General features: G+C 38.8%; 1 long non-coding RNA gene across 1 annotated transcript; it reads right to left on the minus strand.

The window, feature by feature from the left end:
- Positions 1–32,770: 32,770 nt before the first annotated feature.
- Positions 32,771–33,240, minus strand: LOC143740171 (uncharacterized). Its single transcript, XR_013204787.1, has 3 exons — positions 33,143–33,240; positions 32,901–32,963; positions 32,771–32,812 (listed from the first exon to the last, which is right to left on the minus strand). It is a non-coding gene; the product is annotated as an uncharacterized LOC143740171 (long non-coding RNA).
- Positions 33,241–52,646: the final 19,406 nt, after the last annotated feature.

Here is a 52,646-nt window from a genome sequence, read left to right on the forward strand (position 1 = left end):
TGGGCATAGTTCAAGTCAACAAACGTGCCTCTCTATGGCCGTGTCAAAATCTAGTGAACTGCCTACCTAGACTATCTGAGAATGTTGCCCATCTCTCCCGTTTTTGCCTTAACTAGATGCTTCGGCCACATGAAAAGTGAGTGTCTTTATGTCTCCGGCACCCAGAGTGACACATTCCGATGCTCTGAGAGAAGAATGGGCGGTGACCTGTCACAGCGTCTGAGTGTTTACCAGGAGGAAACGCCACTCATTATGTTTATGAATGCGGTCAGTGTGGTTAGCAGGACGAGGTGAATCACTGAATATTAATCTACACTGAGGCTAAATGAAACTTTTAAGACATGCACAGATAAAAACTTTCAAGAACATTTATTATGCCCTGTAACCACAAGAGTAACAAGGTCAAGCAGAAGCTATATTTACAAGACTGTTAATGGCTGTAACCTGCTTGGTTACAGCCCCTCAAATTACTACATAATACTGTTCTAAAGTTTGGGGTCAGCGTCATTTTTTTTGGAAGCATTTAAAAATATGTAAAGAGTCAGGGTTCTGTCATTACGGCCTGGTTTATTAACACTTGGAAGCTTGCCCACAGTGATTGGACTTTTTATGTTCATAATATTGTAATAGAAACATTGGCTCCTTATTTAGACATTTAATGTAATTGTTTACACTTACAATTATAGGGGCCGGTTTGTAGGAGCTGTACATTTATTTGTTCATGGTGTTTATATATATTAATTTAAGTATTATATTTAACTTTCTTAAAAATGTATTTCTTTATTTAAATTATTTTTTTAATTTAACAATTATTTATGTTGATTTGAGTTTGTGCTCCCTATGTATGTAAAATGGTCATTGACTGTGCTTGCACACTCAAAAGAACAAACAAACGGATAGACTTTGTTTTCAAGTTTATTTAGCCAGTTTTGCATGTATTTTTGTTGGAAATAAAAATTTTTTCAAGAGAAGCTTTAACATTGACAAAAGCCAGTGTTGATTGATCATGAGTCAAGTGGAAGCTCCCGAATGTCTTGTGGAACCTCTCGTTGGTTTCATACGGATTACATAAAAAGAGAATATTTGTTTTCGATATAAAATACTTAATTCAATAGTAGACACAAGCTTTCAAAAGACATCTCTCAAGTCCATGTGGCAAGTATTCGCTGAGTTTCGGTTCATTTTTGAAATGCGTTTCAGACAGCAGTTCACAGAGACAGAAAGAGCACCTGGCTTTTTATTTTACAAAAGCACAAAGTTCTGCCATTATTTTGAATGTACACAAATAAAAGTAGACCCAGTTTCAAATGATGTATTACTCATTTCTGTATGACAAAACAATGATGGAGTATTATAAGTCGATTTAGCTGCTAAGTGGAAAAAATCCACCAAACCGTGCCGGTGCGTTCCTCGACCCCAAAGGGGTTAATAAAGATCTGTTATAAACTCACAGCTGTACTGCGTTTGGGTTCTGTCAGCAATACCTGACATAAAGACAGTTACTTTTTAAACAATTTAAATAAATGCTGTTCTTTTGAACATGCTATTAATCAAAGAATCCTGAAATTATCTTCTAGTCTAAAGCATAACTCACAATCTACTTTGCAGTGCAGGATGCATTTAATGTTCTCAAGCTCTGCATTAATTAACATATTCGCTTATGCATTAAAAGAAAAAATGACCAAAAAAAATAAAAATAGATATTACAGTGATGCCAGTATTTTTGTAAACTGTTGATTAAGGAGTAAATATCTTTGTTGGAGATAGTTCATAAACATTTAATTTCAGTTCATTTAAAGAGGTCATTTGAGAAAAATTTGAGTTTGCTGTGATTTGATCAAAAGTGATATTCAACCTGAAAATTCGGAGAAGCACTGAGCTAGTGTGGGCTAATCCACATCCCTGGACTTTATGATAAGTCAAACTCCATAACCAAACAGACTAGGCTGATATGAAGACACTCAACACATCTAACAGATGGTATTATTGGCCAGAGACCTGTGTGACCTTGTTCAAACAACGCTGCATCTGCAAGCTCCTCCAGACACGGGGGTCACGAGGTCACCGGTGATAAGATGGGAGTAAAGACTAATCTAAATCATACTCAGACTGTAAGCAGAAGACAAAGAACGGACATGCCATCACTTTGAGAGGTCCAACACCAGTGATTTTGGCATCCAAACACAATTGTTCAATGCTTCACATTCTTGCTTGCACTAATTAGTTCACACTTATGTCTGACAGTTAAATTAAACATTAATTTGAAGGCATTGTATTATAAGGTTCAGGTCAGTTGCAAAAATAAATAAATCCCTTCAGCACGTTCAAGTGGCATTAATTCCTCAACACTGAATTGGTGGAAAATCACAGCCTCTTTTAGTTACACAGAGTCAAAATGAAGGGAAGATGGGATGAATGAAGCAAGATGTGACTCTAAAATATGATAAAGGCAAAATCCAAGGCATTTTCCAAACAATGCACCGCACACCAGACTCCATCAGACTTCCCGGAGTCGATATTCTGAGCCTTTTAATGACGTCCGGCAGCCAGACCGGAGCGATTAAGTCAGGTGAGTGCCCGTGCGCCACAGGAAGATATCGACTCGGGGGACTGAAGGAAAACATCCAAACAAGCAGTTTGGTAAACAGGAAAATATAGGGAGGAAGGGAGGTATGGAGTGCATGCTGGTTTCAGGGACAAGGCCGCACTACAACCACTACTGTCCTCGCTTCCTATCGGCCGGCTCAAGCTTCCCCTCTCTTTGGCATCCTGTCTCTTGGCTCATTTGTGTATATTTGTGTCTCTGTTTGTTAAATGATAATGTAATTAATTGCCTCTTAATTTGCTATTGGACATTTTCCACTTTCCAATCACAGAGGATACTCTCAGCTGGGGAATTCTGGAATGCTTCATGGTGACCATAACATAACACACACAAACATGCCCGTCACAAAAAAACGCTCTTCATTTTTACATTAAAAAAAACCATCACTTAGTATGATTTTGCCCCACAAGTGTTTTCCTAAAGAAACCAGGATTTTTAGATATTGCCATCTTTGTGGGAAAAAATTTCTCCCATATAGTAGAGTTGACCTGAACTACACACACACACACACACGTCTGAATCGAATAGAGGTTCACAGCTGGCCAAATGTACCCTACAGCTTGATTAAGTCAGGATATTTTAAAATTCCTCCTCCTTTCCCTAAAGCCTAATCTTGGATAAGTGACTGCATATTCAAGGGACTAAGCATGTTAGCATGACTAACAATAAGGTGTCCCTTTGATTCACAATTAACTGGGTTTTATTGACACACAACACACCATGTGAGGAAGTTTTCACAGTGAAATATTTCTCTTATAGAAATAATTAAAATCAATAGTCGTTGAACCCAACACCAGGTGAGAGTCTGCACAGAGTCTGATCCATGTATTCAGAGAACAATAATTAGCTTGAAGAGGGATTTGCTTGCAGCCTAACCCGACCTTTGTAAGCTTCGTGAATAATGGCCTGAGACTTCCACTAACAGACGGCACATGCAGAAAAAAATCCACTGCTGAAAGACAAAATGTTTTTTCCCCCTCTCTAAATTCAATTGAGGGACTTTTGAGACTGTCCCAGCGGGCCGTAGACTCGACATAATAGAGGTACAAGACCCCAGGACAGCCAGTGAAGATGTGACTGTGAGACTGGGCCAGATTGGCTGATTACTATTTGCTGTGTGTGTGAACTTCACAGCACCAGTTGAAAAACATCCATAAAAATTTCACAATATTTTACAGTATTATTGTGACATTAAGTTATTTACACTTCTTCTGAATTAAGTTTTACTCATACTACTGGGAAAAGTAGAAATATCTCTGTACACAGACATGACTGATTATTTTAATAAGCTCAGAGACTTAAAAAATACTTTGGTAACACTTCACAATTCTTTATGTTAACATGTGTTAAGGCAATAGCTAACATGCAATAACAAGAATGAATGCAGATACCTTTAGAGAATGTTAATCTTGGGTAATGTTACTTGAAATGTACTTAATGTACACAACAGTTTAAATCTTTGGGGTTGGTATTTCTCTTATTTTTATATTTTTAAAAGTACTTACTTTTATTGTAAGAGAAACTACGTTTCTCTAACTTTTTACTCTTTTTGGTTATTTTCTACGGTGATCAACATACCATTCAAAGTTCTTTTTCTATTTTAATATACTTTAAAATGTACTTTATTCTTGTGATGGTAAAGCTGAATTTTCAGCATTATTACTCCAGTCTTCAGTGTCACTTGATCCTTCAGAAATCATTCTAACATGCTTATCAATGTTGAAGACGGTTGTCTGTTTAAAAGAACAACATAGAAATACATCTTTTAAAAAGTTTTTAAATTAACTTTAATGTATCATCAACATTAAACATTAACTTTAAAATGAACCTTAAATAAATGATTTACTTTTTATTGTAAAGTGCTACCAACATTTTTGTACAAAAACATTTAGTTGTCATAAAAAAGGAAATGTCCCTGATTTTCCTAGTACAACTGGTGATCCATCAACTGAAGTTGAAATCACGTTGCAGCTTTTATATTGGGTGGTACATCAATATCAAAACACATCCACTGCACTCATTTTGTTGGAAAATTGAGGCCTGCGAGGCAATATTGTTCAGACAGACAGGGACACATTGATTTTTGCTCTCCCCTGGGACAGAGCGAATGAGAGTAAGAAAGAAAGAAACAGACAACACAGAGAGAATTCAACAGATAGATGGACATGATGAAGGCAGAAGGATCGACCTGACATCCTGTCAAACCCTGAGTGTGCATCCACGTTGACCCAGAGAAAGAAGCACAGCCACTGGCATGCACACATGCGCACGCACGCACACACACACACACACACACACACGGCCAGACTGCTAGTTCTGACCCCTCAAACACTTTCTTTCCACTCATCTGGTGACAAACTCTATTTTTAGGCCATTATATTCCTGGCACTCGTATACTCGACCTATCAGTTTTCACTTGCTCGGTTAACATTTAAATACATTAAAAGTGCACTCCCTTCCTCTAGCCTTTAATTCAACGATCTGATAAGCAAACGCGTATATGCAATGTTGATTTCAGATTAAAATCCTCAAAAACACATTTGAAGCACGTAGTAAAAGGTCATTGGCAGATTGGTAAACACTTCCCGTGTGCGGCGTGTTTACTTTTGGGTTTTGTGGCCTTGAGGGCTCCTCAGAACTTGCTAGGTTAAAGTAAACTGTGGTGCAAATGGGCCGTTGCGAGATGGCTGTAGTTCTCCAACTGTGTTTCTTGGAGAGGCTGAAGCATGCTGATTAAAGTTGATTGAACCCCTAGCGCTCACAGACAGATGCTCATGCTGCATCCATCACATCATGTTTAAATCAGAACAAGTATGTTTATTAGTTTGCATGAGGCCGAGGTATACGTTCTGACCTGCTCTATCATCCTGAGAACATTGCGGTTACTCAGAGGGGAGCAGTTGTCCAGAAGTCTCCTGCCACTGGACAAATGGTCAAAGCAGATGACCGGTCAACATGAGTGTCCCTCTGATGCATGACCTCCTCTCTCTGCTAGATGATTCATTATGTCATCCTGCAGTCTCTTAAAGACAAGCAAAACAAGAGAAAAGCAAAGCTAAACAAAGCAGAGCTCTAATAAGTCATTGGGTTCGTTGGGTGCCGTGTGAATGAAAAAGGAAAAGGAAAGCTCCGACTTGAGAATATAGACACCCACTGAGGAAGCTGAATCCATCACAGAGAATTTCCTGATTGAACATCTAACCTATCAGCACCTACTCCTGTGGCCTGCACACATATCCAGGGTTGCCAAGTCTGTGTGAAAAAGCCCAATGATCAACACAACCAAAGCAAAACACAGCTCGAACCCTATAAAGCTTTTCAGATCATTTATTATGTAGGCCTACTGCATATTATACTCAGCAGGGCTTGATATTAACACCTGCCAAATGAGGGTGGATTTCAGCCGTGGTGTTTAACGCAGTCATACTAGCCACTAGCCACCACTTTGGCAGGTTGAGTTTTATATATAATGTATAAAGTTTTCAATTGTAGTCATTTAAAAGGGCATCTGAAATAAGTGCAATGTATAGATGTATAGTATACTGTATAGATACAGTATTGGTACTGAAATATCTAAAACACTCCCAATGCTCAATTTCCGCAGAATAGATACATGATACCAGCTGCACTTTCTCTCTCTCATCATAATGGATCCGTGTGTCAGATCTTAAAGTGACAGCAGCCTAAAGTACCTGCTGCCAAATTATGAGATAATATTAAAAATATCTATATGGTGGTTTTCCCCCCATGGTATCGATGTCAAAATTGTGGGCAGTGTAAATGCTGAGTGGCTATTAACTTTGGAAAACCACTAGCCAAAGTGGTTGGTGAGCAAAAAAGTTGTATCCAAGTATGCAATATGAGATATATAGAGAAAGTTTTAAACATATGCATTCTTTACTATAGCTCTTCTTAAATTCTGACAGACAGTTTATATGTAAATTGAGTGCATTGTATTCATCAAACAGTTGGGACTGTGAATCAGAATTTCACTACAGCCTGACAAATGCATAAGATTAACTGTGAGTCCATAATGACTATACAGCAATTAAGGTACAGAATAAAAGCATAAGAATGCCATAAGTGAAATGAAGCACCACTGGGCATCATTAATGGACACAGTCCTTCATCATATGCACAGGTTATGAAAAGCACAACACAATTAAAATAATAATATCAAATTAATTTTTCAATTTTAACTCATATTGCTATTATATTATAACTTATTTTATGATTAAAGATTTTTATCAATATAGAAGAATTAACTATTATTTCAAATCTGAGCTTCCTAATAACAAAAATAAGCCCTGAAACAAAACAAATGAGGGAAAATGACCTTAAACGTTCCCCTTGATCTTTTGGCTAAAGCTTCAAGGTATAATGGCTGGGAGAGATGTCTGGTGCTTAGATTAGCAAAGACGTTCTTTAACTTACACTGACAGAAGTGGTTTACAAAGATTGTATATCATGGACAATCATGAGCGCTCAGAATATGCATGTTTTAAACTAAAAAAGTCAACCCATAAGTTCCCGAGTCTTTTTTTTCTCAGCCGTGCACTGACACTAACTGCAATGACTCTGCAGTGTTTATGACATGAAATTCCTGCAGCTGGACTTATGAAGGATAATGGAGCCCTTTATCAAAAAAATGAGTTTGGTACTGTCACTGAATTGATCCATGTTTCATCTCTTTCTCATGGGAGCCACATTCGGCCTCTTTCTCATAATCACATCAGATTCAAAAGACAAATTATGAACAAAGAAACAAGTACTTAATAAAATGCTGAACGTTAACACAGGAGTTCATAAAACACTCAAGCCTGAACAGAAAGACTCACAAGAAGAACACAAGAAAAAGAATGTGTGACAAGAGAGGAAAAAATATGTGAGAACAATTTAGCAACATAGTTTACACTGCAGACATAAGTTTGCACAGACCTCCTCATTCAAATCTATGAGGTAACACAAATGGAAGTATGGGAAATATGCAGTAATCCCACCTGGGCTGGGATGCTTTTTAAACTGTATTAAAAGAGTTTTCATGCTGCCCACTTAATGGTTGCTTGTCCTTCACTATCTATTTAAAAAAAAAAATCACAATTTTTTTTTTCTTTAAATATAAATTACAAAAAACATTTAGTTTTAATTAAAATATATATTTTTAAATCTTATCTCATCTCATCACAAAACACAACTATTTTGAGTTGGCAATTCCGTATGTATTTGTTCGGTTTGTTTTGTATGAAAACGCCAAAGCAAAATTGTTATGTATTGCCATGAAAGTGTTGTTTTTTTCAAGACCATTTCAGTCCATAAGTCTGAATTCTTGATAATATGATGTATTGTAGTTTAAAAGGATAGTTGATACCAAAATGAAAAATTCTGTCATCCTAACGTCATTCTTAAACTTCCAAGAAGCTTTCAAACTCCATAAAGGACAGACTGCAACATCATACCAGTGGTTTGTATGATTTGTGAACTGTTTCAACAGTCCACTAAAAGGTGGGTTAATCAATGAATACATTTCTGGATTTTTTTTTTTTAAGTAAACTAATTCTTTAAAAAGGTAACGCATGAATGGCATATAACTGACAGCCATTACAGATTGTACTTTGAACCGAGAAACCAAAAACCAAGTTTCATTCAATCATGAGCTGATCAGACATTTTTGAGATTGTAAAGCCTTTCTCTCTCCAGCCCAGGACTTCTGTCAAGTGTCCTCTTTGCTCATCGTGTCACCAATTATGCATTCTGCTGCCACTGAAGCCCTCCTGGCAGCGTTATGCTACTGTCAAGGACATTCAGTCTGGCCTCTGTCACTTGTCAAGCTGCCAGTGCACCCGGTGACACTACCCTTCACAGCACAGTGTCTGCTGACCGCAACGAATTAATGCGTAAACCAAAACCACCCATGAGTGTTACACTCCGGTTATCATGGAAGAGAAAGACCTCATGATCTCCTGCTTTGAGTGTCCCGTCAAAACAAGGGGAAAACCCTCAACAAAAGGCCCGGTTAATTATATTAAGTTTACAGGTGTTTATATTAATGATTAACGGCACGGCCATTCAAACAATGCTGCCACGGAGGATATGGAAGGAATGGTTGCATTGACATTCCTGGCCATTTCCTCGACGCACGCTGTGCTGCCTTAAGGGTCTTCGGCCGCCGGCATACTTTCCAGATCTTGCATCCTCTGTATCCATACAGAGATTCCACAGGTCTGGATGGACAGCAGGTGTGCGGTCCAGGCGGACTTTCCAAGGATGTCAAGTCAATAGAAGACTCATTACTGCTCTTCCCTTACATCTAAAAACAAAGGGACTGGAATTCAGGAGGATGCATACTTACATGCCTGTGATTTTAAAGATAGGTTCCTCTGTGCTGGATCCTGACTGGTGTGCCAAGATATTGTGTATATTCATTCAGAGGAAGTTTTTCATCTGCTTCAGATAAACCGATAACTGTATTAGTCTAAGGCCCCGTTCACACCGCAAGTCCTAATGCTCAATTCTGATTTTTTGCTCAGATCCGATTTTTTGATTGGCTGTTCACATTACCTTTTAAAATGTGACCTATATCTGATTGCAGTGTGAACTGTTAGAGGTTTCAAACTAACCGGCATGCGCAAAAGAACAATAACAATGACATCAGACGCAGGACGCGGTTGCACTAAAGTTCGGGAGGTTATGGAGGAAGTAAGCATATTCGCATTTATTTAATAATTTTTGTGTAATGGAAACTTTTGCGGGTTTATAGTTGCAAATTTACTTCAGAGATCTGTGTGGATGCGTAGACGAAGCCGGGAGTGGTGGGAATATGACGTGAATAGTTTCACTGAGACGCTGTTCTCCTGTGTCCCCGTTCTTCCATTTCGTGTGCAATTTTTTCAAAAACGGAGCGGTTACGGTAGGTCCTTCTGGCTTGAATTGAAGTATCTCCCCATATACTACTTAGATATAACACCTCACTCTCATTGACTCGCTTCATTGCTGTTCTCCATATCTAGTCAAGTTTTTAATGTTAGGCTACTGTCTGTGTCTGTTGTGTCTAGGGCTTCGCCGGCGCATAATTGTGACAAATGTCGACGTAGATTGACGTAAAAGTCGCATCAAATCCGCCTTGATTGTTCACACAATCAAGCATTGAAAAAAATCAGATCTGGGTCTGATTCAGGACCACATATGTATGTGGTCTAAATCTGATTTGAAAAAATCAGATCTGGGCTAGATTTGAGTGTTCACACTACCTCTGAAGAAGTCTGACCTGGTCACTTGACCCCAAAAAAATCAGATTTGGGCCACTTTTGCCTGCAGTGTGAACGGGGCCAAAGAGGCCTCTTATGGTGATGTCCTTGAGAAAAAGACAGAAAAGAACAATGTAGGTGAGAATGACAAAATAAATAACTGATTTACACAGTCTCTTTCTCTCTGTGTGTATGTGTGTGTATATATACACACACTCATATATTTATATGCATATACAGTATTTAAATACTCATAAGTTTTACGCATGTTATGTTTATGAATATATATTCATAAAACACCTAAACCTCATTAAATCATTAAATTAATAAAAATAACCACATTTAAACACTTGAAGATTTGCTGAAAAATAAAAGATAATTCAAAGACAGAGGCAGTTTTAGAACATTTTAGGTGATTCATTTAGTTTAATTTATAGTTCCATATCATATCTGTCTGAGGTAGACTTTGGGGTCGTTCTGTGTGCATCTCACGCCATGAGTGCTGCAGGTTTTTAGACCATGTGTCAAGTTAAAAGTAGTACGAAAATGTATATCAAGACTGTGGTCCGTCCAGCTGTCTTTAAAATAAAAATAAAACAGCTAATCTGTTCCAGTTCTGTGAAGATGAAGGAACATTTGTGCATGGAAGTACTCCTGTGTGTTTAATCACATTTAAAATATCACCATGGTGATTATGGGAGATGGGCTTAAAAGCAGAAATTACACATAATTGGTTCTTTCTCCGCATGAATGCATATGACACTGGGCCAAACAAATAAGCCCACAGGATGCATAAATGGCTGTGATGACAGCAGAAAAGCCATTTCAGATTTACAATATATTTCTGTAAATGTATTGAATTGGTTGATTCTGAGTGGGAATCAGCAAACTCATTCAAATCAAAGCTTTAAGCCACAGGAGGTAAACACCACATGTTCTTTCTACTGTTAACCAAAAAAATAATTATTAATGGAGCACCTATGTGTTTTTTGGCCAGGAGTCTGAAAAGGTATTGGTGGTAGACAGAGTAAACTCCAGGAAAACAGCATGGTTTGAATATTGGACTCTGTACCACAAGGTGCTGATTAACAATAACAAACACTAAAGTGGGCAGCCAACTTTTCACTCAGTCCAAAAGGAACTGAAATTTCCTTTTTGATGCAATGTCATAAATACACAATAGATAGTGAGATATGGAATTAAAAAATAATGTCTATAAACTAAACACGTTGTCTATATAATTTATAATAGGCTTCAAATATTAGTTATAAATGAACATAAATATTTAAATTATATACACTACTGTTCAAAAGTTTGGGGTCAGTAAGATTTTTTTAAATGAAAAGTTCTTTTCAACTTTCTATTCATCAAAGAATCCTAAAAAAAAATTGTTATGGTTGCCATAATAAAATTGTGGAAACCTTAATCACCAAATCAGCATATTGGAATGATTTCTGAAGGATCATGTGACACTGAAGACTGGAGAAATGGCAGCTGAAAATTGAGCTTTACAAATAATATATATATATATATATATATATATATATATATATATATATATATATATATATATATATATATATATATATATATAAATAAAAATAAAAATAAATATACACACACATACAGGTGAAACTTGAAAACATTTTCGTGCAAAAGTTTGTGTATTTCAGTCATTCAAATTAAAAGGTGAAACTAATATATTTAGTATAGATATAACTATATACATATGCATGATTATACTTTTCAGAGGGCCAACATTTCTATATTTAAAATCCTTTTTTTTATTGATTTCATGAGATTTTGAATTTGGGGTTTTCATTCATAACTTTTGGACAATATTCAAATTTTTCAAATTTCATTTATAACTTTTTCACAATATTCAAATTTTTTGAGTTTCAATTGTGTGTGTGTGTATATATATATATATATATATATATATATATATATATATATATATATATATACACATATAAATAATGCTAAAATTTATATTCCCTCCCCTCCCCAAAAATAATCCATGTCCTATGAGATTAATTAGCCATATTTTTGTTTCTGCTGCTTCGTTACCATCATGTTATGGGAGAAGATCTATTGAAGTATTAAAGAATCTCAGCTTCCTGTTTGTTGCCCAAAATGTCAACCTTGAACGTGGTCACCTTAGTCACTGGTGAAGCCTCTGCCAAGTTGTCACAGTGTTTCATCAGACTGTGTTGATTGCTGAGCCCATTACAGTAGAGCAGCATGTCCATCTGCAGCCGGACCCGTGATCGTTCTGTCATAGGATGTCACCTAATTGTTTGCATTAGCGGAAACAAATAGATTTGCAAAACAAACAAACAGAAATACCTCCCACCTCACAACTTCCTGACGATAAGAAAAGAAGCTGGCCTGCTCGTCAAGTGCAGATGGCGGTGGTCAGTCCGGTTCCTGTGGGACCGGCATCTTCCTGAGGTTTTGACATGGGGATCTACTTTGCTACTTTGGGACTGATGCATACATTCAAAGCATGGTTCGAAGAGGAGCAGCTGCTCTTTTTTACATGCACCGTCGATGCAGAGCGCTGTAGTTGAGGGATGTGGTCTCAGACAAGAGCTGCAACAACAAATATAGTGCAGAAATTAAGGTTGACCATCATCATGCTGCATGTTATATGAGACACATTAGTGGGGCCTCAATAAGCACATACACATGCACTCACACACACAACAAACTGCTTTACAGCCAATAGAATTTCCGTGGCTTCAGGGAACTACAAGTTGGTATGGTGGTAATTATGTGTAAAATAAGTATATACATTGGGTCAGCTTGTAGCAAAGCTGAAATGGGATGTATTGTTTTATGAGGGAAGGCATACCGCATTGGTTACACACTCATGCTAATCAATGACAGGTGTGTCCAGCCCTGAGAGGTGTTAACACAGGGGCCCAAGCAGTGTAGCCTTAGGGGAGGTCTACGAGTTTAGGTCAAACTCTCTCTCTCTCTCACACACACGGTTTCCATGTTTTATGGGGACATTCCACAGAAACAATATTTTTTTACTGTACAAACTGTATATTCTATCCCCCTTCACTAACATATCACGGAAAACTTTCTGCTATTTTAGATTTTTCAAATAATTCCAGATAATTCTGTTTGATTTACAAGATTATTTCCTCATTGGGGCCAAAGAAATGACCCCACAAGGTCAAACTTTACTGGTATTTATTACTATAGGGTACTTGTAGGGATATTGGGTCCCCATAACAGAGGTAAAACACACACAACACACACACACACACACACACACACACACACACACACACACACACACACACACACACACACACACACACACACACACACACACACACACACACACACACACACACACACACACACAGACACACAGACCTTCTTATTATCATCAATGTTGAAAACATTTGTGCTGCTTATTTTTTTTCCAGGATTTTTTCATTCATTTATTTGATATATTTATTTATTTGATAAACATCATTTATTTTTAAAAGAAATCTATTGTAACACGGCAAATATCTTTAAGGTCACTTCAGATCAATTTAACAAAAAAACCTTGCTGAATAAAAGTATTAAGTTCTTTAAAAAAAAAAGATCTTACTGACCCAAACTTTTATATAGTGTTGTACATGACCTCCATCCTCTGTAAATCTACAAATATGAATGATTTATAGAGCAAAAAACAATTTTAAATGGGACATATCATGAAAATCTGACTTTTTCCGTGTTTAAGTGCTATACTCGGGTCCCCGGTGCATCTACCAACCCAGAAAACGTGAAAAGTGGCAACCCAGTAACTTTGTTTTGGTAAGCCTTTCTCTGCAAGCATGTCAAAAAATAAGACGATCAGATTTCGCTTCCCTTCTGACGTAGAAAGGGGATTTTACTTCAATATTACCGCCCCTTAATCTGGACGTTTCCACCAATGGCGCCGCCAATCGCCATTAGGTTTTCGCAAGCGACAACAGTGACTACTGACTACGTTTACATGCAGCCAATTTTCGGGTTATGGTCGGGTTAAGTTCACTAGTATTCGGGTTTCTGAAACATTAGGAATAACCCGTTTACATCGTGAGCAGAGAAAGTTAATCCTGTATACATGGAATTGCAATATCCCGATGTAAACGGCGACGCACGGTTAGCGCCTGGATGTACGGACAACCTTAAGACGCAATATGCGTCATTTCCGATTCTTCTTTCTGTATCCAAAGACAACAACAACAGCAGCAGCACGCGTATAATGAATAGTTCGGGGCAGATAGCGTTTGTTTGCGCTTTGGTGCTGTTACTGAACTCGCTCCAAAAGTATGCTGTGCTGCGTCTCGCCATGTTTACTTCCGGTATAACGTTACTGCATGCGGGTTTTTGTATGCGCCGAGAAGTTCCTCTACTCAAAAGACCAAGATTCCTTGCGAATAGAACATGCGCAGAACACAAATCATTATGGGGATATGCCGATACGCGTTTACATGACCAAAAATTCGGGTTAGAAAAGGGGTACCCCAGGTATCATATCCCAGTTTTTAAAATCCAGCATATGAGCATATTCGGGTTTTTGCCGGTGTTTACATGGCCGTGCCTGACAGGGTTATTGCTAATATCCCCGTTTTGAATGGGTTATTGGCTGCATGTAAACGTAGTCAATGTAACTCCACAACAACTACACAAATGTATCCACTAACTAACCATTCAGAAACACCAGGTCAGAGCATGTGAGCGGAGCGGTAATACTTCCCCTGAGCGGAGAGCGCCTTTCTGAAGATTCCGCTCAGCGCCGAGAATCGGTGAATTAGCTAAAGCAATAGTGGGTTGGTTATGGAGTTCAAATATTGTTTTAAGGAAGTTGCGAGCCTTATATGCATAACATGCATCTTGTTTTTGTGTGCGTGCGTGAGCGCGCGCGCGTTTTAATATGCCCGTTTTGCAACTGCAGTTATGTTCACGGAAATAAAATAACGAATATCAAATATACCTTTTCAGTTATTGCATTTAATAAGCAAGTTTGCCAAAGGGCTAGACATGTTTTTTAATTAAGTTAATTTAATGCATTTAAATGAATAAAAAGAACAGACTTTTATTCAGAATCACCCCGGAATAACTTCTCTTTACAATCCTAGCTACTGTAAATGATACATTTATTCCAGATATTCATTACAAAGTACAAACAGAAAGCAAAGTAGCCTACAGAGACATTTTATGTCTGAGCGGGATCTGAGCGGGATTTGTTTTACCAGTGAGCGTGAGCGATTCATCAGTTGAGCGTTGGCTTGGGACGCGAGAGACTGAGTGGAGTGCACGTGCATAGCGGAATATTGAGCTGAGTGTCACACCGCTACTGGCGCTACACTTTGCTCACATGCTCTGGTCCAGGTGCAGTCTAAAAGTTGCAACCTCATCCTGAGTGTCTCCATAAGGCTGCAATCCGCTCCTGTTATTTCTGAAATTTAACTGAAATTCGCGTGCTTTGTGCCGAGTATCCAAGCTTGTGTAAAGAATCGTCGTCTTCTGAACTGAGGTGGGAAGCAGCAACTCATTTCATTTGCATTTAAAGGGACACACACAAAAACGGTGGGTTTTTGCTCACACCCAAAAAGAGGCAACTTTGACAAGCTAAAATAAATGATCTGTGGGGTATTTTGAGTTGAAATTTCACAGACAAATTCTGGAGACACCATAGTTTTATATTATATCCTGTGAAAAGGGACCTTTAAATAAATAGAAAAAAACATTCTGCATTTGGTTCATGTTTAAGTTGATGAATGTTAAAGGATTAGTTCACCCAAGAATTCTGTCATTAAATACTCAACCTCGTGTCGTTCCAAACCTGTACACATTGAAAGGTGATACACATCCATACACATTCGTTCAAAAATGCGCACGTTCACGAGAGCACCACGACGCATGTGCATGTTGATGACGCATGCGTCGTGGTGCTCTTGTGAACGTGCGTCGGAGACTGATACAGAAGAGAAGACATGACTGAATAAAGTCGATATTTTGTTTTTTTGGCGCACAAAAAGTATTATCGTCGCTTCAGTTGAACAGCTGTAATCACATGGACTATTTTAACGCGGGTTTCCTACCTTTTTGGGCCTTCAAAGTGTTAATTAAATAGCTGTCAATGGAGCCCCTCCTGAGCCACCGGATTTCATCAAAAATAACTTAATTTGAGTTCCGAAGATGAACGAAGGTCTTACAAGTTTGGAACGACATGAGGGTGAGTAATTAATGACAGAATTCTCATTGTTGGGTGAACTATCCCTTTAAACAACAGAACGGAGTCAACTGAATCAGCAGTCTTTTGTTTTATTTGATCAGCCTATAGACCTTATGTAGCCACGCCCCTTTTCAGCACTGAGCTCGCTTCCGGTCTGTATTTTCACAGCGATCTTGCGTAGTTATGAATGAACGGCTCACTTAAAAAATGTCCAAGGTCCATTTGTTAAGACATATGCTTTACAATGCTTATGATAAACATTACAATGCTCATGATAACTTTCGTTAACTCTACAATAAGTACATCAACTTCACCAGCTAATTACTCCTGGAAAGATACCATAGAAATATACAGAGCGAACGCAAAAACGGAAGTTCAAAGACAATATTCTAAAAATGGCGGCGCCCTCGTTTCTCTGGTGCATAAGTTCTATAGAGAGCCTAAGTCCCTCCCCTTCCGGTGGACCACCATGGGACACACGAGATGCATTTCATGCCTGGGAGTCGACCACGAGAATGCACTATCTGCCGGCGGATGTTCGGCCTGCGAGATCATGCCCATCGCCGTGCTGCGGACGCGGCTAGCTCTCTCACGAGACGGCGGTGCAACCAACGGCAACCGGAGAGCATGGATGTTTGTGAACGCACGCCGGCCACGCCCCCTGCGAACCAGCGTCGTGCTCGATGCTGTGCCGCCGAAGTCGTCCTAGCACCACAGGTAAAGAGAGAGGGCTCGTGTCTCGCGCTAGCCCCGAAAAAAGTCAGCGGTCTCAGACCCATACTAGATTTGTGACTTTTGAACAATGCTCTCTTGAGACGGCCTTTCAAAATGTTAACTATCAAACACATCCTCATGCAAGTTCGCCCGGGGGATTGGTTTGTTACAATGGTTCTGAAAGATGCATACTTTCACATTCAGATAAACCCTCGTAACAGGCCATTCTTGAGATTCGCCTTCGAGGGTCAGGCTAATCAATACACCGTTCTGCCGTTCGGTCTGTCACTGGCACCCCGTACATTCACGAAGTGTATGGATGCAGCGCTCTCTCCCCTGAGATTTCAGGGAGTGCACATGCTAAATTATCTCGACAACTGGCTGGTGCTGGCACAGTCGAGAGCCGAGCTACTAGCTCACAGGGATTTGATTCTCGGCCATTTAGAATGACTGGGTCTCACAATCAATGTTTCAAAGAGCAAACTGACCCCCAGTCAGAGCGTGGTCTTTGTGCAGACGCTTCCAGCCTCGTTCAGAGCGCGCATGAAGAAATTTCAGAAACTTCTCGGTCTCATGGCAGCAGCATAGTCAGTACTCCGTATGGGATTACTGCGCATGCGCCCGCTGCAGCACTGGCTGAAACGCCGTGTCATCACGCTCAATGACGCATCCCGCCCCGTCAGACGCTCAATGTGCTAGCTGTGCAGCTACAAATGTGTTTTACATATAAGCTTCAGTAAATCGAGGAAAAGGAGTTTCCCCACTGCGTATAGCTACGCAATACTCGTTCCCACTCTCAGGGAACTGAGGTTACGATAGTAACCGAGCAGTTTACAAACATTCTGAAATGCCTTATATAACATTTACTAATTTGTTTCTCTCTCTAAATGCTTAAGAACACACAAAAAAACAAAGTGACTCGTTCTTTATCTAGCCTTGCATCTGCGAATTTCACTACCCTTATTTCTAAGATTACATCCAATATTCAAAGATGGGGTAACCTCCCCCTTTCATTAATCGGTAAGATCAATGTTGTAAAAATGAATATTTTACCAAAATTTCTATTCTATTACATTTTTTTTGACTCACTTGATAAGATAATTTGCTCTTTCATTTGAGGTGGAAAATCTCCTAGGATTCGTAAAACTCTACTGCAGAGATGTAGACTTAGTGGAGGACTTGCATTACCTAATTTTCTAACTTACTATTGGGCAGCTCACATCCATAAACTTTGCTACTGGTTAAAATCCCCTGGATCCTCTTGGTGTAAATTGGAACTATCATTCTGTAGGGGATCTTCTATACCTGCTCTACTCTACTATTCCTCTTTACCTACAAAACCTTCTCTATATACTGATAATCAAGTGGTTCTTAACACAATCAAAATCTGGTATCAATTTAGACGACATTTGTATTATTTGTATTATCTTCCTCGGGTCCTATGAATAACAACCATTTATTTCCTCCATCACTTTCGGACTCGACTTTTTCACTGTGGTATGACAAGGGTATTACACAATTTAGAGATTTATATGTAGATGGTGTCTTTGATAGTTTTACCAATTTGTCATCTCGCTATGAACTCCCTGTTACTCATCTGTTTCGCTATTTTCAAACTCGCGACTTTGTGGCTAAGTGTTTCCCCAATTTCCCCTCTTCACCACCAGGGCATCGGTGGGAAACCATGCTTTCATTTGTCCCTCATCATAGAGGAATCATTTCAAAGCTGTATGACATTATCTTAGCATTTGGCGACCACTCAAATGCCAAACTTAAGGGTACATGGGAAAGGGGAATACAAATACATGAGGAGTCCTGGGAACAGGCCATAGAAACGATACGTTCTACCACCTCTTGTGCTCGTCTTGGACTTATTCAATTTAAGGTCTTAAATAGGGTACATTTCTCTAAGCTTAGACTATCTGGAATCTATCTGGAAGGGTAAGACAAATGCAATAAATGCCATGGCTCTCCTTGTCATCTTAGTCACATGTTTTTTTTGTCCTGATTTGGAAGATTTCTGGGTGGGATATTTTAATATTAAGTCCTCTGTTCTTAGGGTAAATCTCCATCCTTGCCCTCTGATTACTGTTTTTGGATTCCTGACCCCTCATTGGCACTTAACCCTACACAAAAGGACATCATAGCTTTCACATCCTTACTAGCAAGACGCTCCTTATTGATGCATTGGAAGTTTGCTAAATATCCTTCTATCTCCCGATGGCTCAGAGACACTATGTATTCTTTAAAACTGGAGAAAATTAAATACACGTTGAGAGGATGTAGTCAAATGTTTCCATAAATGGCAACCCTTTATTGCCTATTTCACTAATTTAGTGGTACTACCCAATTGAATGTGTGCCTGTTATTGTTGTACTGTTTGTATAACATAAATAACCAGTATTATGTGTGTTGGTCGTGGTGAGCTGAGTGGGGGAGTGGGTTGGGGAATATTGTTTATTAAACGGTACTCATGTGTTCTAATTTAATTTTTTTCTCCTACAATCTAATTAGAGTGTTTTGGTTTTGATTCATTTATTATTTTTTTATTATTATTATTATTATTGCATGTGTGTATATTTGCTCTTATACATGTGCATATATGTTTAAAAGAGGGAGAAAAGCGGGGGTCAATTGTATTTGTGAATGGAAGTATTGTATTGTTTGCTTTTTTTCTCTTCCAATAAAAAAATCTCCAACATGCACTTTCTATTATGTTTAATTGTTCTTGTTTTATGCACTCATTTGCTATTTTAGAATACAATGTTTGCTTTTTGTTACTTAAAATGAAATTGGGTGGAGTTAAAAAAAGGCTTGTAGGACGTTGATATTTTTTAAAAGATAAAAATTATTCTGAAAGAGTTTATTTTTATTTTTATAAATGCATCTCCATGTTTTCTAATGGTGTTACAGTGCTGTAGGTTGTAACAACATCAGTTTTTGTACTTGACACTAAATGCGCAGTTTAGGAACGAGTCGTAGATTCTAAAATAACTTAATGTTTAGCAGACTACATCATGGACAGAGACAAATGTTCTGCTGTCGTGAGTTAGAGTGAAAAGATGTTCAGACGGGAGGTCATCCAAAAGGGTGCCCAAAACAGAACAGAATACATTCTCCTTTACAGATCATTTGTAGTGTGTGGTATGTTTAGAACGACAAACTTCCAGTTGTCTGGTAGGGCCATTGGTTCCAGAGTAGCTCAACTCTTGACATGCAGTAAATCACTGAGGTCTGGTCCGCAGGGATTTATCAGACAGGACAACGCTCACTCGGTGCGTGTGCGTCAGACGGCCTCACGGGACTGCTTGTGAGAATGTAAAGGGCTGGTCGCCGCCGGGTTGATACAGAACGCAGCACGCCATCAAAGGTCCACTGAAATGGAGCCATAAAAAATTTACCAACCTGCAATAAATTTTTCACTCCGAGAAAACTTGAAGTGGTCCAGTGAGTAACAGGGCAGGAAAAGAGGTTGAGACAGGGGCACTCGACATCCCAATGACTCAAAAAGCACCAGACAAGTAGAGCAAAACCGCACATGAACCAAACACTTAACCGGTGCCTTCAAGAGCATTTAGAAACTGTGTATGGAATTCTGAAACGTATGTTGCATTAAACAGGATGTTCCCTTTATCGCTAGGCATGTTTCATTTCTTAACAACAAAGGAACAAAATATGGTAAAGAGGTTAAATGCAATGTTAGACTATGATTAAACCTGCAGGAATAAAGCATTCCCCAAAGTTTTAGTCATGGGAATCTTAAATTACGTGGATTCTGGCCAAATTTGTGTAGTTTTAACTCATGCCTTTATGATCAGTCCCTTACTTAAACACAAGGGCTGAAATTTATATGGGACTTTTTTTTTGTTGGAACGGACAGTCAATTAAATGACACTGTACACGTACATGTGTTGCAACATTTCCAAACACAAGATTTGGCACTATCATCATAAGAGGAGTATTCATGACAGACAAAAAGCAAGACCTTGCTGAACCTTTCTCAGTGCCTGGGCACCTGTTTTCTGTAAATAGCTCTGAACATCTGCACTTAACCCAACGCCAGTATAATCCATCTACTTCTTCCCCTCTTCCTGGTTAAATCTCTGTCTCCAGGGAACTTTGAGTCCCATCACAATCCCATGGATCCTCTTCCATGGATTACTCCCATCCTGCGCAGTGGCTTTTGGGTGCCAGCGAGCCGCGGCTGTGGACACAGATGGGAGCATAGCCCTGTGATAGCTTCCATATGTCACAGTGCGCTTCTGAGGGCGCCTTTTTATTTTTTACTTTTCACATTTCTGTTTCTCTCTTTATTCTCTCTGGTTTTCTCATCAAATGTTTTGTTCAAAGTGTTATAGGTGAACATACCCACGGACAAATGTAATCAGAGCACAAAAATGGAAATTTAAAGGAACAGTTCACCCATAAACTATTAAAGTTATATGGGTTTGAAATTACATTTTTCAGTAAATTATTGCTTTAATCATCCCAGTGGAGAGATGCACCTATGATTATTTAGTTGAGTTATTATGGCCTTTGTGAACCTATTACAATAAATTTTCTTGCCTTGCCATGGATGCTGAAAGCAAAGATATGATGATCTGGTACTCCAGAAGGGCCATGCTGTGCCTCGAAGGTCTTGCAAACATGAATAATCTGTTTAGCATAATTTATCTGTCATAGACGTTAGGCTGTTTAAGTCACCCCTGGGGGGCAGTGACGCAGATCTGTATAGCTCTATGGTAAATAAGAACTGAGAGGAAACAAAAAATATCCTTTTGACACCTCGAGCCTGGGAGGTTTGCTCATCAGCGCGGACACATATGGTCAGTAATATCCCCCGTCTGATTATAATCCTCAAGTCAACCTCATTAACCAGACATCCGCATTGAACCCTGACTGAAAAGGGGCAGAAAGTTTGCCTGTCAATCAACACCAACTTGCTTAAAAATCCAGGAGCCCCAGACTTGAGACCAGCTGAACTTTCTCACCTAAAAAGTCTGGCCCTAGGTCAAACTGAGACAGACATTTGCAAAAAGTTGCAAGTATATTAATCATTTCCAAAAGTAAGGCTGTCAATTTACATGTTAAACATTAATCAATACTCACTTATTCATAAAAAACATATTTTTTTTTACAAAATGTAACAAAAGTAAAAATAAATAAAACACTAATTAAAATAAATATTCACCATCAATTACTTATTAAAAAATATGATTTCTAAAATGTACATTTATTTAGCAACTTATTGCTTATAAATCAATCATGCTTCCTTTAATAAATCTTAACAAACATTATTTATGATTTATAATATTATAAAAAGTATGTATCAATGTTTTTTTATTAATAGCGCTTTTTAAAACGGTATTTTTTATGATTTTTTTAAAAACACAAAATTATACTGTGATTATAATTTTTCCATTATCAATTAATCATGCCCCCTCAACATACATTTTGAGAAATTTCTACAATTGGAGCAGGGCCAATGGCCAAATTTTCTATACTTTAACAATGTTAAACAAAGTGCTTATTGCACAAAACACTAAAAAACAAAAAGACAATTAATTTAAATGAATAGGCATTTTATGTAATTAATTCAATTACCGGTAAACTTTTAAACAATTTATAGCCCAAAAGATATTGCAATGCAGCTCTGTCCAACAGCACCTGATCCAAATCAGAGAACCCATCGGAGCGACGCTGACTTACAGTAAGAGTAATCGCAATTATGCATGCTCACACTTACACCACAGCTACTATTGATTAGACTGTAAAGTGATGTCAACTGAACCGCAGCATGATTTAAATGTCACTTCTGAAATGTGTTTTTTCCCAAAAAAATCTATTCTATAATAACATTAGAAAGTGTATACAAGATCTAATCCCTTGAGGCAGGTCTAATATGCTAACACATGCTAAGTCATGAAGACATTGCCACCCAGTTCATGGAGGGGTTTTGACAGTCAGCTTCCCACGCGAGATCATCTGTAGAGAACATGCAATGCTTTCAGGAACACACTGGCAGCAGCAACATACAAAGTGATGGTGCATGTCTGAGGGGAGACCTCAGGCCAAAGACCCTGTGCCTGACAAAGTGATTTATGACGCATTCCCCCTCCTCATCTCTACAAGGTGACAGATTCAAGAGAAACTTTGGTGAGCTTGTATTGAAGCTGCGTTAAGGGACCCCATTGACTCTCATAAAATATTCTTCTGATGTTTACAAGTTATCTGCTAATATTATATACACTGCTGAGCAACTGACAGCGGCAGAGACATAGCCAATCAATCCCGTGTCCAATCATCGGAGAGAAAGGCAGGGTGCTGACAGGAAATTAAGAGCAAATTCAACTAAAAAAAGCAAAGCAAAAAAACAAACAAAAAAAAATTCAACTAGATAGCAAATAACTTTGCCCATCACACATCTTCACTACATTTCCAAGATTGTATTCCGTAACATAAGAGATCCAAACTGCTAAATCTTCATGCTATGTTTTTGACATTTTTAAAGAAGTTTTTGAAGAAACCAGAATAGTCCAATATAAAGATTAAAAGGAATATTTCACCCCAAAATGGAAAATCTGTTATTTACTCACCCTCATGTTGTTCCAAACCTATGACTTTTTTCTTCTGTGAAACATAAAAGATAATAATTTGGGTCCCACTTTAGGTGCCTTTAACTACTATGTACTAACATTTAAATTAATAATTTTGATACAATGCAATTACTGTGTACATGCATGTTGTACTTATAACTTTTAAAAATACCTGCATTTAATTGCAGCTGTAATTAATCTCTGTCATTACATCTATAATTATTCTGTTGACCCTTCCCTTAGCCCTCATTACTCACTTTAACCTGCCCATACCACCAAAACGAGTCTTACCTTACCCATATCCCAACTCAATAGCAGCGTTTTGTGTTTTCCAATACAACATCAACACAATAATTACATTGTATTTATTGTTATGTAAGTACGTAGCAGTTAAGGACACCTAATATAAAATTTGAGAAATATGTGTCAGTGCTTCTGTCCTTATAATGAAAGTCAATGGTAACCAAAACTGTTTGGTTCCCAACATTCATCAAAATAATATCTTTTGTGTTTCGCAGAAGAAAGACATACAGGTTTGGAATGATATGATGAGTAATTGTGATTAAAAGTGATAACATAACATACATTTTATCACGTTAAGTCCGTTTTTAAGTCCAAATTATTTCTATTACAATTAGGAATGGGACAGAATGTTTGACAAGTAGATAAGAGGTTTAATGTATATCTTGCACAGTTTGTATGTAGGTGCTTTATAGGGTACGAATTGGGGCCCTTACCACACCTATTGTCCATAAAACAATGCAAACAATCTCACATAATTATGGAAGGCTACGTCCTGGCGATATTTTGCAATGAAGTTTTTATGTCAAAACCACAGAAGCATATTAAGGACGGCTCCTTTTTTTCTGATGTCAAACACAACAAAACCAAAGATTTTTCCAACCACAACAAAGCAAACCAGCGTTCCGCCATTGCTGTGAAATTCCTGCGCATGGCGAACACTGTATCCCTATTCCAAAATCTCAAAGCTAGTCTGAAACAACTTGAGCTAAATAACGACACAATTGCCTTCTGTAGAGTTGCTTTACAGCTAAAATTTAATTTGTTCCATTATTGTGCCATAATTTCTTGTTTATTATGGTGAAGCTGCTTTGAAAAAATCTGTAATGTATAAAGTGCTATATAAACAAATGTGACTTTGTGAATGCATCAAATATGAATATATGTAGATTTGCACATCCCTGCTCCAAATTCAAGATCTAACTAGGGGGCAGTGGTGAGCATCTACAGACATATAGAGAATGATGGTGCATGCAACTACATTCCCAGGTGGACGTCCTGTCGTACTGCTGGACTTCTGCCTGAGCGACAGATGGCAGGCAAATGCGGAGGAACCCGCCCCGAGCATTAACTTTGCTGGCTAGCGTTAGCCTGCGACAGTGCCCGCTATCTGTCTGTCTGTATCTCCAGCGAAATACCCCCATTATCCTCAGAGCCATCATGAGATTAAGAAGGGTATGTCAGAGAAACCGACGACACACATGAGTCTCATTAACCAACATATGCTGTGATGTTTCAACAAGGCTTTGGTTTGTATCTGGTTAGCTACACAAAAAGTGTTAAGTGAATGAAGATTGAACCGGGCCTCACCTTTTAGGCCAGGACGAAGCCGTTTCAGATGAATGGCATGCAGCATGTTCACACCAATCAGATTTAGGCAATTAGCCATCTAAGAGGGATCAATGGTCAGGACTCATTTGCTTTTCTCAGCTAGATTAAACAGGGCACATACTAAAACAAATTTCAGCAGTAATCCTCTCTCGAACTAATACAATGACCATCATACAACATCTGAGAAGATCTGTTCTTCACTGCATCAAGTTCAGTACTAGAAGTTGCCTAAAATAGCATACACACATATTTTTTCCTAAAAGGAAGAAAATCCTCCAGCAAGTTCTTTTAAGGTTTTTTGCCACTGGTTAATCTTTTAAGAGTCATTGTTCTTCCATTCATAGAGGTTTGTCTGAGAGGATGAAGCCATTTTAATATAAGTTTGTGAGCATGTTTCATACCCCCTGCCAACATGTCTAATTTGGTCGGGAGGAAATTATTTGATCTTTTGCAGGCATGGGGCATCTCAGAATCTAACAGACTGAATCACAAAGACCAACGCTAACCAGCCAGTTTGGTTTTTCATGTAGACATATGAGGAGCTCCCCGTTGAGCTTTGGAGCTTGTGGAGCAGCGTTTTGGGCTTCTCACTCTCTGATCTTCTGAAACAGCCATCACATCTGCCTCCTCTGTGATGTCTGCCAGGTTAAAAAGACAAAATATCACATATCTTCAGGCTGTTTTGGAGGAAGGAGGAGAAAAGAGAAGGTCAGCTAAAGAATTACATGAATTAAAGTGTAGAAGGAAACATTTAATTTGCTTGTATATTTTTCAAGTGAAAAAAAAACATCTTTGTTTTAACAATTGAAAAAAAAATCAAGTAATATGATTGTATGTATGTATCCTCTGGTATAAACCAAATTATAGAGTTTGATAAAATATGTCAAATGTAGAGTTTGATTTGGATATGTGTGTGTGTGTGAAAGCCATAACGACAGTAAATAACAGTGACACATTTCTACATAACATGAAATATTTAATTATATTACCCCAGTTTCACAGACAAGGCTTAAGCTAGTCCCAGACTAAAATGCATATTTGAGCTGTTATAACTAAAAGCAAATTGCACTGACATATCTTAAAATATGTCACTACCATTGTTTTGTCTCAATATGCACAGTAATGTTTTTTTCTAAGGCACGATTATAAAAGCTACTTAAATGTCCTAATTAAAATAAGGCCTAATCCTGGCTTAATCTAAGCCCTGTTTGTGAAACCAGGCCTATATATTGCATTACTCGACACCTGAGTGACGTTAAAGAAATACCTCACTGCACTGCAATGTAACTCAGTGGGGAAAAACATTTCAAAGGTGACATGAGCTTGACCTCAGTTGACTTTGATTTGCAAATCTGTCTTATGCATTATGCTTATGATCTTTGACATGTTCCATAGGTTTAATCAGTGTTTTGGCATTGGGCTGTAATATTGCACACCTCTCTGCACCTGGTCACAAACGCCTGTGATTGAATGCCATGTGTTTTAAACATTCTTTAGATTCTGTTTGAAGTGATCACCCACATCACTGAGGCCTGGCCTCTTGCAGTTGGGGTGCTGATGGCTTTTGGCTCAAGTTCTAGTACCTGTGTGTGTTTACTCTCTCTACTGGCCAAAGACACCAGGAAGCACATTCACTGCTTGGCAAACATCCAGCTCCCCTGATCCAGTGAGAGAAAGACTGCTACATCTGCACCAGATGTGTGGCTGCACCGGGCTGATCGTGAGGGTCAGACTGACGAGTGTTTTGAAGAGGTTGGAAGTCCTGATTACCTTGTGCTGGAAGAATCTCACATTCTCCTAGTGCAGGTAAGCAACTGCTGGCCATCAATGGGCTAACATGCCACTGCTAGTCACTACAGCATTTTACCCCAAATCCTTCCATGCAGATGGAGGAGTGCTGTGGGTTCACAGAGGCAGCCATGTGTAGCCGCCTTCAAGTTTCCACATCTGACAGTGAAAGATGCACTAAAAACAGATCTGCTAGGATTAAGTCAATCGTTCTTGTGTGTTGTAAGAGGACATTGAAAAGGAAACACCACATAGTCTGGCCTATACAGTCAAAGGTAAATAGTGCTCTCATGTCTCAGCATGGGCACTGGGGAAAATTAAAATCTGTGGAGGTGTTAAAAGATGTTAAAAATAGAAGAACTGTATCCTGAATAGCACAAACTATGACACGTTCACTATAAATGGCTAGATGTGCTGTTGTAGTTGAGACTACATTAAAATAAGTGGTATTCTCAAACTAATCAGCCATAAAAGCCTATATGAAGGGCAGATGAGTCCAAATATAAATCACAAAAGGATAAGACATGGCATTTTGAACAAATTTGAAAGAGATAAACCAGATTATGGAAAATTATTTGATTTGGAGTACAGGTTTAGGCTTTATTTAAAACTAATAATGTGACCCTGGAGCACAAAACCAGTCACATATGGTTCAATTCTGAAATTGAGATGTATACATCATATGAAAGCTGAATAAATAAGCTTTCCATTGATGTATTGTTTGTTAGGATAGGATAATATTTGGCAGATACACAACTATTCTGGAATCTGAGCGTGCAAAAAATCAAAATATTGAGAAAATCGCCGTTAAAGTTGTCCATTTATGTTTGCGATTGTGCTGCATTCACTCACAAAAATAAATGTTTTATATATTTACGGTAGGAAATTTACAAAATATCTTCATGGAACATGATCTTTACTTAATATCCTCATGATTTTTGGCATAAAAGAAAAATCGATAATTTTGTCCCATACAATGTACAGTATTGTTGGCTATTGCCACAAATATACCCATGCGAATTGTGACTGGTTTTGTGATCCAGGGTCACATATAATGTAAGGAAATGTACAATATATACCCTATACCATTCAAACATTTGGGGTCAGAATTTTTTTAAGATGTCTCTTATGCTCACCAAGATATTTATTCGATCAAAACTACATACATTAAAAACAGATATTGTGAAATATTATAATATAATCATTACTCCAGTCCAGTGTCACAAGATCCAGTTCAGAAATCATTCTAATATGCTGATTTGCTACACAAGGAACATTTCTTATTATTATTACTGTTGAAATCAGTTGTGCTACATATATATCCTTCTAAAAAAATTACCATATTGTGAAAAAGTTCATTATTTTCCATAATGTAATGATAAAAATTTAACTTTCATATATTTCAGATTCATTGCACACCAACTGAAATATTTCAGGTCTTTTATTGTTTTAATACTGATGATTTTGGCATACAGCTCATGAAAACCCCAAATTCCTATCTCAAAAAATTAGCATATCATGAAAAGGGTCTCTAAACAAGCTATTAACCTAATCATCTGAATCAACTAATTAACTCTAAACACCTGCAAAAGATTCCTGGGGCTTTTAAAAACTCCCAGCCTATTTCATTAAAAATAGGCAGAATCGCCTGACCTGGGCTATAGAGAAGCAGCACTGGACTGTTGCTCAGTGGTCCAAAGTACTTTTTTTCGGATGAAAGCAAATTTTGCATGCATTCGGAAATCAAGGAGCCAGAGTCTGGAGGAAGACTGGGGAGAAGGAAATGCCAAAATGCCTGAAGTCCAGTGCTGCTTCTCTGTACCCCAGGTCAGGCGCTTCTGCCGCTGTTTCTGGTTCAAAAGTGGCTTGACCTGGGGAATACGGCACCTGTAGCCCATTTCCTGCACACGACTGTGCACGGTGGCTCTGGATGTTTCTACTCCAGACTCAGTCCACTGTTTCCGCAGGTCCCCCAAGGTCTGGAATCGGTCCTTCTCCACAATCTTCCTCAGGGTCCGGTCACCTCTTCTCGTTGTGCAGCGTTTTTTGCCACACTTTTCCTTCCCACAGACTTCCCACTGAGGTGCCTTGATACAGCGCTCTGGGAACAGCCTATTTGTTCAGAAATTTCTTTCTGTGTCCTTACCCTCTTGCTTGAGGGTGTCAATGATGGCCTTCTGGACAGCAGTCAGGTCGGCAGTCTTACCCATGATTGCGGTTTTGAGTAATGAAACAGGCTGGGAGTTTTTAAAAGCCTCAGGAATCTTTTGCAGGTGTTTAGAGTTAATTAGTTGATTCAGATGATTAGGTTAATAGCTCGTTTAGAGACCCTTTTCATGATATGCTAATTTTTTGAGATAGGAATTTTGGGTTTTCATGAGCTGTAGCCAAAATCATCAGTATTAAAACAATAAAAGACCTGAAATATTTCAGTTGGTGTGCAATGAATCTAAAATAGATGAAAGTTTAATTTTTATCATTACATTATGGAAAATAATGAACTTTATCACAATATGCTATTTTTTTGAGAATGACCTATATATATCAAAAGAACTTTAAAAAAAATAACACTTTTGAACAGTAGTGACCAGTACTTGTAAATTCGTATTTCTTCTTTACAGTTAGAATTGAACACATGATCTTCTACATGTATCTGTGAACAAGCCCATTCTGGCCTCACTGCTGCACATAATGTTTTACTGTGAAGATCTATAACCTACTGCCACAATAAACCCTCCCTAATCATCTTTAAAAACCACACAATTACACCGATGATGAAGTGTGCTGCCCTAAATTAGAAAATATGTAGGACATTATTGTCTGCATTTTCACAGACCTGTCTCTACATAGGAAAAAGACTCAGTTGGGGACGTTTAGTCAACAGTTGATAATGTGAGCCATAAATCAGTCATACACAGGATTATGAACTGAATCCTATGGTGCAGACGTCTGGCCTATAGCCAACATGTGAACAAAAGGTTACCTCTCCACTTCTAAACAGAAACGTTTCACTTGGTGAAACTATTGGGATTGGTCCCCTTTAGTATCCAGTCGTTCCTCTGTATCCACATTTTAAACTATCCTTCTCCAAAAGATTTTTAAGTTTTTCTTACTCTCTCTCTGCCTCCCTCCATCTTTTTCTAATTTGCTGGCCACAGTTAGAAATCAGCCGACTGGGACACGCCAGTAATTGAAGTCTCCACAGTGACTGCCTTCAGCACAGCTTTTAGTGATTCACGGGGGAGTTTTCCTGGGGGAAACTCAATAAGCTGCTCAGCATTAACTATAGTCATCATCAGACTTTTTCCACCACAGGATGTAGAACAACACTTGTTGACAGCATCTCAAAATAGCATCAGGAAGCGTGACCTATGACAAACTGATAATACCAATACAGGATTCAAGGAGCATGTGGGTAATTCTTTCAGGGGGAAAGATGCTCAAAGAACATCACTCAGATGAATAAAAGTCAATGTTTGAATTGAGAGAAGGTGGATGAGTTGTATTATGCTGGTGATATGATCTTAATATGCATGAGGCGACTTGACTGGAGTATTCATCACATGAAAATAAAGATGAATTTAAACATTTTTTTGAAAGTACTATTAATTTCTTTATGTGAATCAATTTTTATAGTGAGAAAAAAAATTACGTTTACCTTTCTTAATCAGAACCGGTTCCTAAATGGATGACTATGCTGGTCAAACATCCAGCATAACCAGTGTTTCCCAATTTCTTATTGAATCCCTGTATCTGATTATGCCTGCTTCCACACTATATACTAGGAAAAAACAGTATGTGAGATGAGTATTAAGTCAGAAATCATAGCATTCATAAAACAGTAGATGAAAAGTACCTACTTTTTTAGGATGATCTACTACTACCATCAAGTTTCTGAAGTGTGCATACTGTATACTCTCCTAGGAGGCCACAGGAGAGGATTTGTGAATGACAGTGAAGCAACACGACTGACACCTTAGGTCACATGACAGGAACAACATAGCAGATGTAGTACGTCCGATACTACAGACATTCATATAGAACATACTTTTTTATGGTCGGAAGTTTCAAACTAAATTTAGCACATACTATATAGTATGTGATTAGGACACTGCAAATTACTCTTATAAGCCTTAAATAAACTAAATTAATAAAAATCTTAGAGCAAAAACAAACCAACATTGAACTTACTTAGCTGGACTGTGAAGCTATTTTCTTCTAGAAACAAACTTTGTTGTATTTTTTTTGTTTTGTTATCTCTGTAACAAACAGCTGCTTTGAAACTATCTGTATTGTAAAAAGCGCTATATAAATAAAGGTGACTTGACCTTATTCACAGCAGTGCCATCTTTGAATGAAATGAAAGCGAGGCTGTGAGGGATAGACTTACATCTCTTCAGTGGGTTTTACTGTTATTTAATGTGTTTTTGGATTGTTCTGCTGACGAAACACTTGCAAGAAATTTCAGTAGACAAAAAAACTCTAGACAACATGAGCAGTGGAAAATTATAAGCGATCTAAGAGCTTCATATAGCTTTTTACTGCAGATGCCATTGAAAGCACGGCAAGTCTGTCCCTGACGGCCTTGCTTTCATACATGTCATGAGACTTAAATCAGTGCTGGATGTTTATATGACAACGTGTGGTAGTAGAAGTAATGTGTAAAGATAGACAAAGACATAAAACAAATAAGTTTTCTTCAGTTGTATTTCAAAAAGTAAATGAATTTGAAATTTGTTTATAATTTTATATAATATATTTATTTTTAATTCCCTTTTTCCTCCTTTTCCTTACAAGCTTTAAAAGAATCATTATTGCAACTGTTAAAGGGCTAGTTCACACAAAAATGATCCCATAATTTACTCACCCGCAAGCCATCCAAGGTGTATATGACTTTCTTCTTTCAGCCAAACACAATTAACCCCTGGAGCTGATTGAATTACTTTTATGATGGATGGATGCACTTCAAAATCTCAGTTACTGTTCACCCATTATAAAGCTTGGAAGAGTCAGGATATTTTTTGATATAACTCTGATTGTGTTTGGCTGAAAGAAGTAAGTCTATACACCTAGGATGGCTTGAGGGTGAGTAAATTATGGCATACTTTTTTTTTGTGTGTAACCCTCTAAGGAACTGGAATTGTTAAGAGGTATTGAGACTGGAACAGTTAATTTCTTTACAAATCGGTATGTGATACGCTACATTGAAGAAATTGATTTGCCCAAGATCTCTTACACAATTTGTACACTACATGCACTCACATTTGAGACTGAACCTGAACATAGACAGATCTCTTCAGCTTTGTCTCGAGTCCTTTTTAAAACCTGTCAAGACGTCTTCTGAAGTTTTAAATGTCTAAAAGATGAAAACTCACAGTTCAAAAGGTCTTCTCCCTTTAAAAGCATTCTAGACATATATATTGGTCATACTCTTGAAGGTTTTCAGATCCAGGGTCAGGTTAATGCACACAACTACAGTGGAGCAGAAGGCAAAACAGATATTTTCAGACCTTGCATATATTTGACCTTAAAAGGGGTATGATGCATATTCTTTATGACATCCAGACTGCTCTGAATCACATGTAGTTGTGACCATTCCCTGATTTGTGTGCAGTACCAGTGCACCTGGAAATGTATTCCGGGACTGTGAGCGGCGCACAGTGAGCGTGTGATAAATGGCTCCATGATCGTACACATTTAACAACCTCCTGAATCAGGTAAAATCAAAACCCCATGAGTGGAAGCAGGTTTATAATTCAGCAAGCTTCTAGAAACATCAACATGTTGAGCCTGGGTTAGCGAGCAAGGGCTTGATTATGTCTCAATTGGGGCCGTGTGAAAATTTTATTCCATTATTGCAGCTGTCAAAATGTTGCACTTCTGAATTTATCATATTCCGGGTTCTGTGAAATATCTTTCACTTGAAACTGGGTGCAAAAAAAACACAGCATATCTTACGAGTGTGGTCTGTGTGACGCAGTCCTCAATTTATAATCAACGCCTGGAAGGAAGCAGATGACATGATTGCCAGTTGAAGAGCTGATGTTACTAATTAAAACAGGAAAAGTGATGACTCCTCTCATCCTCACTGGGTTATCATGCTCGCTGTTGGCTTTGGCCATGACGTAGCAACTGCTCCTTCCTTCTGATAACTGCAAGAAAGAGGCTTTAGGAGAAAAAAGGAAGGAAGGAAGGCCAAAGACACTATCACCTAGGCTGTTGCGGTTTAAACTCATGATGCAATTTTGAATGAGCAAACAACAAAGAAAAAAAAGCAGGATGTTTTGGATTTTGTTTTTTAAAGGGATAGTACATCAAAACATTTACTTACCCCATGTCGTCCCAAACATGTATGACTTTCTTTCTTCTGTGGAAGACAAACGAAGATATTTTGAAGAACATTGTGGTTCACACAACATTGGACTTTTAAATGAAATAAATAAAAACACAAATTAGGCTTCAGGAACCAATTTTCTTGTCCCAGAGCAACAAGGATAACTTTACAGGCCAAAACGTGTACAAGTCTTCAACTTTTTAAGAGTTTTCCCGTGGTCTACATAATCTTTAATGAATCACAGTGTATTTACGCAAAAAGGTCAGGGATGTTCCTCTAAGCACTCCACAGCTCCAGATCTGTATCGGGAGGCTTGACATTAATCCTCAGGGTAATGTGGGCCTTCCTGGGGCTAATGAAATCTGAAGCCTGAAAATGGCCGCACCTAATGACACTCCCTGACAGTTTTTGAATTAAACAGCCATGGCTGCTGGGATCAATCTAAATAGCACACAGATGGCCAACACTATTTTTCTCTCCTTTTCTACCCCTAAGCACTTGCATATGGGATCTAATTTACTATCTCAGGAACATTGCTCTCAAAACAGCTATTCTGGATATAGTTTGTTTCGCTTGGCCGCCAAAGGTTCACAAATGATTGCTGATCAATTATGAAACTGCTGTCATAATTTACTCACCCTCATGCTATTCCAAACCTCTATGACTTTCATCTGTGGAACATAAAAGAAGACATTTGAGAAATATTTTATTTAACGGAAGTCAATGGGTTCCAATGTTGTTTGCTGCCCAACATTCTTCAAAAAAAAAAAAAAGAGTTTTGGGTTTGGGAATTTGGGTTCCACAGAAGAAATGTCATGTTTAGAGAGGATGAGTAAATGATGAGAGAATATTTTTTGGGAGGACTATCCCTTTAAGTTGCCATTTATATAATGTCACATCATTATAAATATGAATTTCCTAATTTATTTTTTATATAATTATTTGCAAAAAATGAATAGGACAGACTCTGTGTCTGCACATATACATACATAAGAAGTATTACAACACACAACAGATTTAAACCGGCCTGTTTCTCATGAGTGATGGTGGTGATGATCCTCAGCTATATCTCTTGCAATATTCTGTCACTCTGCTCCACTGCACAATGGAGAAAAACTTAAAAACATAATTGTTCTTCTTTTAGTCTCTTCTAGACTTTTTCTTCAAAGTGTTCATGGAAAGGAAAAAAACTGCATAAGAAGTTCACGTGAAGAGGGAAAAACCTTGGGAGTACTCAGATGTTAGCAAGGTACACAATAAAATAAATATTCATAAACATTATTTACTGTTTGAAATTATATGTAGGTTTATTTATCCTGTTATGTGAGGGTAGTATATGAGGTGCAAAAGATGGGCTGATTCATGGAAATAATTTATCATCACATATAAATGGATTCTCTGTCAAATAATTCAATTTACCAACTGTTAGCAATACTGGGAGAAGTCTCTTGTCAAGATATTTCATATATTTGTGCCATCCCTAATCAATGTCAGCTGAAAGTTTCCTAGTCCATTCTTGACATCTAAAACAAACAAGACAATCTCATGAACGACAAAATAAGAATCACTTTGTGACGGTCCACTGAAGGGTACCTGAGGCACTCATCAAGGATCCCTTTGCTCCTATAATAGCTTACTCTCTTAGGAATGTTTTTCACTAGAGTTGACAATGGCTTGAGGGATTTACTCACATTCAGACCCATGAGCATCAGCGAGGTCAACCAGTGATATTGGGTGATGAGGCCTGGCCGAGAGTCAGTGGTCCAATTCATCCCAGAGGTGTTCACTGGAGTCCAGGTCTGGTTTTTGTGAAAGCCAGCCAAATTCTTCCTTACCAGACCCAGAAAACCATGGACCTCGCATTGTGATGTCAAGTCACCTTTATTTCTAGAACGCTTTTTAAACAGCTTTACAGCAATAAACAGGAAAATAACAATCAATGACACAAACTTGAACAGCCGCCCTAAAAAGCCAATACTGTAATTATTCAGCTCAAGTCAGCTCAGTGTTGATTCAGTTCAGTTCAATAACTGCACAAAGTTGATCAATTACAAAACAAGTTCAATTCAGCAATAAGCAGTTCTACATAAATAAACAGTGCCAGTCCAATGTTAATTTAAATTTAGTTTAATAACAGTGTTGCCTGAAAAAAAAAAAAAAAAAAAAAAAATTTAGCAATAAAGCAGCCCAATAGAACACCATAGTGTCATCATCAGTACAATTCAGGAATCCAAACTCCATTAGGTGAGAAAAAAACCTTGGGTGAAACCAGGCTCATTTGCGGGAAGGGTAACATCTCCTACTGTAGATATAGACATGGTCTTTTACCTCCCACATTTAAAACCTGTAGCCTCCCTCTAATCGCTGAGAAGCTTTATATGACATATTTGGCACTCATAGCCTAGCTAAGATGATGATACTCTGATAGTACCTTCCGTTGGCTCAGACTGTTTTGGCAGCTCTTAATGTGATGATCCGAGTTGGGAATGTGCTCCTATTTTTGAGCCACTCAGCACTCACTACTGTCCTGTACTGGATAGTGTAGTGTGCTATATAACGACATGCTTCCCTTGGTCAGATGCTTCTGGGTCAGGTCTGGCTGTCAGTAGGGTTAGTGTCCAGATCCACAATGCCTCAGAAAACCTTATTGACATAATCAATCAGCTCATGGCTAACTGGAGTAATGATTCATCCAGTGCACATCCCTTACTTAAACTTGCCTGCTTTTCTGTCCCTGAGATCAAATCTTCTACTGCATTTGGGCTGGAATGGGACAGTTAGGAACAGCTCATTGATACAAACTAAACCGAACACTGAAGTTCGTTTGCAGGCTACCAGTGGACAAAGTGTGTGTTATGATCCGAAGGGGGAGTGCCACTTCTGCAATATGCTGAATCGGAGGAGAACGGGTCATCTTGGCCTGAGGCGAAATGAGACATGACCTTTAGGTCTGAAATTCAATGCAGGGTGATTATCAGACAGCATGAACACAAACAGAAAATATTCACACACACATTGCGTTAGATATATTAACATATTCAGTTGGGTCACACCCTTGCATATGAGTGTCCATGTGTCTGTCATTAATCTGAAGGATCTTAGGCGTTCCCTTACATCAGTACTAACAATCACAGTACGAAGGGCTCAGTGGGTGTGGGGGCATGCATTCATAGTTTTGGTCAGAGATGCATAATTATGTTTAATGTGACCACATTAAAATGGTGTCCCAAACTATACTAAAACAATGCTCCCCTCAACCCCTTACAAATGCAGACTCAAATGTGTAGGTCAAAATTGACTATTTTATGTCTTAATAAATGTCTTATTTCATTAGTGCATGTTATTGTAAAGGAAATGTAAATTTAATTTTAATAATTTAATTTAATGAAAGGTTAAATGCATCTGAAAAGCAATTTCAGTTTTCTTTGAGTGCACGTCATGAAATGTATTCGGTAACACTTTATTTTACAGTGTTTTTATTTACCATAGTAATAACAGTAAATTGTGCATAATTACATGCAACTAACCCTCAACCAAATCCTAATCCTACCCTAACACTATAGTAAGTACATGTAATTAATTCATATTACACTGTACTTAAATATTTAATTACACTGTAACAATGACACCTTAAAATAAAGTGTAACCATTTATTCATATTAATGTAGATCCTTTAGGAGCCTGAGGTAAAACAGCTGTGAAAAGTACTCAAGAAAGAACATCACAGATAAGAGATAACAAAAAGTGTCTTAGCACAAGACAGATGAAAGATTTCTCCGTACTATTTTGAAATGCTGGTCAGTAGCCTTGAGTTGTGTGCTGACTTGTGTGAAATTGAAAAATGTGCACAATGTGAAGCAAACCGTTTAAGCCTCCCCCTTTGAATCACAGGTATCACTCAAAAACAAAACAAAGAACAATTCTTCAGACTATTGCATGAATTCAACCTGAACATGAGAAAAAATAATAAATTAAAAGTTTGGGGGATATAACAAACAGCCAGACAAATTCTATCCTGCAAGCTATATTTATATACACACAAATGCAAGTCAAAAGACATCAGAGATTTAAACATATTCCTCTAGGTTTGAGCTATGCGGACTATACTGATTCCTCCACTGAAGGTCTAGTTGCTACGTAACAGAGAAGGGTCAGTGGCACTGTGAAGGGTGAATGGATTCCTCCAGAACAGTCCATTTATCAAGTGCTGCCAACATGCCAAACACACAAAGGACAACACATCCACCGCTAGATCCTGTTCCTTTTCACGGTTTCTTTCGAAACCCCTTTGCTCCTTTTATTTTAACCTTTATCTTTGTCCCTTATATCTGACAAAAAGTTCACAAATGCAACTCAAACTACTTCGAAATTCCGCATGGGTTGTTATATGTTAGCTAAACATGGGAACGGGACACCGGGGATACATTAAAATTAAGATTATTTAAAAAATTCTATGTTTGGTCATATAAAATCCCCCACTTAAGGTTCCCAAATGACCTAGCTAATTAGAACTCTGTACAATAGGAAAGAGATTTAATATCATATGTTCTCCATGGCAATGAGAGCAGAACAAAACCGCTGCTAATGAGTCCCTGATCACATGTTGAAAAATGACCCGAACTTGCCCTCCCCCTTACAGGTGGAAACCGAGGCACGACCCACAGGAACGATTTATGATATGGATTCGGCGGCCTCTGAGCTGGTCATTAAGTAGTACGGGTCACTAGCCTTTTTTTGCCCATTGCAGCTGATAACAATACACAGCTGGGGTAAAAGCACCTCAAGAACTATTGCTTTCGACTTTATGCGTGACACAAAATAAATGATATTTATGGCTCTGTGCACTAAGGCAACTTTACACGGTAAAGTGTGAATTGTTATGCTATTCTTCACAGACAGAGCAAAGAGAATTCATAACAGGGAAGGTGTCAGCGCATCAAAGGCGAATTTCACAGATATAAGAAACAAAGACGGGGTTCAAAACACTGCCACTCCACCATAGCTTTAATGGAGGCTTCTTATTTCCTATTCACTCAAAGTAAAAAAAGGCGGCATCCACCACATTACCACACCTCACATTCTACCCTTCATTTCTAAAACAGTGTGTCACCTCCAGAAAAAAACAACAGACTGAGCTTCTGACAATGACTTTGAGAGCAGTGAGTGAAAGAGTAATCCATCAGCGAATGTAGGGTAAAAACATGCCACTGCTTTTATGGTAGATGACCCTGTAACTGCACTTGATACATCCATTTCTTTATTGACTCCTCTCCTTGTCTTATGTTCACCTTGGCCTGATTGCATCAGAGCAAATAATGACCTCTTCATGAAAATGACTGTAATTTTCCTGCAAAAGTCCCCTGTGCAGGCAGACTGCCGCTGCAATACACAGAGGAGAGAACGGCACACGTTTAACTGATGTTAATGATGAAATTAAGAATGCAGACCACTAATGAGGACAGGAAAATTATCGGAAGATGAAAATCTTCAACATGCTGTAACACTCTTTTTAGCATAATTAGGACTTTCCTTTGTCGTTTAACAACTGTGCAACAGTTGCTATTTTTTGTGTCCCCTGACTGTAACCTCACATTTTCAGACACATTCCAGACTAAACACGAGGCACATAACACCTGGAATATCGGTTATTTAACATTAACGGGATTTAAGATTAGCCTGGCAGTGGAAACTGTAAACAGGAGACATTTTCAAGGAAGGATTGCTTGGTCATTTGCAAATCATTCATAAACATGAAGATCATTAGAGGTTGTGGAGGAGTGGGCATTGTCCGACTTCAAAGTCCCGTTCAGGAACACCAAATGCCCGCGTGCCGCTCCCGGTCTTCCTGAAAACAGTCTCTTATCTCTAGGCTTGCATCAGTCCCACAGACTCTGATCCACAGCCAGGCTGACACTCTACTTTCCAACTCCGAGAACTAACAACCACCATCCATTCAAACCAAGCCGGCCGTTTCTAAACTGCGTGCGACGGTGTGAACTGATCGAAATTCCGATAAGCAGAATATCATCAGGGAGGAAAATTGAACGTACTCTGCTATGGCTTTCTCTGCGATCTCTCAATTTGTTTTGACTTCTTTTCATCTTACTGCTACAATAAATGAACTCCGGATCTGGATGAACAGCATATCTCTTCTTTTAGATCCGTTTTTTTTTTTTTTACATGATAGAGACAGGAGAGAAAGCAGAGATGAAAAAACACTGCTAAAGGAAGGCGGGCTCTGGAAGGAGTGCATATAGAACAACAGCACCATTAGAAGTCCAAAGGACCATGAGAAAAGTTGGCATGTATCTCCAGAGAAGACAAAAGTCCACTAAGCACACGGCTATAAAGGATCCCCGAGATGTATTCATCAGAGCCTTTGAGACAGAGACAGCCGGGTGACTTCAAAATCAGCGCTTGCATTAGCTGGCACCTGTGAAACTATCCCAGAGATGCACATCTCTGATTAGATACTGGCTGCACTGTCAAAGCGGTTGTGAGTTTGTTTTTTTAAGGATTCTGGAGTAAATCTATGACAAGGAGTATGTGGGCTTAAGTCTGTATAAAGACTTCTCTTTGCTTAAACGCAAGACAGCTCATTGATTATGCAAAAAGACTATAGTTTTTTTTTCCTGTAACATGTCTCTAACTGCATTATGTACTGTCTGTAAAAGAGCAATACAATAAAAATAAATGTAGATATGATTTATTAAAATAAAATAGTACAGATCAACACTGCAAATCAATATGCACACAAAGGAGAAACTAAAATAAAGCAAAATAAAATATTGATCAAATGTTGATACTGTACAGATAAGTACTGAGTAATATTAATTGGGTACTTACTATAGGGTTTTGGGAGGATTAGGATTAGGTTTGTTGTAGGGTTAATTGCATGTAGGGCCTAATTATGCATAATTTATAGTTATTACTATAGTAACTACAAGTAACATGAGAAACAAGGACACTGTAAAATAAAGTGTTACCTAAAATAAAATAAAAAGTTGATCTGTACTATTAAGATAAAATAGTACAGATTGACATGATGCAACTCAGTGTCTATGCAAAGGTGAAAATACCTGAGATTTTTGAATTCCTTATATTGTCTATAAAGTGAAAAGCATTTGAAATTTGCTCTATTGAATTGACAGTGACCCTAAACTGTCATCCCATGTTAGCCAAGTTAGCGCTCTCTCGCTGATGGGCCGGATAACCTGGATTACGGAGACAGCAGCTGCTGAGTCACGCAACACTAGAGCCAGTGTTCACTGGAGATAATTGGCTGGTCCAGGGTAAATAATGAGCTAGAAATTAACAACTGTCTACATAGCCACAAATCCTCTGCAATAAAGTTCCATGAAAGCAACTCAAGGCTCCAGAAAAAAAGGACAAAAACAAATTGCACATTAGTAAAGTAAATTACTGGAACAAATTCAATACGTTACCTAAAATATACGAGTGGTAGAAATGGCATGATTGTTTCAACTGAAAAGACATGGCTGGAGACATGATTATGGGATGAAAGTTTAATCCACTGACCTGAAGTGTAATAAGGGCAATGTGTGTATTTGTCAATATTTCACTAATTAAGCCTGTTGCTGTCAAAAATAGCTAAACTTTACAGAGAACATAAACTACCATATAATTTAACTAGTTCTTGGCTTTCAATGTTTACAGGCCTTGAAAACAATACTCACTATATGATGGCATGATTCAGTAGCCCTGACTATTTTAAACCAGATCACTCAACAACACTAACAAACATCCGCCCACATTTATTCAGGTACTGTGTACTAAACACAGAAACAATTAAAAGGCGGATAACAAACAGGAAGAACATTAATCATGAATGGAGGCAAATAATGAAGTAAACATTTTATGTGATAAGCTGCCTTTTATAGCTTCGGATGAAAAAATAATACCTGTTGATTTTTCCGTATCGATAGATATCATTAACATGACTGGGGGACAGCTTTGTTTTCTATGATCCAGATTGAGTTATGTTTAACTTGCAGTGAGGACACACATTCTTCACTATAAATAAAACGGTAAATCAGGAAGGGTTTAGGATGATGAATGGGATTGGCACGTGAAATGCATTGAATTCCTTTACTCTTAAAGCACTTCCTGTAAACATCCAAGTACTTCCTGTGAGGTCAGATATGCCAGGTGCATCAGTTATGAACATGTCTAACAACCAACAAGGAAGAATTTGCAGCTCTGAATTTAAAATACAAGCAGAAACTTAAATGCCCATATGCAAGGTACCTAAAACACCCAAAGAGGATTAAAGGTAATTTGGTGCAATTTTGGGGAGACTTTAAAACCTTTATAAGTCACAAATGCTCTTATGTATCTTTCTTGAGAGCATTACAACATGCCATTCATACTCTCCTGGAAATTACGGTTTAGTTGCATTCTGTAAATTAATATAAATGTATGTTTACTGTGTGTTAACTGTTGTATTAATCCTCTCACGAAAACAACTAAATCGAGTCAGGCATGTTTTACAGATACTAGCCATGCAAAAAACCTGGACAGTGTTCTTCAACATATTATCTCCAAGCTAAAATTAGGTCGGTGGAGGATAAGCACCTTCAGACTTTGCATTGGACAGTACCAGACGAGAGGATTACTTCACAAAGAGTGAAGGCTTCAAGTGGACCATGCTAAAATGGAAGGTGCTCCTGTTGTAAGGTCTGAAGAGGGTGCTACGGACATGCTTGCCTGGGACGGATGATGACCACAGAAAACAATGGCACATGGAGCCACGGTCCCAGAAATCAGAATATAAATGAGCAAAATTCAGGTTATGAATGCTCAGTGACTCAAGCAGCCACCTAATTAGTTTACTGAATGGGTGTCAGTGGAATTTAGACTACTGCTTCTTTAGTCCCTTGGAAACGAAAATGCCATGTAACAGTGGCAATAATTGTTTTATGAAAATATTTTGAAACACAAAGTATTTTGAATCATTATATTTAGTCTTGAAAGACAGATTTACGCACTGAGCTACTAAGTAATAAGAAGATATTTTTGTAACAAAACCATATGTTGGGCATCTTGATTAGAACAATACTGACAACATCACAGCACATAATATGTCCATCCGTCCTCAACTGCCAGTCTCTTGGCCTCTAGCTACACTTGTATTTAATTCTCTTAGTGACTTGATTATGGGAACATTCATTTAGGCATTGAAAATGAAGAGGGTGTGTCCTAAACAGTTTAAATTGAGCTAGATTAATGTAACCAAAGTTTGTAAATACAAATGAAAATAAATATTTAAAGCAAAAAACAAAACTAATGGAATGAAATTACAATATACATCAATTTACATCCATATAATTCATGGATAATATATATTAAAACGTTTTTCTGCTTTAAGGCTTTTTCATATCACTCACCATTCAGCATGAGAATTGAAACCCTCCCTGTTTATTGGACGACAGAAAATTCATGCAGTACCAAATGTACCTCCGCTCAGATTTTCATCAAACCCTTTGTTCTTGCAGAGAATGGAAATCTATACACAGAGCAAAACAAATGACTCAGAATCAGCAAATCAAACAAAACAACAGAGGACCTGATAAGTCTGTCTCTGGCACACACAAAATGGACAAAAAGAAAAGCGCCACCAAGGATATGGAAGTGAACTGTGTTGGTCTGTTCAACTCATCTACCTATATATGAGGAAATGTTTGAGAGAAGAAAACCATCTTTACTTCATGTGATGTTGTTTCCGGACACGCACAACTTAAACAATTCTGAGAAGGGTATCTGTTTGACTAATATCATAGAGCTACACTCTTCCTCTCTCACTCTCAGTGGGAGGGTTAATACCATCGGGGGAGGAAGCCCCCTTTTCCGTGACCCCCAGAGTCAGGGATACATAAGCAACACGAGGGACTTGGGCTCCTAATTCAAGGCAAACCGCCCTGATACAAACCGACTCTTTTTGCACTCGTTCTACTGGACTTCCAATTCACAAAAGGGAAATTTGCACATTACGGCAGGATAACTCAGACAGAAACCTGCCCTTAATCTCAGCGGCACTGTCACACACTTGCACACAGATATACAAGCACATTCACAGGCACACACGCACGCAGCCGCGCACACACACAGACACACGCGCACACCGAAGAGCAAACAGTCTCTCTCCTTTTCTCTCTCACTCTCGCTCACCCACTCTCCTCTCCCTCCCATCCACACACACACACCACTACAGTATATCAGCTAGCGACTGGCAGGGAAACGGAGGGGAGAGCAGAAATGAATGTGAAGATCTTGACGCTGGTGATTGTGCTGGTGGTTTCTCTGCTGTGTTCAGCCAGTGCTGGTAAGTACGGAGTGTGACGGCTGTTGCCTCCTCATGTTTATCTTTTTCTCTCTGCTGTTAGCCTTGGGAACGGGAATGGGCAGCTGTAGTTGATCAGTTACCCAACATGGTTAGCCTTCTGGGGCTGGGGAGAGGAGGAAAACGGCACCTGGCTGCGCGCTGTACTGCACTGCAGAGGTTTGGCTTGTTATTGTGCCCATTTAATGAAGTTAATTGTGCCATTGGTGGATTACTTGCTGACTTTACCATGACATATGTAGGAAAATAACAGCGATGATGATGATGATGATGTTGATGATTCTTCCTGGTGTCATGTAACGCTTGGCTTTCTAGGATTATGTACTCCTGGATGTCGTAAATGTAAGGTGTTTTTCTATACGGTATCGTGGTGAATGTAATGATGTGTTAAAAACAGCAGATGGTTGTTTAATTTGGATTTCACAAGGAAAACGCTGATATGCTCTTGGCACTTACGGTTCCTGTAGATGTTTAAAGGTGGATTTGATCCATGTCTTTTGGGCTGTGCCACATCATAGATGGATTCTCAGTCTCTCTGGGCTGAAGCTACATAGATCAGAGTTATTGTGCTTAACCTCCATATGATTTATTCCAAAATCAATCTGCCATTGTGCTGTTATGTAATTCTTGCAAAAACACCATGTTATTTTTCATCTACCTCCACAATAAAACCTTTTATCAAAGATGACATGCAAGTCTTAAAGCTGTGAGCTCGAGTCAGGTGACTGGTGGCCACCCTGCAGATGTGATGCAGGTAACAGGGTTGTGTTAAAAAACAACTGTGGCCCTTGTGTAAACGCTCACATCTCTCTAAAGTCCAACTGCTGGGAAGCATGTGTGTTTGAGAGTGTGTGGATATTGAAGGGTGATGGGTAGTAGCTACTTGCCGTATCAAACGGCCCCTAACGCCCTGCGTTTCCACACACGTTTGTTACAGAGATGCTGCTATTTTGGTCTCTGCACGAGTAAATGGGAAGCAGTTACCTTGAATTACGCTCAGTGTCGTTTTTCACTCTCCCTGCATGTGTGTTGAGCCTGAGCCTGAGCCTGATCCTCAGAAGGACAGGCTACTAATGTGTGATCCAGGTCAGACTGCCTTGTTTGCGCTATTAGTATAGTATTATCTCCATCATGAGATGGGGGGTGAGGGAGCCGCGGGTAGCCGGAGCTGCGCGCTGTCGCGGGAAGGTGTTGGAAGCGACTCGGTGTGTAGGCAGCGGGTGTGAAGCCTTTCATCTTCAGACAAACGCTTTTCCAGTACACTGGGAGTTTGCTGGAAATTGCCATCCGTCTCAACTGTACAATGGGGATGATCTGCGCACTGCTTACTCTGAGGTTGAAAGAGGGTGGGGACGCAGAGAAGTCATGGTGCAACAGGCGACAGCGGCTTCGCCATCCGCAGGCATTGAGCGTCACCCAGCAGAACGGCTGCGGCCCTGCTAATCTCGTTTGCGCATACCTCAATCTGCTCTTCTTGTAATGGGCTTCCCCTCAAGAATGGGCAAATCTTGAGCACATTGAGCCACTCATAATTCATCCTGAAAGCAATCTGTCTTCAACTCTCAAGTCTGGTATGTAAACACTTCATATTGTGGAAACAGTTCAGCCACTCTGGGTTGTCAGTCCGAGTCCGGTATCGACGCCTCATCTTTCAAAGTCACGGAAGCGCGGGATAAATCCTTTCAAAAATACAGTCTCGAGAGCAAACGCGCACACACATACACGCACAGAAGACCTGAGATGGTGTAATTTTAGCTGCTTGGTTTGTCCTCTTCAGCCCAGGTGATGGTGTGGAGATCAGATCTCGGGCATTATCTTTTTGAAATCAGCTCTTTGGAAAAGGGCGATTTGATGCGAGCTGACAACAACGCTATTATTCGGTATTAAACTTTGAAGTAGCATTGGAGATCGTGCATGGGCTTGTCCTGGATCAGCGTGAGACCCCTGCAAAACAAATATAAAGCTCATAAGGAAGTCCTCAGCCACACAATGTTTCTTTTTAGAAGAAACGAGGGGAAATAGCAGGATATTTTGTAAAATAACACTAGTGGCCATGTGCTAAAAGCATGCAGGAAACATTAAATCATAATTCCATGAGTTCACTTAACGTGAAGGAGGTGTTTGCAGTTACACACTTGATTATAGTGGTCATGGACAGGCAAACTTTTCCAGATGTCCAGCGATAACATGATAATAGTGTCAAAGCAGCACGAAGGAGATGAGCACTACAGAAACGTCATCACAGGATTATGAAGAATCATTCAGCGGTGCTTTGAGGCATGATGGATTTTTGGCAGAGTCCCTATCTCTTTCACAAGCATGCATATGCAAACACATACGTGCACATGCTCACACACATACAGAGGGTCAGTGACACAGATCTATTTTATGAGTAACCTGGATATCCTCTATGGCCTCACTGTAAGGACTGCAGTGTGATTTGTCAGAGATATGCAAATAAACTATAAAGAAGAGTTCAATGTGATGTACCAGTTTGAAAATATAAAATAATAACATCATTTACTCCTCCTCCTGTCATTCTCATGTGATTTTCTTCCGATTCTGACAACAAATGAAAATGTTAGGTAGTGTTTTCCCCCATGCAATGAAACAGACAATGCTGTCAAACTACACAAATGAACACAAAACTCCACAAAATTATCATAAAAGTAATCCATATGACTTGTACGCTGAATTTCAAGTGTTCTGAGATCTTTATATATTCACTCTGAAAAAAGACTAATGTTATGTCATTCACACAAATTCTTTTGTGCTATTGCAATATGTGCATATGTTCAATATGTGCAAATGCCCCATGTTTACATATGTACAAACATGAATGGGCTGTGGTGAAGAAGATTATCAGTGAATATCAAATTTATTACATTTAAGTTAATTTCATACGGCATTAGTAGACTTCTATCATTTACAAGTCATACGGACCTTTTTAAAAAAAAAATCTCTATAGTGCCTTTTGTTTTTGGAGCTTAGAGCAAAGGGAAAAGAGCAGTGAACACTTCATGTAGCTCAAACAGTTGAGTATGGTGCTAGCAATGCCAATGTCATGGGTTTGAATCCCAGGGAATGCAGGAACTGATAAAATGTTTACCTTGAATTAACTGTTTCATGAAAGAAAGAAAATCAAACAAGTTTGGAATGGCATGATGGTGATCTATTCCCTGAACAATTACTACTTTATATTAATGTATACAGACATTTTTTTTTTTACATATATAATGTCCATTTAAACAGATCAAGCAAAGGGTCATTTGCAGTCTCTGCCAACTTGTTGCACCATATTATAAATACTTCATAAATATCTGCTCGGAGCTGTGGAAGCGGTTATTTTTCCGGCAGAGCAGAACCAATGAAACAGTGCCCTTTATAAAACAACAGTAAATTTTCTGAGCTCTATTATAACTCATGTGGTAAAGACATAGGGTAACCTTTGAGAAAAGCTCCCTAGTTGCAGTACGATGGATGTCTTGACATGTATGATTGCTACAGGCAAGCATAATGCAATTCAGAGGACTCTGAATACATCAGTTCACCTCCACCATCAGACTTAAACAGATGCAGAGGAGAAATCCTGAAGGAGGAGAAAGAAAAGAAAAAAGCGATTATACAGGCTTCTGATGTGGTGAGGAACACAGCCGCTAAAATATTAAAAGGTCTTTAAAACTTCACAGCTGGTGGTCTTCCCGAATTTGCAGGTGGACAAATGCGGGGAATATAAAAGGGCCCTGTGCCAAAATTGTTTCAAATGGATGCTTGCTCACTGCTCTCTCTCAGAATCACACTTCTGCATCTGGCTAGCTACATACCTCCTGTACCCACAAGCAAGATGACAAACCATTAGCTAGGCCCCTTCTTCTAAACATCAGAAAACATATCCCCTCAACACCCCCAAAATCTCCCTCTCTCTCCCCAACTTCTTAATTAAAGCCAGATATATCGAACGCCTAGTTGTGTCCACTGGGGCCCGATATTAACCTGATTTATAGCTCCCTTTTCAAATATTAAGCATTACATTTATTGTGGTTGCTGATCAGATACGATCAGAGAGGACATTTTTATGAACAGCAAGGCAAAATGCTGTATAAATATTTCAAGTCGAGGAATAAATGTGCTTTAATTATTTTCATGCTCAATTTGAAGAGAGAGGAATGAAAAACACATTTGCAGCACACAGGCCCGGTTTTGTTCGCAGTTAACAGGCAGAAAAATAGCACATTGTTGTTTGTACTTCTATTGTGAGCTTTCCCAGATTATTTCAGAAGTATATCACATCAAACCATTAGCCTGATTTAAGGCTTCTGCTGTGGGTACTTCACTAAATCTGTTCAGAAACCCAGAGCCGAGGCTCTTATTGCTCCAAGCAGTATGGATGTGAGAAACTGACTGGATTGTTTATGAGAAGTGTTCAAGAGTTTTTGGAACACTTTACTGATTCCCCCACTGGGACTACCCATAATTCCAAGCCTCAAGGTACAAGATATGTGTTATGCCTTCAATTTTATTGCACTAAATCTTATACCACCAATAAAAACTTAAGCCTCAGTGTATTCTCTGATCTCTTTGATAGAGGGCAATGCACATTAAATGTAAATTAAGTGTACATTTATTGCTTATGAAGCTAAAACCAATTCTGATAAGTATATTGAATGTCATCCAATTTGCTGTAAAGACACAGCAGCTGATTGGAAATAGTTTTTAAAATGTCCAGAAGGAACAATTCAAAACTGAAAGATATTATGTGTCAAAGCGAATCGTATGCTGTATAAATTCCCGTCTTTCAGTATAGAACAAGTGACGCATATGCAGGATAGTATATATCATGTCTTATATCCCAAAGCAAACAAAAAGCATAGTAGAGAAAAATATCACGTTGAATGAATAAGTCTTGTTTGTTAAACTAGCATGCAATTGGAACCGGATTCTGTAAATACATATACAATTCAGACAGAGAGTTTACTCAAAGATTGTGAAGCTTTACATTTAATCTTATTCTGGTTAAACACTGTGGTTAATATACCAACATACATAAACAAAAAAAGGTAAATGAACTGTCCGTAATTAAATATGGCCTGTAACTTGACTCACAACGTTACTGTGAGAACCAGGGAAAATTTTCTTAAACAGAAACTCTCCATCCCACAACACAAGCAGCCATTCACATCTGAGCTGTTAATCATGCTTCATCAGTCCATTCTCATCCATATGACACATATGTGTCTTTTCATGACTGATTGTTTAGTGTGATCTCAGCTGGAAATATCCCAGCATGCACCGGTTGACACTCCTTTCAGTAGCTAGGCACTGGGCCCAAAGCAGGAGAATTGAAGCTATACCATCACACGTCCACTTTAAAGACAGTATGCATGCGGGCTCACAGCTGACAGCACAGTAGTAAGAGGTGGATGTGGTTCATTAGCTATTAGAGAGCCCTTGGAAATAGACTGCCGGAGCATCCCGTAGCTAAAGAGCTAGCACTTTCTTGACGACTACCAACATGCTGAGTTTGAGCCCATCACTGCTGACGAGAATATTCGGGTCTCGATCGCCCTTGCTGCCCTCCTCGGAGGTAAATCCTCTTTGAGACCGCATGCTGTTTTACCCTGGAAGCCAATTCAGAAGAAATTGGACTTAAGATGCTTTGCATGATCGGCTCTCTTGATTTTCTTGTACTTAAATGTCCAACCTACAGTAACCTCTACCCAGTGATTCACCCCTACCAGTCTGAAGTGCTGGTGCAAGAGCTTGAGCAAGTCTCTTAATCAGCCTTCTCCCCTTTTTTCCCGTCTTTTCTCTTTCTCTCAACACATCATTAGCAGTCAAGGCAGCAGCCGTAGCGCTTTGAACCTGCAGCTCTCTGATCATCGGAACCGGGCCATTTCTAACCACATTATTATAGCTTAGTGCTAATTTGGGTCATGTGTAGTTTGCTTGCAAGGCTGCACACCATCTGAGGGTGTCAGAAACGATCAGAGAAAAGAGCAGTGACAAGAAGCTTCAGCCACTTTTATCAGAGCGCTGCTCGTATTTTCAGTAATGGAGCTCAAAGTGGAGGTGTGGGAAAGTCTGTGAACTTTCCATGCGATTTTGTTCCTCTGCGGAGTTGCAGAACACAATGCACGCCTTCATTTTCTCCTGCAAGCCGCATGCTATCACAGCAGCACAATGCTGAATATCAAACAGCCCCCGCTGTGATGAAATACAACGACTGGCCTGGGAAAGGGTTAAGCAATCTTACTGCCTACCTCCACCTATTAATGGACCTGTGCTGAAATTTGTAAACTGGGAAACCTGATCCATTCTAGCTGACAATGTCATTCTCTTGCTCCTCAGTGAGTGCCTTTCACAGCGGCTGCCATGGAAACGTGGTTTGAGAGCACGTTAGAGACTGGTACCAGTTTATGCCAAGGCCCTGCAGTACTGGTAGGCATGCGATAAGCAGAGCCGCGACTCCAGGCTTCAAAAGGCCAGGCTGCTGATTTAAGACGCCGCTCAGGGAGTCTTACTGGCTTCTTTAACATCATTTCCATATCAGAAGTAGTATATTTAGGGACATAATAGCACACTGTTAGGAAATTTAGTGTAACAGGGTCTTATTTATGAGCTAGGCAAGTGATTCATACTGGGGTTTCATGCTAATTAAAGTGTCTCATTCTAAGGATAATGCTCATGATCAAGTGTGACTAGCTAAAGGATAGTCTTAGGAGGCATCAAATTGTCATGCCTGCGTGTGTGGCGGAGAAAAAAAGCAGCTAAGTGTGGAGCTCTCTCTCTCTTATTTCATTGAATGAATGTCCTCTGAGACACTGGGGATCACGCCTCTGACGTCACACACCATCAGCCATGGTTACACCCCCATGGGACTCCACGCCTCTTCTCGCACATATGCAAGGCAAAACAAAGTACCAACAGTCATTCACAAAATGCTTTTGGACATTATTTGGCCTCACATACAGCATAAACACTGCACCTTTCTGTGTATAATTTCATACATGAGCTAAAATGATTACTGTGCAACCGAGCATCAATTAATGTGTTTATATGATGACAACTTTACATGATGACAACTATCAGAAATAATCTTATTATAAAAACAGATAACAGAAGAAATTTTTAAATAATTTGTTTTTTTTCTCTGGTTTCTCTGAAACAGACAAATATGCATACAAGATGTGCATGCATCGAGTAAGCCACCAAGAGACTGAACAGAGAGGATAATTGTGCTAACAGAAAAAAAAATCCGGACCAGCCTGATCTCATTAGTATTTATAGATATTTGTACGTCATGTTTGCACATATTTTATTGTATGTTTGACCATTTCTGTAAATATTAACAAACATCTAAAGTACTCTAAATGTATTTACATACACACAGCTTAAAATCATTATGAATACGTTTGTACAGAGACATTTTTATTTTAAATATATTTTGTAAATCATATTTCACTGATTTATAACAATAAAATCTACTTATTACTTCCATGAATTAAATATTCTATTAACCTAAAAAATAAATAATATTTACGTTTCACTGTATGCATGTCTTCTAAAACCACACTTTATCTAGCAATACCCCTATAAATCACAGTTCATACATGACCTTACACATTGTCTGTCTATTAAGTGTAAGATGCATGTAAGCACACTCAATGTTATTTAAAGGCCTGTTAACTTTTTACATTTGAAGTACAGTATAAACAGGATCTAATTCTTTAGATAGAGCCACACACAAAACCCCATTAGCTTCAGGCTGCTATTAAAAACAAAAGATAAGAAAATACACAAACCTAAATAACATTTTGTGTCACCTTTGACTTATGATGTGGCTGCGTTGCCGGTATCCATTATGCATGTTTGTGGAGACGCCCTTACAAGAGCTGTTAGGACTGCAGTCTCAAGCTGTGGAGACAGTGAAAGGCTGGATGTCAGACAAACACCTAGACACCGCTGCATCCATGTCTCCACAATAAATAGATGGGGTATGTTAAGCAGAATATTCTGAAAGCAATGACAAACAAATCAATACTGCTATATAACGTTGTGCAAACAAACTAACCAAGCAAGACGGTTTTGATTTGCAAAGACAGAGCAATTATATAACACATTGATTGGTCGTTGAATTTAGTTGATTTAAGATGGGAGGTGGTGGAGGTGCTAGAAGGGCAAATGTATAAGCAGAGATAATGCATGTAGTACAACCAGCCATAAATAAGTGTTGCCCTCTCCTCACCTGGTTCGGCTTTGCGTGTAAGTAGATCTAATCTCTCACTTCCTGGAGTAGTGAGTAAAAGATTAGATCCATCTGGTGCCCCGAGTTTAAAAGGTCTTCCGACTAGCCTAAACTTTATATCTATTGGAAGCCTCTGCTCTTTATTTTTCATGTTGTGTGTTTGCACAGGGAGTGTATTGTAAATTTAGGCCAGTCAGAGAAATTCGGTGAACTATTCATCAGATTGAGCTCGGCCCTTTATAAACGTTGCTTGGCCTGGGCCTCTCTCTCGCTGTCAGGAAAGTGCTGGTTGATGGATAACTCTCTCGGCTAAGAGGCAGCCCTGGGATTTACAGGGACACACTATCAGACACAAGGTGTCCAGCGGAGGCGAGGCACGGCGAGGCAGTCGTGTTAAAAAGTCAACATAATGGATGAACCTAAGGAGTGTGGTACTAGAGGATGAGATGTCAACGATCTGGCTATTTATCATTATCCCGGATGAATCTGACCAATCTGAATACTTCCTGTAAAGCCACCATCTCCGTGTGAGCAAGCTGTGGTGACTTCAGCATTTTAGTGTGCCAGAATTCTCACTTTTTTAAACGAAAAAAGAAAAATGAAAATTTCAGCATAGGCTCGTAAAAAATTGGCTCTGCCTAAAACTTCAACAGCATAACAGTATTCATATTCATGCAGTTTCCAGCACTAGTGGCAGTAAAACGGCAAACACTTTTATTCCTTTTCAAACAAATTATGATTACAGGGGCAGATTATCAATTAATAAAAAAAAAATGTCCGCGTGGCTCATTGAATAATTATGTACCATAATGCATGATTTGTAAACTAGTACATTTTGACATCCGCATCACATAACGAGCTCCTGATGCAGTAAACTTGCTCGGTAGCTCACCTGG

This window comes from Siphateles boraxobius, unplaced genomic scaffold (assembly GCF_051911475.1).
Source record: "Siphateles boraxobius isolate OS27281-9 unplaced genomic scaffold, OSU_SipBor_1 17, whole genome shotgun sequence".
NCBI classification, from domain to species: domain Eukaryota; kingdom Metazoa; phylum Chordata; class Actinopteri; order Cypriniformes; family Leuciscidae; genus Siphateles; species Siphateles boraxobius.